The sequence below is a fragment of the Oryx dammah genome, unplaced genomic scaffold (genome assembly GCF_014754425.2).
Source record: "Oryx dammah isolate SB20612 unplaced genomic scaffold, SCBI_Odam_1.1 HiC_scaffold_2, whole genome shotgun sequence".
NCBI lineage: Eukaryota > Metazoa > Chordata > Mammalia > Artiodactyla > Bovidae > Oryx > Oryx dammah.
Genome location: NW_024070186.1, coordinates 89,903,084 through 89,975,172, shown reverse-complemented (window position 1 = coordinate 89,975,172; position 72,089 = coordinate 89,903,084). Strand labels below are relative to the sequence as shown.

The window sequence follows — 72,089 nt, the reverse complement described above, 5'->3', positions numbered from 1 at the left end:
TGAGTAGGATAGGTGTTAGCTCTTCTCTAAATTTTTGGTAGAATTCAGCTGTGAAGCCATCTGGACCTGGGCTTTTGTTTGCTGGAAGATTTCTGATGACAGTTTCAATTTCCGTGCTTGTGATGGGTCTGTTAAGATTTTCTATTTCTTCCTGGTTCAGTTTTGGAAAGTTGTACTTTTCTAAGAATTTGTCCATTTCTTCCAGTTGTCCATTTTATTGGCATATAATTGCTGATAGTAGTCTCTTATGATCCTTTGTATTTCTGTATTGTCTGTTGTGATCTTACCATTTTCATTCCTAATTTTATTGATTTGATTTTTCTCCCTTTGTTTCTTGATGAGTCTGGCTAATGGTTTGTCAATTTTATTTATCCTTTCAAAGAACCAGCTTTTGGCTTTGTTGATTTTTGCTATGGTCTCCTTTGTTTCTTTTGCATTTATTTCTGCCCTAATTTTTAAGATTTCTTCCCTTCTACTAACCCTGGGGTTCTTCATTTCTTCCTTTTCTAATTGCTTTAGGTGTAGAGTTAGGTTATTTATTTGACTTTTTTCTGGTTTCTTGAGGTATGCCTGTATTGCTATGAACTTTCCCCTTGGCACTGCTTTTACAGTGTCCCACAGGTTTTGGGTTGTTGTGTTTTCATTTTCATTCGTTTCTACGCATGTTTTGATTTCTTCTATGATTTGTTGGTTATTCAGCAGCGTATTGTTCTGCCTCCATATGTTGGAATTTTTAATAGTTTTTCTCCTGTAATTGAAATCTAATCTTATTGCATTGTGGTCAGAAAAGATGCTTGGAATAATTTCAATTTTTTTGAATTTACGAAGGCTAGATTTATGGCCCAGGATATGATCTATCCTGGAGAAGGTTCCGTGTGCACTTGAGAAAAAGGTGAAATTCATTGTTTTGGGGTGAAATGTCCTATAGATATCAATTAGGTCTAACTGATCTATTTTCAGTGTACATTAAAAAAAATATTTTATTTGTGAGAGTAATACATGTTAATGGCAATAGCTATAGTTCATTCATTTTCACTGCTGTATGGAATTTTATTGTTCATGGGTACTAAAATTTATATATCCTACTGTCGACCAGCAACTAATATTTGTAGTTTCCTGCTGTTTTTTTTTTAAGTTGTTATAAACATTTTTGTACATGACTCCTTGACATATTGTGCAAAAATCTCTAGTGTATTATACCTAAGTGTAGAAGTGCTGGGCTTAAGGTATGCACATTTTCATGTTTACTAGATAATGTGAAATGGATTTGCAAAGTGATTTTACCAATTCAGACTTCCACCATTAGTGTATGAGACTTCTCATTTATTCACATCATTGCCAACAGTTGAGTTGCTGCCAAATTGTTGTGATTTTAATTTGATTATAAATGTGTGTATGTTTCTTTCCTTGTCGACTGAGTTTTTCTTCTATGAAATGTCTGTTGATGTCTTTTGCCCATTGTTTTCCTATTGGGAGGTTTCTATTTTTCTTACAATAGGAATGTTGTATATTCTGGATACCACTTTTTCTCAGTTACATTGCTGCAGCTATCCTCTGACTACTTGCAGCTTACCTTTTCACTTTATAGGACTTTTATATGAATGGTAGTTCTTAGTTTAATATAGTTGAATTTATCATTTTTCTTTTGTTGTTTGTGCTTTTTTTACTTGTTTAAGAAATCTTTCTATATTTAAGGTTATAAAGACATTCTATATTTTATCCTAAATTAAAAATTTTTTTGTCTATCACATTTAAATATTCAAGCCGTTTGCAATTGACTTTTGGGTATAATCTGAGTAGGTATCCAGGTGATTTGTTTCCCACATGGTTAACCAGTTGTCCCAATACTCTTATTGCATAGTCTGCCCTTTCTTCTACTAGTACAAATGCTGCCAGTTATTCAAGTATCATCCATGTATGCATGAATCTGCTTTTGGGCTCTCTGTTCTGTAATATTTGTCTTCTCTGCCATTATCAATTGTCTCAATTATTCCAGCATAATATTGTTTTGGCAACTGGTAGGGTGAGTCTTCCTTCTATATCCTTCTTCGGGAGTATTGACTATTCTCAGCCCATTGCTCATCTGTATAATTTTCAGAAGTTTGTCAAGTTGTGCACATGCAACACACATACCTACTATCAGGTACACACATGCACACATATACCTGTTGAGATTTTTATTAGAATTGCAGTGAATTTATAGATCCATTTGGGAAGAATTGACATCATAACAATATTGATATCATAACATACCCAGGAACACAAAAGAGATCTCCCTTTATTTAAATTTTCTTCAAAGTTTTTCAGTAATGTTTGAAATTTTCCATGAAGTTCTTGTACATCTATAATTCATTCTATTTTTGAGAAACTTACTTTTTTCTATTATAAATAATATCTGCTTATAAAGTATATATTTCTGTTATGGATGATTAATAGAAATGCAATTGACTTTTTTGTATTTAGTTTGTCTAGTAACTTTGTTAATTTCTCTTAGTAATTCCAATTATTTGAACACAGATTCTAAGATTATCATGTTGTCTAAATTATCATGTTAATGATAATTTTATTTTTTTTCTAAACCTTACACTTATATCTTTTCACTAAGTTACTAAACTGTCTAAAACTTCTGGGAAAATGTTAAATGTTAATGTCTTGTTCCTGATTTTAAAGGGAAGGCTTTTAACATTTTATCATTACATGCTGTGTTTAGCACCTCTAGCACCAAGTTTCTGTGTATTTGGAGTCTACTTTTCTCGTATTTGATTGGAAAGAACTCAACTCAAAGTTAACCTCGGACAAAGAGGCAGGATTGCTTGCCTTAGTCTAGATTACTTAGGCTAACATAGTGGAGAAAGAGGATCCTCTGTGTGGGCCACCCTTCAGTCACTAGAGTTTGACATTGGGGTTGAGTGGCAAAGCCCAGCTAATATTCTCTGCACATACGTTTTCCTCTGAAACCTTGAGGGAAATATTTGAGTAGTTGTGAGTCCGCAACCAAAGCCATGTCATAATGCAATGCATAGGTACCAGCATCACACATTGTTGGGTCCCACTCCAGAGTTTATAACTCAGAAGGTCTGAGTTGGAGCCTGAGAATTCACATTTCTAAGAAGTTCTCAGGTGATGCTGATGCTGCTGGTTTTGGAATCATGCTTTGAAAAACACTGTCCTGATACTCTCTCTCTCTTTCAGAGAAGGCAATGGCACCCCACTCCAGTACTCTTGCCTGGAAAATCCCATGGATGGAGGAGCCTGGTAGGCTGCAGTCCATGGGGTCGCTAGGAGTCGGACACCACTGAGCGACTTCACTTTCACTTTTCACTTTCATGCATTGGAGAAGGCAATGGCAACCCACTCCAGTGTTCTTGCCTGGAGAATCCCAGGGACGGGGGAGCCTGGTGGGCTGCCGTCTATGGGATCACACAGAGTCGGACATAACTGAAGTGACTTAGCAGTAGCAGTAGCAATACTCTCTTTAAAACATCCTGACAGTGGGCAGAACAGAGACAAGGCAACAAAATTATTAAAGTGCCTGAGAAGGAAAGAGGAAAACTCCAAAGAGCAACAGCAGCTAACCATGAGTATCATCCCTGGAGGATGACAGTCAGCTACTCCAAACATGGGAGAATGGAAAAAGAGGGAAATGCAGGTGATTCGAGACAATGAACAATATAAGGAATTCACAGAAAAGTATGACGGGAGCCATGAGTAAACAAACACCTCAGGTGGGGCTGATCATTCAGTTTGCATCCCATAGAGAACACTGAGGGGAAGGATAACAGACCCATGTAGCTTTGGGAAGGAGAAGTGGCAGCATGGCCATTTAAACCACAGTTCCTTGTGAAGATCTGTTCCACACAGTGATGGGCCTCTGCCAGGTAAGACAGTAAGTGCTGTATAAACCAGAAACCCAAGCTCCAAGAAGTGACAGGCTTAATGCAAGTTTCCTATGAAGCAGATAAACTGGATTTAGTCTTCAAGTAGAAAAGAAAGGGGGAAGTATTATAAGCAAACAAGGCTCAAAGTCACCTTCCTCGCTTCAGGAGCTGCAACTCCAGAAGTCAGAGGCTTTGACCTGGGCTCAGGCCTGCAAGGTGGCAGGGGTGGAACAGGGAGAGTCACTGGAGGAGGAGGAGGTTGGGGCTTTGCCATGCTAGAGGGAAAGCAATACCAGAAGTGCCAAAGAGCCAAAGAGTTACTCTACACATAGGACTGGAATCATATGATGCTTTCGAATTGGGGTTTTTACTCATCAACGGTGTGAATAAGCAACTGATAAAAATAAAAAGGGTGTGAGTTCTTTTTTCCCCTTCCATACCTGCTGCAACCGCCTCCCAGTCAAGGGGTAGCTGGCTCTCTGGGGTGTCACGTGTTAAAGCTGCCTCTAGCTTTGATAGTGTACAACATATCAGAGCTGGAAAGATCTGCAGAGGTGATCTTCACTGGTCCAGCAGGGCCCAGACAGCAGGAGTGACTTGCCAAAGGTCAACCAGAGCAACTGAATTCATTCATTTACTTTATTTCACAAACTTGTCATTAGGACTGCTTGATTCAATTTATTGACATACAAAAACATAAAAATCAGTATCCCCATATTTACTGTATAAAATCTGAAAAACTTGTCTTAGATTTATATAGTATCTTGCCTCTGGGTAAACTCAAGTAGCTTCATAGGTGTAAGTGCATAGAAACCGTGGAGAATTATATTCCTAGGAAGGGTTTGGGTGTTTTTGTTGTTGTTGTTTTTGTCTTCAGCTTTTTTTAATGATGAAGCTTCATTTTAATAATAAAGCTTGGCTTCTCAGACTGATACGTCTGATCCCACCAGCTCACTGGAGCCCAGATCTCAGAGTAAATGACATTGTGCCCAGTGTTTCAAGAGAAATGGAAACAGTACCATGTGTCAAAGGGAACATCTCACAGCTTGTATATTTTTAAGGCATTAAGGGAAAAAAATGCAAGCATTAAAAAAGCAATCCAAAAACTCTTTTAAACTAAATGTTTTTCAGCTATTCAAAAGTAAAAGTGAAAGTGAAGTCGCTCAGTCGTGTCTGACTCTTTGAGACCCCATAGACTGTAGCCTACCAGGTTCCTCCGTCCATGGGATTTTCCAGGTAAGAGTACTAGAGTGGGGTGCCATTTCCTTCTCCAGGGGATCTTCCTGACTCAGGATCGAACCTGGGTCTCCCACACTATGGGCAGATGCTTTACCATCTGAGCCACCAGAGAAATCCATTCACAAGCTATACCTTAAAAAAAATTTAAATCACTCTCCTTCAATGTTATTTGCATTGTCAAAGTAAATGTTGTGATTTCTAAACTAAGAATATTAAATCTACTTTTGCAAAGGACGACTTCTGTCACCCCCCACTAACAACAGTATAACTCATTGCTTTAACTTGCAATAGGTTAAACCCTTTGAAACCACTGATGCTTCTCAGAGACCCAGAGCCTGCTGGCCGCCAATTGACAAGCGCACAGAAAGGCTGTGCTGCCCCGTGGACAGCATCACGGTTGGGGCTCACGAGAGGCTCAAACTGGGAGCTCCTGGGAAGGTTTTCTTTGTTTTATTTCCTTTTTGTTTGATGGCACTAGGTCTTCCATTGCTTCGCAAGGGCTTTCTCTAGTCTCAGTGAGCGGGGGCTACTCTTGGTTGCAGTGGGCGGGCTCCTCATTGCAGTGGCTTCTCTTGCTGTGGAGCACAGGCTCTAGGGTGTGTGGCCCTCAGTAACTGCAGCTCATGGGCTCAGTATTTATGGCACATGGGCTTAGTTGCTCAGAGGCATGTGGAATCTTCCCAGACCAGAGAGCCAACACATGTCCTATGTATTGTCAGGTGGATTCTTAACCGCTGGACCATGAAGGAAGTCCCTAGGAAGAGTTTTAATCCGAATTGCCTGCAAACAATTTGTAAGCAAGTTGACTAACACTGTCTGTGATTCACTGAATCTTGTGAGACTAGAGGCAAAAGAACTTCAAGTTTCAAGAGAAAAAAATGCTCAGTATAAATTTGAGATGGTTCTTACAGTTGCAAGTTCTTCTAGTTGGACCTGCCTCTGATGTCCACACTCACCCTTGTGCCAGTGACCTCTCTGTTTCCCTCTCACCTGATCATCTAGCCTCTTTTTGACTTTTTCACCTTCATTTTGGGAGGTTTTATTTCCATTGTTGAATAGTCCTTCTTGTTGTAATGAGAGACTTGACTTCTGTTGGAAACCTAGTGCATTGCTCTACAATTCTGATGGTTAGAATATTCTTTCTTACATCGCATCAATATCTGTCTCCCTGGAATTTTTGCCTGTCTGTCCAGCCCTATTCCCCATACTCATTTAGAAAAAAGTCTAAGACTTCTCTTAGCACCATGAAGATCCCAATCATGGTCCAAGTGAGAATTGTTTTCTCCAGGCAAACTCTCAGCATTCTCACAGTTGTTTTCTCTCCATGGTTTCATTTCCAAGCTTTCATTGTCCTGCTTGCCTTCTCTGAACATAAGCCAGCTTGTTTGGGTCCCCTTCTCTAAGGGTGAAGTACATATACTTGGACACCATACCACATATGAAGTCTAGGCCAAGACGAGGCTGATAAGGTTCTTGGTTCCCTTGGTCCTTGCTAACGATCCATTGCTTTAGCAATCACCTGACCCTGAGGCTCATATATTGTCTTTATGAGGCATTATAGATGCTTCTTTTTTTTTTTTTCCTATTTATGTGCTTCTACTAAGCCAGTGTCCAAAACACCTATCTGGGACTTCCCTGGTGATCCACTGGATATGACTTTACCTTCCAGTGAAGGGGGTGAGAGTTCAATCCCAAGTCAGGGAGCAAGACCCCACATGCCTCGAGGTTGAGGTCAAAGAACCAAAACATAAAAATAGAAGCAATATTGTAACAAATTCAATAAAGACTTTTAAAAAAATACTTGAAAAAAATCACCTGTCTGAGCTACTGAAATCATTTATTCTCTGCCATTTTGATGACCTCAGCAAGAAAAGGTCAAGGATACTGTAGGATGACTTGCTCAGGGTGGCACCTGACTATTTCACTATGGTTTCTAAGAGGCACAAGCCTCCACTTGAAGATGCCTTTCTCATTTCTCCCACGTGGTTGCTGCTCTCAACCATATTCTGCCTGTTGTCCCGGACCTGTATCAGCGCATTGTCTGACCACATTTAGCTCAACACTTGATCCTGTGTCATCCCCTCTTCTGGAAAACTCCAGGGTGACTTTTAGAAGGGCCTGCATGTTTGCATTTTTGTTGTTTTATATACTGTTTCCTTATCTCTTTGTCCCTCTGATCGCTGCACCAGAGTCGATCATTTTTTCTTTTAGGTTTGTTGAGTCTACTCTATTCAACTATGACTGTGTTCTTTTTTTCTACCTACAGTATCCATTTGAAGATTCTTTAATGGAGAGTATACATTTTACCCATTAAAATCTTTATTTTGTGCTATCTTCTAAAAAAGGGGGAAAAAAGCTTTCTTCAGATCCTCTCTAAAATATGCCATAGTAGTTTTATGGTATCTTAAATGGGAGAGGAAGTGGTGGACAAGCAGTTTCAGAGGTAGAAGAGAACCCAGTTCTCCTGTTTCTCATTTGTGTGTCATGGACAAGAGGATAGAGACACAGCCTTATTGTTCCCTCCTCGTTAAGAAAGTTTATAAACCTCTGGGAGATAGTGGGCTGGGTGGGAGTTGGGAATGCTGGGCTGGAAACATCAGGATCATCTAATGCCTCATCTGAGTCCCAGCTCTAGACCAGCAGGGAGCAGTGACCAACTGTTCAAGTTAGCTCAGTTGCCATTCACTTGGAATTTGGACTATATAGGAACACTTTACACGTTAGAGTCTAACGGCTAAAATTTAGCCAAATAAAATCTCTCTTGGCTGCTAAGGAGTCCTTGGAATGAAAATGACCAAAAAAGAACGTGTCCCCTAACTGGACACGTGGCAATGGGTCAGTGGGGCCAAAGCCTTGTTTGAAAGCGCCCATAGCACAGTACTTTTTCATGGACTGGACTGAGGGTCACACAAAAGCCCATGATAAATGACTTTCTTTTCTTTAGAGTCATTTATTAACCTCAGGAGTGTGGAATGCATCACCAAGAGACTAATCTGTATCACTGAAAGGACATGAACCAGAGTTTTCTGGACCTGTAAGGGGGAGGGTAGAAGAAAGGAGGAAGTAGTTTTAGCCTTGCCTTTGCTACTTTCTCAAACATGGAAGCTGCACCGTCTAACAAATGGAGAAAGAGCCTTGCCTGCACATATGTGTGAGCTGGGCCTTGTTATGATTACAGCCCTCTGCCTCCTGGTGGGAACCAAGGGTGTAGCTGACAGTTGGACTACGAATGAAGTATAAAATAACTTACTGATTTTCTACCAACATGCTGTTGGGTGCACAGCCATATGAGTGTCCTTTTAAGAAAAGACTTTTGAAAGGCTTTCCACTTATTCCATGATGCTTCTGTTGCTCAAAAGATTGTTGGGGAGTTGGGTTAAGGAAAACATATACAAATGACAACCAACTATATCTACAACTCAGAATTAGCTGCTGTTAATATTTTGGCATATTTGCTTGTCATTTTTCTTCATTTAAGAAATTCCTTTCTATTTTTCTCATTAAAATGAAACATGGTTTATTACAGTGATTTCAAGTAATATGGAAAAAGAAACAAAAATTAAAAGATTGCTTATAAATACCTAAAAGTTTATCACTAATTATTTGGTAAACATGATTCCAGGCATTTCTCTATATTTGCCATTCTTTGAATATGAGTTTTGGCAAAATTTCCACCTTTGAAAGAGGATTTGATTTTCAGAAATAGGTCCAAGTTGCCAGGAACCAGCTAAGTCTGGTAAAGGTAATGATTAAGCTAAGTAACAAGATTTTATTGCCAAGTCAGGTGTAATTGGTTTTCTTGGACAGCTCAGAAATTGGCTCCAAGAGGGGCACCCATATCAGAATTGTTCTGAGCATCGACAAGAGCTGCCCTGTGAGGGCTGTCTCTGAAGGCCGTGTGCACAGAGTGGCAGAAGCCTAGGGAACCATAAACTCCGGAACCAAGCCAGGCTTGTGCCCTGACTTGAGGGTGTGACCTCAGTCAAGGTCCTTACCCTTGTGGAGCCTCTGTTTGCTCATCTTTAATGAGATGTTCATAATGTCCACTTTTCATGAGCTGTTATGAGAATCAAATTAAGTCATGGATGTGACAGCTATTTTACAAACTGGCAAGCCCTGTACAAATATAAGGCACTATTACTTAAGTATGTTTGTCAAATTAATCTTGTTTTTTGATAGGCACACTTCCTACAAACACTGTCACTCCGTGATCACATCATCAAAGCATAAGTGGGTAGGTCCATTCTCTTCCCTTCCGCTCTCCTCAGGTTGCAGGTTTATTATCCCTTCAAGGCTGCTTTGCCCTTGGCCTTATGCTCATTTTACTTGACTTTCCAATACCCAAGCATGGACAAGGAGAATCAAAGAAGGCCAGTGGGACACTGTTTGACTCATTACCCCTGGCATTTCTAGCTTTCAGCAGCCAGTGAGGGCAGGCGGTGCAGGTAAAGGTGTGAGTGATCTCAGTGTGGAATGTCTATCTTGGAATTTTAAAAGGATCTGGTCAATTTACTATTTACCTGAAAGTTCTTTGGACATGTGAAACTCACCAAATCACCTTGCTCAGAACAAGGGAATCTGAATTCCCATGATGCATTTAAAAATGGAAGATTTAAAACTACCAGTTTTCTCATCTATAAAACTGGGAGTAATAAATGTACCATCCTAATAGGTGGTTGCTGCTGCTGCTGCTAAGTCGCTTCAGTCGTGTCCGACTCTGCGCAACCCCAGAGACAGCAGCCCACCAGGCTCCCCCATCCCTGGGATTCTCCAGGCAAGAACACTGGAGTGGGTTGCCATTGCCTTCTCCAATGCATGAAAGTGAAAAGTGAAAGTGAAGTTGCTCAGTGGTGTCCGACTCCTAGCGACCCCATGGACTGCAGCCTACCAGGCTCCTCCATCCATGGGATTTTCCAGGCAAGAGTACTGGGTTGAGTTGGGCTAAATTTTAGGTATTGGTACAGTCTGGCACATCAGGAGTGCTCAGTAAATGCTAGCTATTACTTTTGGTATTATTATTAACAAAAGATTGGACTCTATTGACTCTCTAAGAAAGGTGTCATTGTATATGTCATCAGTAACTTTGATACATGAAAGAGTACCTCAGCAGTAATGATCTACTATTACTCAAATGTAATTTATAGATATAATTTGACCATTTGGAATGTCTGCTTTTTTATTTGTATTCTACTTTTAATTCTTTTTTATTTTATTTATGTATTTATTTTTGGCTGTTCTGGGTCTTCATTGCTGCTCAAAGGTTTCCCTAGTTGTGGAGATCAGGGGCTACTCTCTAGTTGCAGCATGCAGGCTTCTCATTAGTGACTGCTCTTGTTACAGAGCACAGGCCCCAGAGTGCGTGAGCTTCAGTACTTTCAGCATATGGACTCAGTAATTTCAACTTCCTGGTTCTAGAGCACAGATTCAGTAGCTTTGGTGCACAGGCTTAGTGGCCGGCCTGTGGCATGTGGAATCTTCTCAGACCAGGTATAGAGCTCATGTCCCCTGCATTGGCTGGAAGATTCCTAACCATTTCATCACCAGGGAAGTCCTTATTGGTGTTCATTCGTCATATATTTATTGAGTGTTTACTATATGTAAGGCATTGTGTGTCCACTGGAGATACAACAGAGAACCAAACAGCCCTCATCCCCATGGAGCTTACTGTCTAGCGAAGGAGACAAGCAGTAAACAATTACAGAAATGAATATTCTGTTAGAACTTAAATGCAATGATGGGAAAATATAATTCTATGAGATCAAGTAGCTGAGGGGACCTAATCTTGTGTGGGTAGATGGGGAGCAGGTAGGGAGGATTCAGGGGAATTTTCCTTAAGTAAATGATAGATGTGCTGAGATCCAAATAATGAGCAGGACAAACATAGCCAAGGATAAGGAGAAGCAGATTCCCAGGGGAAGGAATGACAGAAGCAAAGGCCCAGAGGCTGAAAGAACAGGACATAGTCATGGCTGGAGGAATGAGAGTGATGGGCTGTGGAGCAGAAAATGAGGTTGGGAGCTGGCAGGGACTGAAACAGGCAGGGCCCTGTAGACCATAACAACTGTGGTCTTGACCTTCATAGCAAAGGAAGCCATTGAAGTGACTTAAACAAGAACATGAAATGACCAAATTCCTATATTCCAAGATCACTCCCACTGCACAGAGTAGCGTGGATTGGAGGAAGCTTAGAATTTATTAATCTTCCATTTGACCAAAATGAAGAATGAATCCAATTGGTATGGCAGAGACTCTAATTCTGCAGTTTTTATTAAGCCACCCAAAGTCAAGTCTTTTGTTAAAGATATAGAATCTTTACTGATTTGTTACAGCTAGAAAGATGTAACAATTGATTTTGTTGTTCAGTGGCTAAGTCGTGTCCCACTGTTTGTGGCCCCATAGACTGCAGCATGCCAGCTCCCCATCCTTCGCTGTCTCCTGGATTTTGCTCAAATTTGTGTCCATTGAGTCAGTGATGCTATCCAATCATCCCATCCTCTGTTGCCCTCTTCTTCTCCTGCCCTCAATCTTTCCCAGCATAAGGGTCTTTTCCAGTGAGTTGGCTCTTTGCATCAAGTGGCCAGAGCAACAATAAAAACAGCAAAAATCTCCAGTATACTGGTGAAGTCTTCTGGGAACAATTCACTCTAGGTTTAAATTCTTTCTCCATCGTTTGTTACAGTGTGACTTGGCCAAGTTGCTTCACCTCTCTGAGTCTCACAAAATTCGTCTTATGAGTGAGGAAAACATTTGTGGAAATTGTTAAGAGGATTTAATGAACAGCTTTGGCAAATACCTTTTACTCACCTCTCTCTTGTTTGTCTATTTAGCTTCCAAACATTTTGAGATCCAGTAAGCTAGCACATTCTCCACTCAAAATATCTGCATCCACATCTATTAAACCCCTTCTCTCTGACCCAAGGGGCTTCATGGGTTGCTCAAGTGGTAAAGAATCTGCCTGCCAATGCAGGTTCAACTCAAGTTCAGTCTCTGGGTCAGGAAGATATCCTGGAGGAGAAAATGGCAGCCCACTCCAGTATTCTTGCCAGGATAATCCCATAGACAGAGAAGCCTAGTGGGCTACAAGTACGTGAGGTCCTAACCCAGGCACATCAACTGAGAATTCTGTCAAAAAAAAGAGAATTGCCTGGCCTCTTTCTTCCGAGTTTAAGGTGGAGTTGTTCTTCTGGGATAGCCTCAAAAGACAACAACATTATTTCAGAGTAGATTCTACAAAGTGAGGTAATGGGGACTCGAAGAGGCCCTTGGGAGTGCCCATTCCCAGCTAGGGGTAAACACTATTCACTTTATTTTGACCTTTGGTTTTCTCATTTGCTAAGTAGTTCTCAAGGTCCCCACCAGCTCTGAAAGGTGAGGTGCAGAGAGTGTGTGCATAAAGTGCCTGGCAGCTTGCCAATACCACTTGCCCATGAGAGACTCAGGAAGCCAGGAGGATGGCACCTAAATGACCCCATGGCCATGTCAATATGGCTACATGAAAGGAACATGCCCTTCCTGAAATGTATATACTTAAGAGGGACACGAACCATCTGAGAAGGAGTGGATTAGAATGGTGCAGTGGAAGAATATTGAATCAGGAATGTGAAATCCAGTTCCAGCTAAGGCTTTGTCAATTGCCAGTTATATAATATTGGGCAAGTAAATTGCTTAATCCCCATGAATCTCAAGTAATTTTATTTTTCCTGTTGTTTGTTTTCAGCATTGTGGAACTGTCACTAATAATCTCTTCCTTATTTAGCTCACAAGGATGTTAATAATTCTCCATATTTCCTTCCTTTGTCTATTCATATTTTCACAACAAATTAATTTCACTGTATATACTGTTCTGTTGACCATCTGGTAATGTCCATGTGTAGAGTCTTCTCTTGTGTTGTTGGAAGAAGCTGTTTGCTATGACCAGTGTGTTCTCTTGGCAAAACCCTATTAGCCTTTGCCCTGCTTCATTCTGTACTCCAAGACCAAATTTTCCTGTTACTCCAGGTGTTTCTTGACTTCCTACTTTTGCATTCCAGTCCCCTATAATGAAAAGGACATCTTTTTTGGGTGTTAGTTCTAAAAGTTCTTGTAGGTCTTCATAGAACCATTCAGCTTCAGCTTCTTCAGCGTTACTGGTTGGGGCATAGGCTTGGATTACCATGATATTGAATGGTTTGCCTTGGAATCAAACAGAGATCATTCCGTCGTTTTTGAGATCACATCCAAGTACTGCATTTCAGACTCTTTTGTTGACCATGATGGCTACTCCATTTCTTCTAAGGGATTCCTGCCCACAGTAGTAGATATAATGGTCATCTGAGTTAAATTCACCCATTCCAGTCCATTTTAGTTTGCTAATTCCTAGAATGTCGATGTTCACTCTTGCCATCTCCTGTCTGACCACTTCCAATTGCCTTGATTCATGGACCTAACATTCCAGGTTCCTATGCAGTATTGCTCTTTACAGCATCAGACCTTGCTTCTATCACCAGTCACATCCACAACTGGGTATTGTTTTTGCTTTGGCTCTATCCCTTCATTCTTTCTGGAGTTATTTCTCCACTGATCTCCAGTAGCATATTGGGCCCTACCGACCTGGGGAGTTCCTCTTTCAGTATCCTGTCATTTTGCCTTTCCATACTGTTCATGGGGTTCTCAAGGCAAGAATACTAAAGTGTTTGCCATACCCTTCTCCAGTGGACCACATTCTGTCAGATGGAGAAGCTCTATACATTGAGTAAAAACACGACCAGGAGCGGACTGTGGCTCAGATCATGAACTCCTTATTACCAAATTCAGATTCAAATTGAAGAAAGTAGGGAGAACCACTAGACCATTCAGGTATGACCTAAATCAAATCCCTTATGATTATACAGTGGAAGTGAGAAATAGATTTAAGGGCCTAGATCTGATAGATAGAGTGCCTGATGAACTATGGACAGAGGTTCATGACATTGTACAGGAGACTGGGATCAAGACCATCCCCATGGAAAAGAAATGCAAAAAAGCAAAATAGCTGTCTGGGGAGGCCTTACAAATAGCTGTGAAAAGAAGACAAGCAAAAAGCAAAGGAGAAAAGGAACAATATAAGTATCTGAATGCAGAGTTCCAAAGAACAGCAAGAAGAGATAAGATAGCCTTCCTCAGCGATCAATGTAAAGAAATAGAGAAAATAACAGAATGGGAAAGACTAGGATCTCTTCAAGAAAATTAGAGATACCAAGGGAATATTTTATGCAAAGATGGGCTCGATAAAGGACAGAAATGGTATGGACCTAACAGAAGCAGAAGATGTTAAGAAGAGGTGACAAGAATACACAGAAGAACTGTACAAAAAAGATCTTCACGACCAAAATAATCACGATGGTGTGATCACTCACCTAGAGCCAGACATCCTGGAATGTGAAGTCAAGTGGGCCTTAGAAAGCATCACTATGAACAAAGCTAGTGGAGGTGATGGAATTCCAGTTGAGCTGTTTCAAATCCTGAAAGATGATGCTGTGAAAGTGCTGCACTCAATATGCCAGCAAATTTGGAAAACTCAGCCGTGGTCACAGGACTGGAAAAGGTCAGTTTTCATTCCAATTCCAAAGAAAGGCAATGCCAAAGAATGCTCAAACTACCACACAATTGCACTCATCTCACACGCTAGTCAAGTAATGCTCAAAATTCTCCAAGCCAGCTTTCAGCAATATGCGAACCATGAACTTCCAGATGTTCAAGCTGGTTTTAGAAAAGGCAGAGGAACCAGAGATCAAATTGCCAGCATCTGATGGATCATGGAAAAAGCAAGAGAGCTCCAGAAAAACATCTCTTTCTGCTTTATTGACTATGCCAAAGCCTTTGACTATGTGTACCACAATAAACTGTGGAAAATTCTTCGAGAGATGGGAATACCAGACCACCCGACCTGCCTCTTGAGAAACCTCTATGCAGGTCAGGATGCAACAGTTAGAACTGGACATGGAACAACAGACTGGTTCCACATAGGAAAAGCAGTATGTCAAGGCTGTGTATTGTCGCCCTGCTTATTTAATTTCTATGCAGAGTACATCATGAGAAATGCTGGGCTGGAAGAAGCACAAGCTGGAATCAAGATTGCCAGGAGAAATATCAGTCACCTCAGATATGCAAATGACACCCCCCTTATGGCAGAAAGTGAAGAGGAACTAAAAAGCCTCTTGATAAAAGTGAAAGAGGAGAATGAAAAAGTTGGCTTAAAGCTCAAAATTCAGAAAACAAAGATCATGGCATCTGGTCCCATCACTTCATGGGAAATAGATGGGGAAACAGTGGAAACAGTGTCAGACTTTATTTTTTTTGGCTCCAAAATCACTGCAGATGGTGATTGCAGCCATGAAATTAAAAGATCTTATTCCTTGGAAGGAAAGTTATGACCAACCTAGACAGCAAATTCAAAAGCAGAGACATTACTTTGCCAAGAAAGGTCCGTCTAGTCAAGGCTATGGTTTTTCCAGTAGTCATATATGGATGTGAGAGTTGGACTGTGAAGAAAACTGAGTGCCAAAGAATTGATGCTTTTGAACTGTGGTGTTGGAGAAGACTCTTGAGAGTCCCTTGGACTGCAAGGAGATCCAACCCATCCATTCTAAAGGAGATCAGCCCTGGGTGTTCTTTGAAAGAAATGATGCTAAAGCTGAAACTCCAATACTTTGGCCACCTCATGTGAAGAGTTGACTGATTGGAAAATACTCTGATGCTGGGAGGGATTGGGGGCAGAGGAAAAGAGGATGACAGAGGTTAGATGGCTGGATGGCATCACCAGCTCGATGGATGTGAGTTTGAGTGAACTCCAGAGTTGGTGATGGACAGGGAGGCCTGGTGTGCTGTGATTCATGGGGTCACAAAGAGTCGGACACAACTGAGTGACTGAACTAAACCGATACTGTTCTCTAAATTTTTTTAAATTTATTTAACAACATATCATGAGTGTTGTTCCACATCTTTAGGTAGTTTTCTTGTGTGTTTTTTAGGACTGCACAGTCTTCTGTTGTGATACTCTACTGTCTTTGCATGCCAGTCCTCAGTTGTTGGTCATGATGCTGCTGCTAAGTCGCCTCAGTCGTGTCCGACTCTGTGCGACCCCATAGACGGCAGCCCATCAGGCTCTCCCATCCCTGGGATTCTCCAGGCAAGAGCACTGGAGTGGGTTCCTTATAATGGAGTTCCATTATTTAGAAATAATGTTGCCAGATGCAAAGAAAAGGAAGGAATCTGAGCTCCTCAAATTGAGATCACACTCTTTGCACTCTCCATAAATGGATCCATTTTTGTATCTGTCTCTTGCTGGAATCAAGACCCTGAAAACCCAAGGGACTGAAGGATTGGTGACTTAGGAGGAAGGGGCTGATTAGAACAGAGCTAGAGCTGTGTCTATTTATCAAGGTCTGACACTTTTACATGTGCTAGAACAACAATTCTGTAATGTAAAGGTTGTCCCCTAAAAATAGAACCACACTGTGCCACCCCTGCTGTGCCCCCTGTCCACACCTTCCACCCCCTAACGCACCACTCCTTTCAAATACATCCCTCAGATACCTTCTGATTTATCCTCTCTGCAATTCTCAGTCACATATTAGCATTTTGTTACGAATGACCTAATCCTCAGATTCTTAGGGTGACCACAATTTATTCACACAGCCTTGCCTGTGTGCAATCAGGTCCGTACAAGATAAACAAACACTTGGAGGTTAAAATTTAATGACCCCACAACACTATAAAGATACTTTATACTAAGTGCATATTTTATTGTAAACAGTTTTAAATTTTAAATACATTTTAAGTCTGTTAAACACTTTTTGCCAGCCTCTGTACTTTTCTCTGGGACTTCCCTGGTGGCTCAGATGATAAAGAAACTGCCTACAATGTGGGAGACCCAGGTTCAATCCCTGGGTCAGGAAGATCCCTTGGAGAAGAAAATGGCAACCCTCTCCAGTATTCTTGCCTGGAGAATCCCATGGACAGAGGAGCCTGGTAGGCTATAGTCCATAGGGTTTCAAAGAGCTGGACATGACTGAATGCCTAACACATACACACACACACACAAACACACACACACTTTTCCCTCTCACCCCGAAAATCAGGACATACACTAGAAACAAAATTTTTTACTTTCTTCTGGAGTGTGTGGGTTTATTTGCATTTCTATTAAGATGATGCTCTTCTCTGCCACTAAGTCACAATAAAAATGAGGGAGTGAGCTGGAAGACCTCTAATATCCTTTCTAAATGGAAAATTCTGTATCATTTGGACATAATATGTACATGTTCCAGTGGGATGGATCTTTCTGTCAACAAAAATAAGTTAACCAAGAGTCAATCTAAGAAAGAAATAGAACATTTTATTCAAGCCAAACTGAGGATTATAACCAGAAAGACAGTCTCTCAGAGAGCTCAGAGAACTGTTCTGAAGAAGTAAAGGGGTATTTTGTGATTTGAAGTAAGTATGTGCTTTCGGTGAAAGAGGTACATGCAGTCAAGCACACATCTTGGTCGAAGGTTGCTGCTAGTCATGAGGAACAGACATCTTAGTTAACTATATTAGTGTTTTCCTAAGCATGAAAAGATGCCAGACCAGGTTCATAAAAAATTTCTCCTGAAGATATGTATCTGAGGGCCCGTTCTGTCAGTATTTCCAGAGCATAGACTGCTTCATCCTGAACTTCATCCTCAATTCCTTTCAGGGTGTATTGTAGGTCAGCAGCCCTGCAGAGGCAAATGACTGGATTCATGTAGTACTAGGTTGTGGGCAACATTCTTTATGTTGCCATCCCCTCCCCTTCATGGGCTTCCCTGGTGGCTCAGATGATAAAGAATCTGCCTGCAATGCAGGAGACATAGGTTTGATCCCTGGGTTGGGAAGATTCCCTGGAGAAGGGAATGGCTACCCACTCCAGTATCCTTGCCTGGAGAATTCCATGGACAGAGGAACCTGGTGGGCTACAGTCCATGGCATTGCAAAGAGTCAGGAATGACTGAAGCGACTAACACTTACACTTCCTTTCTTTCCCTTTAGTCTTAATTTCAACCAAGGTTTGGGTGGCATTTTGTGACCAGTTCGTCCCATGGTGTTAGGAATGTTCATTCCCAGGTCAGGTGAGGACTTTATTGATAGGCCACTTCATGTGCTGTTACTGGACTTGGCTACTTTTTAACAGTGGTCAAAAGCCTCTGAATCACCAGTCTCACTAGTCTTTTATGGTCCAAGAAAAATGGTTCTCTCTTATTGCTTCTTTCTGTATCTAGAGCTACACTATTACAATCATTGATCTTATAGGATTATACATTTGGTCAATTGTTTCAAGTCACCGAATCATTGTTAGGAGGCTCAGTCACACATTTGGTAATGCAAGAAATAATAACCATATAAAATGGGCAGAATACAAGTAACATAGCTAGTAACATTAATAGGATCATAAGTAAGTATTTAAGCTAAGAAAGATCATAAGTAAGTATTTAAGCTTCCATTACATGGTGCCCAGCATCTTCCCAGATTAGCTGACCAGTCTCCACTAGTTGATATCTTTAAGGGAAATAATATATTGGCATTTGTACATAAAGTTCATCAAAGATGTCTGCACCTGTAGGGCAAGTGGTAGAACATTGTGACCTTACATTGTGACCTGTAAGGTCATCCTTACAGGATTGAGAAAAAAATGTTACTGTCTGGGGAGCTACAAGGCTGATACCAGAAGAAAACTTAATTTTTATTGCTAAGAGGGTATTTCTGCCATTGGGGAGGTCTAGTTAAGGCATAATGCACAACAGAGAGCAAGGGAGGAGGCAAAAACAGGCAGAGAAATTTTTTTTGTTTAAATTATTCTTGTCTTGACTTAAAATATGAATTATTTCATTTCTGTTGTCATACTTTCTCTTGTAAAAAGTGCACACTAAAAAAAGTTTTGTACTTACAAAGAGAGATTTAAGCCAAACGTATTCTAAGATGCCTTCTGGCCCAGGTATGACTGGATTCTAATTACATATTTGTTCTGCTTATAGTGTCACTGGTCTTACGTTATCAATAACCCCTGGAGGAAAGGACCCTTGGCCGGGATCCTCCAAGCCCTTAGGGGCGGCCCTTTGGAGGGGCCCATAGGGGCGCGTAGGGGCGGCCCTATGGAGGAGTGGCAAGCCTGGGCCAGGAAGGCTCAAAGACAGCATCCCCTTTCCGCGGGGCCAGGCCGGAGGGCCTCTCCTCCAGCCCCATCGCATCACAAGTCAAAACAGCCTCTCTTCCCTGCTGACGCCACGGCCGGGATGGGGCTGAAAATCGATCTTCAATCTTTCTGCTCCAGCACAGCCGGCCCCGCCGCGGATGCGGGCGCCGACGCGCAGGCTGAAAGGCCGAGGGCGGCACAGGGGCGGCGGGCGGGCTGCTGACGGCTGAAAAACGAGCAAGCCCGCGTCCGGTGGAGCGTTCTCTCACCGCCTGGCGTTGGCCACGGGACGGTGGCTGAGTCCCCAGATGGTGGGCGGTGGTGGGAAGAAGAGGGACCCTGTCACAAACGAGGGGAGGGGACAGGAAGAGTGGCCATTCTAAGCCCAGCCTCTACTGAGGCTCCGCCTGTGTAGACGGATTCTCAGCACCCACGGCTCAACTCAGCCAGCATACAGATGAACAGACCAACGTCCAGGGTGCGGGCAGCAGCTGGTCTCCGGGGGCAGGAGCGAAACCGAGGCTAGAACCAGGGTCTCCAGACCCCTTCTAGACCACTGTCTCCTCCACCAGGTTCCTTTAGCCCAAGGGCTTTCTCTTGGTTTCTTCACTAGCAGGCTTCCAAGTTGTTGCATTCACCTGTCAAATTGATGGCTTTGCACGTTTGGAACCTCCCTATAAAATCTATAGCAGACTTTCCTTGCTTGTTCTGCTTGCCGTCAGTTCATATTTTTTGCAGCTTCCTGTTACCATCTGCCCTGTGTCACCTTAGAGATGTCAGCAGATGTTTTGACCATGGTCTCATGTTAAGAGTGTGTCACACAGCTAATCTCATCCACCCTGTGGACAAGATGCTAACTGCATCTGGGACAGTTCCATGTCTCTAATCAAGCTGTTGGGTGGCTTGTCTGGCTTTCTGAAGCAGTCCGGTCTCATCATCATACACTTGCTGTTTGAAGGTAGCCATGCTGCAGGTGAACTAAACCAGGTGACTTCTAGGACCAAAGGGAAATGACAAACTGATGTGCGTGCGGGCTAAGTCACTTCAGTCATGTTCTTTGCGATCCCATGGACTGTGGCCTGCCAGGCTCCTCTACCCATGGGGATTCTCCAGGCAAGAATACTGGAGTGGGTTGCCATGCCCTCCTCCAGGGCATCTTCCCTACCCAGGGATTGAACCCAGGTCTCCTGCAGCTCCTGAATTGCAGGTGGATTCTTTACCACTGAGCCACCAGGGAAGCCTTGACAAACTGACAGTTCTACTCAATTCAAGTGGGGAGTCACTATCTTCATCATATAAGAACCAAGGTTTCTTGAGCATTGACTATGTGATAGGTTCTCTGCCAGATTCTCACAAGTGTTATTTTAATATCACCATTACAGCAACCCTGCTATGGTTATTCCAGTATTGTTATACAGATGAGGAAACAAAGTCATAGAAATTAAACAATTTTCCCCAAGTCACCAACTGTAGTTGTTGAAGCATATATTTGAATCCCAGGTTCATCCTGAACCTGGACCTTCAAAGGTTATGCCCTGTTGCTGCTCATAATAGAATAAATGTTTTGGTGTAAGGGAAAGGATGCTCCATGAGGAACGAGGAAACAAGCCTTCCATTCGAGCTCTACCTCTGTGGGCAAGTCACCTCACCTTGGTTTTAAGGTACATGAAACCCCTGACGTATTTAGAATTATGTGCATGTTTCTGGGATGAGCAGCCAGAGTTTTCATCAGCTGATTCTCAGTTAGATTCATATACCCTCTCTCCCCTACAAAAAATAATATGTATGTGTCAGAGCTCTCTGAACTATCTTAACTTTCTACCCTTTTCCATGCCAGTCTCCTCCATATTCTCTTCTGACATTTTAGACAATGATGCAGTTACAGCTGCAGACTCCAGGACCTTTCTCTGGTTCAAGGGTGTGAAGGGCTCCTGGCTGCACAAGGAGTCCTTTCAAGCACACCCGCATGTCCAGATAGCAATCGCAGGAAAGACGACATTGGAATAAGATCATCAAATTCACCCTCCACTTCCTTGCAACACCTCAGCATTTTTACTTTAGCCTGTTGTATTCTTTACTTGCAGTAAGACTGTACTGTTTATATAGAAGCCCCAGGAAAAGATTTCAGAATCCTTTTTTTAAACTCTACTACAAAAAGAATTCTAGTAGCAGAGCCTCCAGCAGGCCTGGGTAAAGTGTCCATTAATTAGTGAGCATCTTCTGTGTCCTGAGCAAGGAACCTGATAGACCAGACCCCTGATTGCTTGGAGACTCAGAAGGACTCTGGCAGGGAAGTGTCAGAATGATGCATGGAGCATAGAAGAGTGAGGCCTGGGGAATCAGGAGGGCCCTTCTTGAGAAGTGGTGTTTGGGCCAATCCGTAAAGACAAGAAGGAATGGATTAAGCAAGAGGTACAGATCAGAGGGGAGGAAGAGCATTCCAAGCAGAGGAAACAGCTAATGAGTAGGGCCTAAGATGATAAAGAACCTGTTGGAGGAACTTAAGGGCTGGGCAGGCTAGAGCACAGAAACAGGGAGAGCAGGGTAAGCTCTCCCTGCACCTACGGATGAGGCTGCTAAGGAGGTAGGGCCTGTGTATTCGGTGCTTCCAGAGTCAAGAAACATGAATCCCAGTGCCAAGTGTGACTGACTAACTGGCTGTGTGACATTAGTAAGGCAGGTGACATCTCTGAGCTTTCATTTCCTGAGCTTAACCATGAGGACTTTGAACCAGTTGGTTTCTAAAGTTCTCTCTTTTTCTACTCTCCAGTGACTTTGTCACATTGAAAAAAGTGAAGTGATCTGTAAAAAAGAGAAAAACAGCTGCTGCTAGCCAGGAGCAGGGTGGTGCTGTCAATGAGGCCCTGGTGTTCTCCTGTTGCACATAAACCACTTCATAGAATAATACCATCCAACATGGCCATTCTGTGACTGTGATGGATAAGGACAAAAATAAGGCCACTCTGTGATCACATCTGAACATGGACCAAAAAAAACACAAACATTAACATTGTTTCCACTCCACAGTCACATTTGGACATGAAAAGGAAAAATGAACACTGTCCAGACCTCAGAAATGACCAAACATCTCCCTATCCTGGCTCAGATGACTGCTGCCTCTTTAGAGTGAGCTTCAGCTTCACTCTAGTCTTTCCCCCTTCTAGACAAAATTTACCGAGATACACAGTCATAGAAGGACCCCTGCTTCCTGACAGCAAGCAAGCTCTGCTTCCTTAAACCCTTCCCCAAATCACCACGCACAAGCCCCAACCCTGTTAAGTCCTTGCTAACAGTCTACATCTCTGCGGTGAGTAACGAACCCCCTTGTCCAATTGCAGGGGTGTTCCTCAAGCAGGGTGGGACCAGGGCCACCATAGCAAGCAGCACCTTTTACACTTTGTACCCTCGCTGCCTCTCCTTCCTCACCCTAGTTCCAGCCCCTTCCTGATGTTCCTTGGCCAAAGGGTGTTATATCAGCCTTTTCTGCCTCTGATGTTCTCCTCTAATCTCAGCCCAGGCACCCAGTTCTGGGCCTCAGGCAGGATATTAGGAAGTGGGGCCTTGAAGTAGGGGAGGAGAAGAGAGTGAGGAAGGAAAACGCAAGAGAACAACATCACCAGGGAATTTGCTCCCATCCAACAATGCGGGAGGGTCTTCCGTGGCAGTTCAGTGGTAAAGAATCCACCTACCACTGCAGGAGACCTGTGTTCGATCCCTGGGTCAGGAAAGAGAAGATCCCCTAGGGAAGGAGAAGGCAGCCCACTCTGGTATGCTTGCCTGGAGAATTCCATGGACAGAGGAGCCTGCTAAGCTGCAATCCATGGGGTCACAAAAGAGCTGGACATGACTTAGCAACTAAACAGCAACAATGATGAAGGAGCAGAATTAAGACTATCTCCAGAGTGGACATTTCTTCCCTCACTGGAAGCCCTGGGCTTTCTCTTTCAGGCCTGCAGCACCCCCACCCATCCCCCACCAGATGGAGCATGGGCTACATGGGAGGTGGGGGTACTTCTGTTTCCCAGCCAAACCACAGCAGTCATACCCTCCCACAGAGCCATCTTCACAGGAAGATAGCTGGCTCCCAGAGAACTGACTCATCTGGCAGTGTTGATGGGGGCAGAAATTGCTGCTGGTGGTGATTCAGCTTCTCAGCTTGGACTTCCCATCCTTACCTAAAGTGTTTTCACTGTGGGGAGAGTCCCACTGGACAACCCACTCTACTCTGTTCATACAAACAGATGGTAAACAAATATCACCCCTGACGCCTCCTGAGTCAGATGGCAACCAGGGGGAAGAAGTGACCTGTTTCTCTGGCCACAGGACAGACTGTTGGACTCGTTCCTCTGAGAAGGCTAGTGGAGTCAGCTCCTTTTAACCTGCAGAAATCATTGCTCACACCAGGCACATAACTGTTTCCAAAGCTGTCAACATACAGTCATGGCAAAAGTAGAGTTTTCTCCATGTTCTGTGTAATCCAGGGGTCAACAGACTTTCTCTGTAAAGGACCAAACAGTTAACATTTCAGGCTTTGTGGACCAAATAGTCTCTGGATGGACCAAAACCATCACTACTCAGATCTGCCCTTTTAGCCCCAAAGCAACCACAGATAACATGCAAGTGTATATACATGCCTGTATTTCAAGAAAACTATCTACAAAAACAGGTGGGCCAGATTTGGTCCACTGGCTTCGTGTGCTGACCCTTGGTCTACTGTAATTGACACATTAGCCCAGCTGAATAAGAGCAGGAATAATAACCGTACCTGTAACTTGTAAAAGAGCTTTATTTTTCATCAGAAAGATAAGACTTTTTAAAAAGTTAAAAACTTCCAAAAGACAAAGGAAAGAAAAAAAGAGAGAAGAAAGCAAAAGTAAGAGAATAGAATTTTATTTCAAAAAAGGAACAAGTTCCTTTTGTGAGATGGGGGGAGCTCTTTGTAAAGCCTCTGGTGGCTGCTTCTTACCCTGACCAGCTCTTCGGGAGCCCCTCACTGGCTCGGGGGCCGGCAGAGAGCACTGAGAGGATACTGGCTGGCCAAGGATTCAGATTGTTCAGGACTGTTCCAGTTCCTGGGGAAGAGAGGCCTTTCTGAGCCCTTGGAGGGACTCTCGGAGAGAGCAGAAGAGACCAGTGATGATAAACAAGGAGTATTTGTGAACGTGACTTCTAATGGCCCTGTGTGAACAGGGTCCTGCACCTTCCTGGGCTTCTGGGGTTAAGGTACTGGCTGTGAGGAGTATGTACCTCAAATTTTGCAAATTTTAAAATGGTTAATAATGAAAGATTTAGGTTTAAAAATAGAGCTCTCAAGATTCTGCAGAGAAAGGTAGAGGAGAATGGAAACCAGATAGAATGGAAACCCCTCCGTTTCTTGGGAGAAGGGGCAAGAAGTGGCCATTCTGTGGTAAATGGCCATTCTCTAGTTCACAGAACATGTGTCCTGCTTATGCACGCATTTCAGAAAGTTACCCTAGCAAGAGAGCAATGATTTCTGAATTATGTTTCCTGGAATACTAGTGTCATAAAATGTTAGCAATTATTGCATGAGAAAAATTTCAAGGAAGCTGAAGAATGAGTTAACAGGAAACGGTCGTTGTTCCTGTGCATTTTTGTTTTCCTAGCTTATGCTGGTGGGGGTGGACAGGAGTGGGGGGAAGCGATTATAGTATAGTGGGGGAAAAGTTTCATTCTGAAAATCATATTTTAGGAAACAGATTTTTTAGGGCCACAAATAGACTATTCACCTGAGCTAACGCAGTGTTTTTCAAATTTAAGTGTACAATAGATTCATCAAGAGAGCCTGTTAAAACACAGGTTGCTGGGTCCCACCCACAGAATTTCTAATTTAGTAGATTGGGGTAGGACCAGGAACTTTCATTTCTAACAAGTTCCCAGGTGATGCTGCTGCTGCTGCTGCTGATCCAAAGACCTCATGTTGCCCTGCACCCAGCCTGATAGATATGAAGCTCTTTATATAGTCACAGTTCTCCCTGAGGGGTACCACATTACAGAGAATCAACTGAATGGGTTTCCACCATGTGTGAGGATGCATCGCATATTCCAGCTTCAAAGTCAGGCTTATAGAAACATAGATGTAATTTATTTGGGGAAGGTTTATCACTTTGAGACAGGCTCTCTCCAGAAGAACAACAGGTGTCATTAACTATGGAGCATCTTCTCATAGGGGCGATGGAAGGTGGCATGTTGCAGGATTTGTTTTCTAAAATAATGGCTCATGATTCTTCTGTGCAGAGTTAAAGAGGCCAGTTAATAAGTCCTTAACATTTTCCTGGCATTTCCTGACAGGGAGACATGGTCCTTAAAAAACAGGAACAAAATCCAAAATGAACTTAACAGGATGCAATAGTTCTTCAATAATAACATAATATTCAGTTTGAATGGTTGCACTGTGATGTATTTGGGGATTTAAAACATACAAATGTAAATCTGGATAGGACTGTTCAATCAAATGTATATTAGAAAAATGAGGAGGACCTAAATGACAGAATGTGGATGTGAGTCAGCTAGAGTGTGGAGTTATGGGCAAAAGGCAGCAAACTTATCCTGAGATCTGTCATGGAAGGACTGGGATGTGGTACACCCCAACGTGAGGTCAGTCTCAACCATGGTACCAAGTTTTGTTAGCATACTCTAAAAAATGACCCAAAAAGAGTTAGAGAAAGTCCATGGGATATGAGTGTACTATCTCTTTAGAAAATATTTAAGATAACCCTTAGCAGAAACATTTGAAAGAAATCTGGGTTGCTAAGCCTGGAAAAAAATGAAGCTGTTCTATTCTACCTTTAAATGATTGAGAGTTTTCTACCTCTGGTCTTTCATTGCAGTGGTAAAATAAGCAAGAGGAAACAGCCCTAATTTTTTAAATGTATGTAATTTTCATTAACTTTGAGAAGAACATCTTCTTGAAAGCAGGATGACAGAACACTGGGGGTATGTCATTTTGGCCTTGCAAATGTGCAAGAAGCTAATAGCAGTTATCCATTTCAAGTTTCTTTCAAATTTCTTAAACTCTTGCATGATTCTTGCACAGTTCTGGAGCAAACTTGAAGGAAAGGATTGCCATTTACTGCATCAGTCCAAATGCCCATCAGTGGAAAAGTGCATAAGTATGATCTATTCACACAGTGGACTACTATACAGCAGTCAATGATGAACTATAGTAAAACATAGTCATAGAGGCAAATCTTATTGCTATAATATTAAGCCAAAAAAGTCTCAGAAGATTACAGCATGATACACTTGTATCAAGTTCAAAACTAAAAACAATTTTAATACTTTTTAGGAATACAGATGGACACAATATCACTATATAAAAGGAAAGCAAGAGATGACCACAATATAAAAGACTGGCAATACCAAGGGTGGGCAAGGATATGGATCAGTGGAAATTTTCATATGCTGCTGATAGGAAGATAAACTGGTTCAGTTCAGTTCAGTTCAGTTGCTCAGTCGTGTCCAACTTTGTGACCCCGTGAATCGCAGCATGCCAGGCCTCCCTGTCCATCAACAACTCCCAGAGTCCACTCAGACTCACGTCCATCGAGTCCATGATGCCATCCAGCCATCTCATCCTCTGTCGTCCCCTTCTTCTTCTGCCCCCAATCCCTCTCAGCATCAGGGTCTTTTCCAATGAGTCAACTCTTCGCATGAGGTGGCCAAAGTATTAGAATTTCAGCTTTAGCATCATTAATTCCAAAGAAATCCCAGGGCTGATCTCCTTCAGAATGACTGGTTGGATCTCCTTGCAGTCCAAGGGACTCTCAAGAGTCTTCTCCAACACCACAGTTCAAAAGCATCAATTCTTCAGCCCTCAGCTTTCTTCACAGTCTAACTTTCACATCCATACATGACCACTGGGAAAACCATAGCCTTGACTAGATGGACCTTTGTTGGCAAAGTAATGTCTCTGCTTTTGAATATGCTATCTAGGTTGGTCATAACTTTTCTTCCAAGGAGTAAGCATCTTTTAATCTCATGGCTGCAGTCACCATCTGCAGTGATTTTGGAGCCCCCCAAAATAAAGTCTGACACTGTTTCCACTGTTTCCCCATCTATTTCCCATGAAGCGATGGGATACAACCATTTAAAAAACTTTTTGCATTACCTACTGGAACTAAACATACACAAACTCTATGACCCCACATTTGTACTTCTAGGTATATACTCAACATATTTCACCAAAAGGCATATTCAATAATATTCACAGCAGCACTATTCATTAAAACTCCAAAGAGTTCATCAACAGGGAGGTGGATAATGTATTATACAATCATATAAAATTCTATATAACAGTGAGAAAAACAAACTGTGGTTACATATAACAATGCAGATGAATCTTGCAAAAACAATGTTGGACAAAGGCAGACACAAAAAATATATATTGTATAATTCCATTTATACAAAGTTCAAAAATATGAAACACTGGTTTGTAATCGAAAGAGGTCAGGCTATTGGTTGTGAAGTGTGAAAGTGTTAATCACTCAGTTGTGTCCAACCCTTTGCAACCCCATGAACTTGTAGCACACTAGGCTCCTTTGTCCGTGGAATTCTCCAGGCAAGAATACCGGAGTGGGTAGCGATGCCCTTCTCTGGGGTCAGGCTGCTGATTACCTTGGGTGAAGCGTAATCACTGGGAGGAGTCATGAGTGAGACTTCAGGGATTCTGGTTCTTTTCTGGATCTGAATGCTGCCTACATGGATATGTTTACATTGTGCCAGTTCTCTTATGATTTGTACATATCTGATGTCTTATATATAAATTAAAAGTTTATTTTGAGAGAGAGAGATAGAAGTGAGATGAGGTAAAAATGACAATTAAAAATAAGAAAAAAAAGTATGGAGGATATGAAGAAGTAAAGGTATCCATAGGCATATTTTCAAAATATATTTCAGGGTATATATACTAAGCATGTGCATGCTTAGTCACTCCATCACATCTGACTCTGTGTGACTGTATGGACTGTAGTGCGCCAGGCTCCTCTGTCCATGGGAATTCTCCAGGCAAGAATACTTGAGTGGATTGCCATGCCCTCCTCCAGGGGATCTTCCCAACCCAGGAGTTGAAACAGGGTCTCCTGCACTGCCGGCAGATTCTTTACCAGCTGAGCTACCCAGGAAGCCCATATATACTAAAACTAGATAGTAAAATCTTAGTAAAATCTCTTTTTTGCAATGTTTTTCATTTTTGGTAAATGTTTTTGTTTTGTATTGCCATCCTTTTAAGTAAAATTTTACAGCAATGCCTTCCTCTGATTTAAAAGTAATACTTTTTTTTCAAAACAAAACAAACAAACAAAACAACCAAGGAAAAATACAGATCTCATCACTGAGATCTAATCACTCATCATTTTGATGTGCATCTTCCCAGGCTTTATTGTGATTTTAAAAGTCTTTAAGCAGGTGTTCTGGGGGGTGAGGGTAGGGAGGAAAGCAAAGAAATGATGAATGCCTTGTTTAGGGTGATGGTTTCTTTGGTGGGAGGGAGGCAGAACAGTATACAAGAGGGGAACATAGGTTTCTACTGATGTTCTTTGTTTTGGATGATAGATTTTATTCATTATTAAAAATAACTCAGAAGTAAAGAAATAAAAGTGGGTCAATAAAGAAATAAAAGAAATTGGTCAAAAGGTACAATCTTCCAGTTATAAATAAGTCATGGGAATGTAATGTACAACATGGGAACTATAGTTAATTATACTGTATTGTATATTTGAAAGTTGCTAATGAAGTAGATCTTAACAGTTTCATTACAAGGAAAAAAAAGCTTGAGACTATGAATGGTGATCATTGTGTTACACATCTGGAACTAATATAATGTTATGTGTTAATTATATCTTAATAAAAAAAGAAATAATAGGGTCTTCCCTGGTAGTCCAGTGGTTAAGACACTGTGCTTCCACTGCAGAGGGTGCAGGTTCAATCCCTGCTACAAGAATTAAGATTTCACTTGTGTGGCCATTAAAAAAAAAATCGGTTGAAAGAAAGAAAGAAAAAAGAATATCTCTAGGAGATGCTGGAGAATCAATGAACAGTAAGAAGAGGTGGCAAGAATACACAGAAGAACTGTACAAAAAAGATCTTCACGACCCAGATAATCATCATGGTGTGATCACTAATCTAGAGCCAGATATTCTGGAATGTGAAGTCAAGTGGGCCTTGGAAACCATCGCTACGAACAAAGCTAGTGGAAGTGATGGAATTCCAGTTGAGCTGTTTCAAATCCTGAGAGATGATGCTGTGAAAGTGCTGCAGTCAATGTGCCAGCAAATTTGGAAAACTCAGCAGTGGCCACAGGACTGGAAAAGGTCAGTTTTCATTCCAATTCCAAAGAAAGGCAATGCCAAAGAATGCTCAAACTACCACACAATTGCACTCATCTCACACACTAGTAAAGTAATACTCAAAATTCTCCAAGCCAGGCTTCAGCAATACGTGAACTGTGAACTTCCAGATGTTCAAGCTGGTTTTAGAAAAGGCAGAGGAACCAGAGATCAAATTGCCAACATCCGCCGGATCATGGAAAAAGCAAGAGAGCTCCAGAAAAACATCTCTTTCTGCTTTGTTGACTAAGCCAAAGCCTTTGACTGTGTGGATCACAATAAACTGTGGAAAATTCTGAGAGAGATGGGAATACCAGACCAGCTGACCTGCCTCTTGAGAAATCTGTATGCAGGTCAGGAAGCAGCAGTTAGAACTGGACATGGAACAACAGACTGGTTCCAAATAGGAAAAGGAGTACGTCAAGGCTGTATATTGTCACCCTGCTTATTTAACTTCTTTGCAGAGTACATCATGAGAAATGCTGGACTGGAAGAAACACAAGCTGGAATCCAGATTGCTGGGAGAAATATCAATAACCTCAGATATGCAGATGACACCACCCTTATGGCAGAAAGTGAAGAGGAACTAAAAAGCCTCTTGATGAAAGTGACAGTGGAGAGTGAAAAAGTTGGCCTAAAGCTCAACATTCAGAAAACGAAGATCATGGCATCCAGTCCCATCACTTCATGGGAAATAGATGGGGAAACAGTGGAAACAGTGTCAGACTTTATTTTCGGGGGCTCCAAAATCACTGCAGATGGTGACTGCAGCCATGAAATTAAAAGACACTTACTCCTTGGAAGAAAAGTTATGACCAACCTAGATAGTATATTCAAAAGCAGAGAGATTACTTTGCCAAGAAAGGTCCGTCTAGTCAAGGCTATGGTTTTTCCAGTGGTCATGTATGGATGTGAGAGTTGGACTGTGAAGAAGGCTGAGCGCCAAAGAATTGATGCTTTTGAACTGTAGTGTTGGAGAAGACTCTTGAGAGTCCCTTGGACTGCAAGGAGATCCAACCAGTCCATTCTGAAGATCAGCCCTGGGCTTTCTTTGGAAGGAATGATGCTAAGGCTGAAACTCCAGTACTTTGGCTACCTCATGCGAAGAGTTGACTCATTGGAAAAGACTCTGATGCTGGGAGGGATTGGGGGCAGGAGGAGAAGGGGACGACAGAGGATGAGATGGCTGGATGGCATCACGGACTCGATGGACGTGAGTCTGAGTGAACTCCAGGAGATGGTGATGGACAGGGAGGCCTGGCGTGCTGCGATTCATGGGGTCACAAAAAGTCGGACACGACTGAGCGACTGAACTGAACTGAACTGAACTAAAAGCTAATTTAAATGGTAACATAACTCAGCAAGGTATCTGATATATAATTGACATATGAAACACAATAGCTTTCACAGACAGAAACAATGACCAGCTTAAGGACATAATTGTAAAGGAAGACCCATTTATAATAACAAAGGTGATTAAATACTTATGAATAAACTTGACAAAAATGTGCAAAATCTAAAAGATGAAACACTCGAAAATTAGACCTAGACAAAAGGTAAGGCATTTCTCTTCTTAGATAGGACAATTATCGTCATAAAGGTGAAAACAATCCCAGCAAAAATAGCTACAAGCTGTTATTTGTGGAGCTGACAAGTTGATGCTAAAGTTCTTAAGGAAAAACCAACATGCAGTAATAGCTAGGACACACTAAGAAATACAAGCTACAAAGGTAGGCCAGTCTACCAGGTATCAAACTGTACTAGGTGAAACCATACTATATGTTCCCATAATGAAAATAGCATACTACTCCCCAAATAGGCCTATAGACCAGTAGAATAGAATAGAAAGACCTGAAGTGTATCTGAATAAATATGGAGATAATAAATGTGGTATCTTAAATCATGGAAGTGAAGATGGGCTTTCTAATAACTATTGCTGGCACAAGGAGGCAGCCACTTGGAAAAAAGACAAAATTAAATCGAAACCATAGGGCTTCCCTGATGGCTCCGAGGTTAAGAATCTGCCTGCCAGTCTAGGAGGCACTGGTTCAATCCCTGGTGCAGGAAGATCCTACAGGCCACGAAGCAACTAATCCCGTGCACCACAGTTATAGAGCCTGTGCTCTAGAGCCCTGGAGCCACAAGTACTGAGCCCGTGCACCCTACAGCTAGTGCTCCCTACAGGAGAGGCCACTGCAATGAGAAGCCCCCGCACTGCAGCTGGAGAGTAGCCCCAATTTAACACAACTAGAGAAAAGCCTGCGCAGCAATGACAACACAGTGCAGCCAAAAGTAAACAAATAAATAAAAGATGGACAAAGATACAGCAGGAAAAAAGAAAGATCCATCCCTCACACCATATACTAAAATTAACTCCACACTCTTTAGGAAACTAAATGTAAAAAAGAAATTGATTGAAAATAATTTAATAAACTAGAAAAAATATGGTGAATTTCTCTATAAACTCAATGTAAGGAAAAGCTTTCTAACATTGACTCAAAATCCAATGGCAGTAAAAGATATAATTCATAAATTTGGCTACATGAAAGTGTTTTTTTAAATTGCATGGTAAGATAAAATCAAAAAAGAGCTGCCAAATTAGAAAATGTTTGCAACATATATCACAGATACAGGGCTAATATGTAATATATAAAGAACTCTTAAAATTTGAGGAGAAAGGACCAAAACTCTGAAGAAAATATGGGAAAGATATAAGAACAGAAAAAAAAATCAAAATAGTAAAGAAATATAAAAGGATCAGGCAAGGGCCAGTGATGAGGCTGTGTCACCAACCATGGATTAATCCAATTTTGTGCACCTGAGGTCCAATTAAAACTATGAGAATTCCCATAATAGATTTCAGGCTGTAATTAAAAGTAAGTTTAATCTTTCAAAGACCTAAAATAATACTAAGATATACTAGGGTACACTGACAAATCAGTGAAAAAAGAAAGAAAATTACTTCCTTTTCATTACTAACCCTTACAATGAGTTTTTTCAATGAGTTCTGAGTTTCAGTTCCTACACGTGATAAAACTGACCACCACAATCCAAACATCAGTGAGTCAGAAGGCTTCAGTATAAACTAGATAAACTTCCCAGGTCCCTTTTACCTCTAAAATTCTGTAGTTTATTTTAAACTAATGTCCTGGTGTCCCAGTCTGTTTAAATCTACTCACTCAGTGAGGAAATAATGACTTTCCCAGGCCCCTTCTTCCTAATTACATAGAGAGTTTCACCTGGGGACACTTATTGCCTGCAACAAAACACCAGATTCATGCATTTATTTGTGTGTTTATATTCCCATTACCGTTTATAAAAATGAAAGATTTAACATGGTGAGGAAATTGGAGTGAAACAAGAGCAGTAAGAAATTAGAAAAAGTAATGCACGCTTCTAGTTTCTAGAATGGGGCCACAAATTTGGTTTGCAGCTTCCTAACAATTGGAGCAGAGAGGGAAACAGGAGATAAAAGATTCATAATGTCTATAAAGTAATTTGGGCAGTTTTGCCAAAGACTAGGATTCCATTTACTTAGAGATGTGTCCCAGTGGTATGCTGCAGTAGATTCTAGTGCTTCACAAGAGCCTGTGGTTAAATAACCAGGATTTATGCAGGTTGTTGAGCCATTGGTAGCTTGAATTCAGCCATGGTGGGAATGTTCAGTAAACACTACAAATCAGGGCATTTGGGGGTTTGTTTTTGTTTTTCACTTGGCCTTCAAAGAGCTGGTTTGCCAGCACACCACTGCATGTTCCCATGGTCCTTGTAGGGGGACACAGTTTTGAGGCCAGAAGAGCTGCAAGTAGGAGAGAGAAGGGTTTGGTGTGCAAGTTTATTGAGGTCAGCAGAAATACTCCCTCAGGAGGAGAAAGAAGGCATATATGCCTAAAACTGGAAAATGACTCTAGTGTGTGTCAGTGCTCACCTCTCCCACTTCAGTCCTTCCTTCTCCCCAGTATTACCTTTTGGAATTTCATAGCTGGGGTTACAAAAAATGCTAGGTCCAGGAAGAGGCAGACATACCTCCCCAAAATGCATCCAGAGAGACTGGGAAAGGCTCAGGTTAAGGGTTTTATGCTTTCACCTACGTCAGCACTTGCCCAGCCTGTACTTCACAGCATTGTAACAAGTGTCCTGAAGGGAGAAAAGTGTCCCAGGCTAAAATAAATCTGGGAATGAGTGGGTTAAAGTGAAGCAGCTTTCTTTACTGCAAGACTTGTCAGAGCTTTGGGGAGGTGAATGTGCCCTTGTGGCATAAAGTACACAACCTTATTTTACCTGCAGAATACCTTGGGATGGCAGGTCATCTTGGGGAACGAAGCTGAAAAATGCCACCCTGGGTTGTCAGGGTTCCCTGAGATTTTGAAAGGCAATACTGAGACATTACTCAATAGAAATAGTTCTTTCACATAGGACTTGAAGCTCTGGCATTTTTCTCTATAAAAACATGACTTACATGTCTTTACTTTTCACCTGAACCATTTTATTAAGTCTGAGGGTGTCCACACATGTATCAGCAGAGCTTTCTTAAAGGAAACATTTCAGGACAAGGAATTTCATAACTTGTGTCTCACACCCCCAGGAACCCATTCAGTTCTGCCATGGAACAGAACAGGCAAAATCAAAGCCCAAAGCCAGTGTCCCCTTATTTTCAACTCACGACATTCTCAACCAGAGAAATGAGCATTTCTTGTCATTTTTTAACTTGGAATTTTCACCCCCCTCAACTCTCATTCTATTTTTTCTTCTTCTGTCTCTTTTTGCAATAGTTTTGTAAACTTCTAAGACAGTGTATCATACCCTGGGCCCTCCACACACAGAGTCATTCAGTCATTCACGGAACCCCTCCAGGTTCCAGACCCTGTGTCAAGGAGCTCAGAGTACAACATTAATGAATGTCCATTTCCTCTCCTATTCATCTTCTTTATTTGCTTTCTCTGAGCTCTCTCCCAGACTTTGCTCAGCACCCCATGCTGCTCCTCCCCACTCAAGTCCATCCTTCCTTTCTCTTCCCTTCCCTGGTAGCTTTTTCCAATGACTAACAGGAACCCAACTCAGCTGGTTTTTTATCACGCTCCTGTCCTTGCATTTTCCGACTCAATTAAGCCATTACCAGAGCTAAATGAGGCATGGACTCTTCAAAAGTCACACCTGTCGTCAGGGAGATGGAGGGTAAGAACCTGTGCAGCTGGTGGGCGGTGGCGAGCAGGGCTGGAGAGAGGCAGCCAAGTGTGACCCGGCAGTCTGTGCTCCCGCGGTGCTGAAAGAGGGCCCTCATGGTAAAACAAGGTGTCCCCTGCTTTCATATAGGAAGAGTGAAGTCTAACACAGAACTGAGGTCGGTCACATTGGTGATCACAGATAAGAGGTCTCTAATGCTTTGGCAAATGTGTATCAGGTGCTTATAATAACCCACATTGCGGATGTGTCCTCAGCAAGAGATAAAAAGCCTGTAACCAGAACCAGCTCCACGGGGTTTTGTGATTAACAGTTGAATTTTCTCAGGTTTTTCCCTCCTGTTCACCCTCATTATAACATACACATTTCATCTTTCTGCAGTGGTGGCTTCACAGCTTACTGTTAGTATTCTTCAAAATCAGAATGACAAAAGAGGGCAAAGATAACAGTACAATAAACCAGAGACAAATCTGTGTACTTGCCCTAGGAAGAAAAATGATAAGTGATCTCTATTGGAAATCAATTTGGGTTTCATAAACACCTTTTTTCTAGGCAACCTAGAATTCTTATTTCTGCAGGCTGGGAGTTGAGAAATTGTAGTTTCAGAGCTTGTTGTGCTTCTCATTTACTAGGTGATTTTATGTTCAGAAGGTCAGTGCCTCTGTTTTCTCTCATTGAAAGGTGGGCAAAACCATTCTCCTCTAGAGTACCGAATTTCTCAAAATGTTAAAGCCATAGGGCAAGAGCCAAGATTTCTTTTATGAAACTTGAAATGTTTCTGTGTTGACCCCCTAACCTTGCCTCACTGTCCTGTGTTAATTTGTCCTTGCCTCTGGAATTTGGATGAGCCATCCAACTTTTTGGACAAATGCAAGTTCAACAGGTATTTTGGGGGCACCCATTCAGTACCAGGTTCCTGGTTCCATGCTGGGGATGCAACTGTGATCATGAAGCCCCTTCCCTTGGGAACTTTCAGTCTCGTGGGTTGACCCCTTCCCTGTTCCATCCTAGAATTGCCCTGCTGCTGCTGCTGCTAAGTCGCTTCAGTCGTGTCCGACTCCGTGCGATGCCCAACCTGTCCCTAGTTTTAACTGGTTATGCTTCATTTAGTCATTCGGCAAATATCTGTGGAGCATCTACTAAGTTCTAGGCACTGTGCTTGGTGCCAGTTTACAATGGGGAAGAGAGACAGGCTCCACCCCCTTGAAGCTTCCAGGCCCCACTATGAATTAATTTTGTCTCATGGCAGTCACCAGAAAGAATGTCACTCCTCCCTTTGTACTTTCTCAATGCTTAATTCATTATTCTTCTTAGCATTTGTATCACTGTAATTATAATACACCATCTTGTCTCCTTTTAAACCATGAGCGCCTTGAAGACAACAGTCTCAACTTTCTTGCCTCAATACCTTGCACTCCCTAGTGTCTAGCAAATAGAGGAGCTCAATCAATGTTTTTCGAGTGAGTAAGTAATTGCATGAATTTAGAAGCTCATGAATTTGTGGAACCATAGACCAGTCTGCGCTGACCTCCCATCCCAAGTCTCTTGGATGAGGAGCTCAGTGATCAATCAATCACCTGTCAGTACTGAAACACTCATGACTTCAAGGACCTTCTAAATTAAAACCAGCTAGTCTGAGTCATTTCTTCTTCTATCTGCCATTGGGATAAAGAAGAAATACTAGCTTCAGCTTATGTTTGAGATACTTTTTGCAGGAGGTAAACATGATTATGTAGGATTTAAGTGAAATGAACTTATAGTGAAGAGAACAAATGAGTTTATTTGTGACTCTTGGAAAAGATACTGTTAATATCGTGCATGTGCTGCTTAGTCACTCAGTCATGTCCAACTCTTTGCAACTCTGTGGGCTGTAGCCCACCAGGTTCCTTGTCCATGGGATTTTCCAGGCCAGAATACTGGAGTGGGTTGCCATTTCCTCCTCCAGGGGATCTTCCCAACCCAGGGATCAAACTGGGCTGTCCTGTATCTCTTGCATTCACAGGCAGATTCTTTTACTACTGAGCCACCAAGGGAAACCAACTGTTACATAGCTGCATATATATATATATATATATGTAAAATATGGCTTAACCAGCTAGAAGGTTTTTTTTCTGTCATGTAAAAGTTCAGGAACAGCCTGAGATTCTGTTCCATGAAATCCGCAGGTCATGGCACCATCATTCCCTGGGATATGGCTCATGGTTCAAGATAGGCTCCAGCCTGTCACATCCACCTCCATGCAGCAGAACAGAGGAAGGGGGAGATGAAATAACAAAGAACAAACACCAACTCTTTCTTAAGCATAGTTTCCTAGAAGCTGCCATAGGGTACTTCAGCTTACATCCCATTGGCTAAAGCGTAGTCATATGGCCACACATAATTATAATGTAGTTATATGACCATACGTAATTATGGAGAAAGTAGTCTTTATTCTGAACAACCTTATCAGGTAAAAACTATTTTCAGTTCAATTCAGTCACTCAGTCGTGTCCGATTCTTTGTGACCCCATGAATTGCAGCACGCCAGGCCTCCCTGTCCATCACCAACTTGCCGAGTTCACTCAAACTCATGTCCATCAAGTCAGTGATGCCATCCAGCCATCTCATCGTCTGTCATCCCCTTCTCCTGCCCCCAATCCCTCCCAGCATCAGAGTCTTTTCCAATGAGTCAACTCTTCGCATGAAGTGGCCAAAGTATTGGAGTTTCAGCTTTAGCATCAGTCCTTCCAAAGAACACCCAGGTCTGATCTCCTTTAGGATGGACTGGTTGGATCTCCTTGCAGTCCAAGGGACTCTCAAGAGTCCTCCAACACCACAGTTCAAAAGCATCAATTCTTCGGCACTCAGCTTTCTTCACAGTTCAACTCTCACATCCATACATAACCACTGGAAAAACCATAGCCTTGACTAGACGGACCTTTGTTGGCAAAGTAATGTCTATGCCATAAATGGAGTATAATATGAGGGATACAATTCAAAGTCCCTACCATAGATCCTACAACTGAAATGTTAGTGATTATTCAGAACTTTTGCCTGCTAATTATTACAAGCTAAAGTCACAATGATGAAACCAATAGTTAATCCGCTGTGCTAGGATCACACTTGATACTTCTGTGATCGTCAATATGTAGGGATTAGGAGAAATGAGGTGGAAAGATAAGAAAACTTTTGCAACAAAGAAGTTGGGGGTGGTGGAGCAATGGTAGTCTGGCTAAAGTGGTGGCAACAAGAATCGAGAAGGAAAAATGGAGTGGAAAGAGATGGTAGAGTCAATGGAACAATATATTTGGATGTGGGAGGTAAGGGGGAAGAAGGATATAAAATGATTCTCAGCTTTGAAAGCAATTAGACTAAAAAGGGTAGTTTGGAAACCACATTAGACTCGTGGAATTAACTGCTGCAAATTGACCCAAAATCTCTACTTTATCTATTACTTGCCATAAATTTTCTGTTGAATGTACTAATGAAGTTAATAAACTTCTCCAGGTAGTTAATCTTTCACAGGAAAAATCTAACAGGTCTCAGAGACTTCCCCTAGCAAGTTATAATGTCCCCTTTCCTCATTAAGTACACCACACAGGATTTCTTAAAATTCTGAGTTCTTGAGTCATTCTTAATTCAAGCACCAGAATTTCTCAATGAGTAATCAATTTCCCCATCTAGAAAGTGGAATTGTTATTGCCCTCTTTACCATTGTAAGGTTCAAAATACATTGGATGTTTAAAGGACCTGACATGATGCTAGTTTCTATCTTCCTCCAAAGTACTATTCCATATATGCATTTATTCAACAAACAAATACTCAGCAATTCCTATTTCAGACCTTGTGCTAACTGCTGGTGAGCAAAGTTGAATGTAATCACTAGAAACAAAGTTACTAGTGTGTGTGTGTGTGTGTGTGTGTGTGTGTGTGTGTGTGTAGTTTACCTCTGAATGTTGAGGTAGATTCTGCCCACTGGTTGGGGAGCTCCTGAGGGTAGAGAACATCCTTGTGTGTGGCGCCTTTATATTTCCAGTCCTTAGCACATGTACTTATTAAATGTATGAATGAATATATGACCAAGGACAAGAAATGAAGCCAAAAGTCTGAGAGCAGGACTGGACACATAGAACGAGGATGGTCATGGATGTTCAGACGTTATTGGAGACAATTCTGTGAATGTTGAGTATCTGCTGGGGTGCTCCTTCCAATGAGGGCTCAGCACCCTCTGCTAGTGTGACTACTGGAGAAGCAGGTGGGCTCCTAAGGGGCTAGGGATGCATATGACCATGGTTAAGAGCTTGGAGTATAAAATCAGATATTTATGCATCTAATTATAATAAAGTGTGATCAGTCTTCCAAGACTGGAACTCCAAGATACAAGATATAAAAAACTCAAACAGGTGGACCTACCTAATCTCAGAGTCCTTGAAGAGTCCTCTAAGTTGCTCACTGCACAACTGAGGGGTTAGTGTGGCTAGAAATCCAACCTGTGCTCCACTCCCAAGCTGGACAAACATCTTGGTACAAGGCTGTGTCTGGCCCACAGGAGTTCAGCTATGGATGTCTGAAAGCTGAAAGACAAGGAGATGTTTTCCAGGCAAAGTTTAGGCCAGAGGGATCATGGTAGGGGAATGGCATATGTGAGGTCTAAGGATTTTTTAAAAGGCCTGTACTTGAGGATGTAATGGAAGTTCAGTGAGGCTGCAGTGTGAAGTTCAAAGGGAAGACTAGCAAGAGTGAGACTGGAAAGGTATTCATTACGGCTGGCGTTTCTTGTGAGTTTACTAGTTACACTGTGCTAATGGCTCGCCATGCATTATTTTACTGAGTTCAGAGGTTAAGTAACTTTTCCAAAGTCAGACGGTTAGAACTATGATTCAAACTCCAGAGCCTGTGCTCCAAACCACTTGTTCCATAGCATCCAAAGACTTGCAGTGGTGGATTGCAAAGGGACAAAACCAGAGACAGGAAGACCAGTTAGGAAATAACTGCACAAATCCAGATAAGAAATGCTGGTGGACTTAAGATGGCCTTGGGAATGGGAAACAGTGGGTGCATTCCAATGACATTTAAGAAGTAGAGTCTATAGAACTTAGTAACTATTTGAATGTGAAGGACAGTCATGAGAAGAGGGAGGAGGTAGTGTCTTTGTGGATAACATGTCATTTGTTGAGCCAGAAAACGGAGGAACAAGGTTGAGATGAAGGTAAGTTTAGAGTCTGTCAAGTTGGAAGCGCCTGTGGGACACTGGGGTGGAGATGCCCAGTTGACAGTTACAGTACTTGGGCCTGAGCCTGGCCTGAGCCTCAGGAGAGGCTGTGCAATCAACATGTAATTGGTGATTTGAAGTTGACCCACAGAAAGGGTGAGACAGAGTGAAAAGTAAGAAGCAGAGAGCTCCTACTAGGATAATGGTGCTAAGGCAGAAGGACCATTCCCTAGATCCAGCTGTAGAGTCTAGTAGAACATAATCAGACCCTTGATTTATCTGCGTCCTTTACAAGAACTGCTCTTCGATGGTTTATGGAGTATCATTTTACAAACTGAAACCATAGATCTGGAATAAAGAGGCCCCAAAATGGGAGGCTACCATAATAAATAAAAATCAGAGGCCTTCTCTGACATTTTTGTTTGACTTATAGTCAGATTTAAACTTGAATATGACTCAATCTGTATTTTCCATAAAAACATGTATGCTGAATAAAAGAGCATTAACAGCATTACAATACAAGGAACAGCTACCACTAGGCCAGTTCTAAGCATTATTCATAGGGAAGAATGAATAGATTAAAATTCAGTGGCAACATCAGTGGAGCTTCGGTTTATCAGTGGCCTCTTTAAACATGGTTCTGCTCTGAATATGGGCAAGTGAAGTTTTCTGTATCTTACACGAATTGCCATAAACATGAGCCTCTAAGCCATGCCCTCCCCACCTGCCTCTCTAAATGGAAATACCGAGCCATTTCTGTTGCAGTCATCCTAACATGGGATTGAGGCTTAGTTGAATTCATTTTTCCTCTCTTTTTTTTAGAAAGTACTACACACGGTCTCTGCATGATGTGACTTCTGAAGACTCAAGAGCCACCCACCTCACTAGTCTGCAATGGAGAAGGCAGAAATGGAAATTCAAGCACCACGGTTCCATTCTATTAATTCTGTAGACATGTGCCCCCACTGCAGGGAGTGAGTCGCACCAAGGGGAAAAGTCCTCAGGGGCCCCCAGACCACCAGCGCTCGTGTCCCTCTCCCTGGAGAGAAAACAGAACTATGGCACTTTATAGCTGCTGTTGGGTCCTCTTGGCTTTTTCTACCTGGTGCACTTCCGCCTATGGGCCCGACCAGCGAGCCCAGAAGAAAGGGGACATTATCCTCGGAGGGCTCTTTCCTATTCATTTTGGGGTTGCAGCGAAAGATCAGGATCTAAAGTCGAGGCCGGAGTCCGTGGAGTGTATCAGGTAAAGTCAGAAGTTGCTTCTCCTCTGAGTGGTTAGAGAAAAGCTGTACCAAACCCAAAATAATTTTTTCAAAGTTGGTTCTCTTTTCAGAAATGGTGATTAGTCATCATGCTGATGTTTATTATCCCCTCCCCTCATTTTTTTAAAAGAAATTTTTCTAAAAATCAAATGTCAAAGATATTAAATAGAAAAACCCATTGGCTGTTGGAGCCTGTGCTCCGTCACTGGGTAACTGAGTCATCATTGTTCACCTGGAGGCAGTGTTGCTTAATGGAAGATTAAGTACCTAGAAAGAAATTTATTGTAGGTTTTTGCAAACCTGAGTAGTAAAACCTCCCATTGACCTTAAGTGCCCCCAGTGGTCATAATTGAGTGTTGGCTGCCTCACTCTGATTTTTTTAAGGATTTTAAAGTTGAAAGAAGCTTTAGTGACTGGCATGACCCAGGCATCTTCAAAATGCAGCCCATAGCATTTGGAACCTCTCCTATTAGAAAGTCTTATATAAAGCTGAAATTTCCCTGCTAACACAGAATCCATTTAACTTTCTCATGGACTCTATCTTCAGCCATTAGAAGACAGCTAACATGCCCTCTTGAATCATTTCTTTTCCAGACATAATAGTCTTGGTTTTCTAAATAATTATTTCATGGCATGATTTTCAGACCCTCACCACTCTGGATGCCCTCTGTCTAATATTCCCTAATTTATCATGAGTCCTCTTATGGCATCTAACACTGGGCACAATTCCTTCAAATAGTGTCTGACTTCTCCAGAGGACAGTAGGCTGTATATCACCACCCTTAATCTGAACATCAGAGACCGTTACTGCACCTCAAGCCTTGACCCATCTTCTGAGAGAGAAGAGCACTTTCTCTTGAAACTTACAACTTCCAGATGGGATCCAGCACTTCTCCTTTGTCTTTCTGATAGCTAGAAAATGAAAAAAAACTACAGTTGTTCCAGCAAAACTGGTTTTCTGCTCATGTTCTAATGAGGGTTCACAAATTAGATAACATTCTCACATTTTTTTAATGAGTGCAGAAAAGCTAAGTGCAGAGTTTTGATGCTGCTGCTTATAACCTTCACGTAATCCATGAGGACATGTATCCCCTTTGTTGTACCCTACAGGACAGAGTTGTGCAGGCACCACATACATAGCTGAGATCACGTAAGAACTTGCCCTGAAGTAATATGTATATATTAATTGTATTAAAGACAGATTGGAGAAGGAAATGGCAACCCACTCCAGTATTCTTGCCTGGAAGACTCCATGGACAGAGGAGCGTGGCAGTCTATCGTCCATGGGGCAGCAAAGAATCACACATAACTGAGCAACAGAGCACACACATGCACACACAAACACACACACACAGATAGGAAAATCAGTTTAGCAGTATAGATGTTTTGTGTAATGAAAAATCCTATAATATGTCTTCATAACTTTTCAGGTTTAAAAATAAACAAATGAGGGAAATATGAACAAATATTACTAAGAGAAAATGTCACATTAAAAGTTAGACCAGGAACTTTGGGAAGCTAACTATACAGTGAAGTATAACAGCTTATATTTCTTTCCCCCTGCCACTGAGTTCAAGTCATGAAACCCACAATACAAAGAGAGAACCTGCAAAATTGTTAGGTTTTCTTCTCTGGGCACTGATACAGATCTAGAACACTTACCAAGTTCTCACTATGTGCTGTGTCCTGGGAGGGCAAAAGGTATGTCACGGACCCTATTTCTCTTTGTTCATTTGCCTGATTTTTATTTAAAATAATGTTCTTTGAAAAGCAATGCATGCTCATTTTTAAAAATACAAAGTATAAAAGAGACCAGAAAAAGCACATGATGTTAAAACTCATCATGCTACCACCCAGAAGTAACCACTGTTTGTGAACAGCTTCCTATGCATAATATTTGTTTGTTTGCTTGTTTGTTTATGAAGATGAGATCACTCATTTCTCTTTCCCCTTCAGCCTCCAGAAATGTCATAGTTTAAAGTTGTGACTGCAAATCTGAAACTAGTTTTAGGTTCCTATGTGTTAAAATCCTAATCTATTTATATTTTCCCTGATCCTTTTTTTAAAATCTCTGTATTACTGTTATTAAAATACTTCATATCAGCTACTTCAAATTCTTTACTGGATGATGCATTAAAAATGATTCATTCTATTACCACAATCCTTGTTATTATTGATCCCTAACTTTGTGTGAGGCACCACACTGAGAATTTTTTGTAGTTATCTCATATTCACAGTCTCCCTCTGAGGTAGGTGTTATCCCTGTTTTACAGAGAGGACTTTGAGTCTCAGAAAAGGCAGTGTCATGAAATTAGAGTTACGGAGCCAGGTTCAAACCCAGCTTTGCCCAGTCTGTACTCTAAAAAAGTTGACCAGAAAGCCTCTTGCTTTCTTCCATTTCTTCTTTCTTCCAGGTATAATTTCCGAGGATTTCGCTGGTTACAAGCTATGATATTTGCCATAGAGGAAATAAACAGCAGTCCAGCCCTTCTTCCCAACATGACCCTGGGATACAGGATATTCGACACTTGTAACACCGTCTCTAAAGCCTTGGAGGCCACCCTGAGTTTTGTGGCGCAGAATAAAATCGACTCTTTGAACCTTGATGAGTTCTGCAACTGCTCAGAGCACATCCCTTCTACCATCGCAGTGGTGGGAGCTACTGGCTCAGGCATCTCCACAGCAGTGGCCAACCTGCTGGGGCTCTTCTACATCCCCCAGGTACCCATGCTGCCTTAGATGGGGCAATGAGGGCAGGGATCAGGAGCAGCAGGCTTGGAGGATGCCACACCCAGTGTTGATACAGTTTGCTGTTATATTTTCCTTTCTCTGGCTTTACTTTGGCACCAAAGATCTTTTAATTATCTGTATCATGACCATTGGGGATTTCTGAGACCCCAAAGTCATCAACGTCTACTAGACCTTCACAATTCGTCCAAAATTCTTTCAAACATAAAACTTTTTTCTTTAACTTTAGTGTTTATGGCCATTCTTCTGCCCTTCCTAAAAGGAGTAAGACCAAATGCTGTAAATCCCACCTTTCAAACCCAAAATATCTGCCGTAAATCCTATTCCCTGAAACGTCTCTGTCTCTCTCTCCTCTGGTTGAAAGTTTAGCTCAGAGGAAAGTAGAGCATATTTTCTCACCGGCACTTAATCATTATCTTGCACATTCTAGAACTGGAAAATATCCTGTTTCATTCAACAGGTACTTGTAGAATGTATATGAATAAGCAGTGTCTACTGTGCAAGTGCTCAGCCTAGAGAGGGAAATAGATGTCTGCATTTTCAGATACTAACAATTCACTGAAATAAGTGCTTTAATAAATATTTGTTCAAAGTTGCGTGTTTTTTTTTTTCAACAAAACAAGACAGCAAACTCTAAATGCCATCTTGTGACTGATTTTTTTTCCCATGAAGTCTATAGAGCAAACCTTTTTTCGTGTTAATATTTATAGGTCTGTGACATCATTTTATAATAGTGAAAAATTGGAAACAACCTAAATGTCCGTGGATGGGAGAATCAGCCCAACTGTGTTGCATCTCTGATATCAATTTTTAAATGCAATTATAAATCATATTTTAAATTATTTTCTTCAACATCTAGTATTTAAAATTTGCAAGAGTACCTTTGCTAATTCACATTTCTAGGCTGGAAGCTTTCCATTTCCTTGGTGATAGCCATTATCCCTTTTTATATATGTGGCAACTGAGAAAGTCTTGTCATCATTTCCCGAATCCTTACTTCAGGGAATTAAAGGTGTTTCCCATGGGGAAGCCCTGGCTCTGTAATCTTTGTGCCAAAATGATCTAACAAAGCCCGCAACAGTAAATGTGTTGGACAAGATGCAAATATGCATCTTTATATTTAGCATATTGTGCAGTAGTATTTTAAAACACAAAAAAGCAAGTTGTCATGGTCAACAGATGTAAGATGTAACTGCCATCAATTCATTGTGGTTTGGATGAAAGATCAAGTTAAGTTGAACTTGAATTTTAAAAGTGTTGAGGAAACCATAATGATTATCAGTCAAACCAATGTAAGTATATCTGTGGCCCCAGTTCTCTGTCATGGCTGCATGTTGGAATCACTTCAAGAGGTTTAAACATACTGATGACTAGGACTCACCCACCAGAGATCCTTGTTTAATTAATGTGAGATGCAGCCTGGGCATCAGAAGTTCTGAAAGCTCTCTAGAGGAGTTTAATGCACAGCAGAGCTGGGAACCACTGCCCTGCAAGGTGAGGACTGCTGCTGCTGCTAAGTCGCTTCAGTCGTGTCCGACTCTGTGCAACCCCATAGACGGCAGCCCACTAGGCTCCTCCGTCCCTGGGATTCTCCAGGCAAGAATACTGGAGTGGGTTGCCATTTCCTTCTCCAATGCATGAAAGTGAAAAGTGAAAGCGAAGTCGCTCAGTTGTGCCCGACTCTGAGCAACCCCATGGACTGCAGCCTACCAGGCTCCTCCGTCCATGGGATTTTCCAGGCAAGTGTACTGGAGTGGGGTGCCATAACAGAGGCCCCAATTGTATTTCTTATGCCACTCACGCCACCAAGTGGCTGGAACAAGTGAGCTGGCTGGAAAAAGTTGTGGTTAGAAGTTTTCTGAATCATTCATGAAACTCTTCCCTCTTACAACAAAAAAGTTTTGTGTGTTTTTAAGGGGCTTTTTGGGGGAGGAGTGGGTAATGAAGTGGTATTTATCCCCACTTTTATAGTTTGCCTTTCTAAAAGTAGACAAATATTATAAATGCATTCTTTAAAAGAAACATATCCATGAAGGATATGTTTGTAATTTTCAAATCTTTGAAACCCTTTTGGCCCATTTTTCAAAAGATCAAGAAGTGAACAATAATGAATGAATTTACAAAAGGCCTGAATAGACTTTTCTGTCACTTGAGTCTGCAAATGGAGCTCTCTAAAAACAATAACATCTCAACAATTAATCTAACTACCTGCCTGATGAGATCTCATAATAGAACAAGAAGTAGGTTGTTTCAATGAAAGAAAAAGGTGTCACTTTCACATTATAATTCCCAAAATCAAAGCCCTTACCATTCCCTCATTTCTGAGAAGTTCCATTTAGTGTAAAAATGCTTTGTCCTTCAGAAAAAATGGTCCAGTAACTTGGAACTTCCTAACTGGTGAGCCAGAACACCGAAGGGTGCTGCAGATGAGCTAAGACACTAATCCTCTCTGGGATGGTGGGTGGGGTCTAGGGTGGTCAGAACTAGTCAGTCTTCTCCATTCAGCCCACCTTCTATGTTTGCCATAAGGTGAAAAGATATTGGAAGCTCTGCACTAATGAATGCTTTACATGGTATTTGGATACCCCTTTAAGCAAAGATCTTTTACCACCAAAGATCTTGGCTTTCAATTGTTGGTGACCCAGTCCCATGCTCAAATATAGAACTGGCTATGTCCTGGAAAGTGGAAATACATCAAGACAGCTTCTCCAGGGTGTTTTTCAGCCTCTCCAAGTTTTGCAGACCCACATCAAAAGCCTGTCAAGGGACCTCCCTGGTGGTCCAGTGGCTAAGAGTCCAAGCTCCCAATGCAGGGGGCTCAGGTTTGATCCCTGATCAAAGAACTAGATCCCACATGCCAAAACTAAAGACTGAATATCCTGTGTGTCAATACAGCCAAATAAATTTAAAAAAATTTTTAAGTCTGTCAAGCAGCCTCGACCACCACCTGAAACTGCAGAGGCAAGGGCTCTCAGTGGTGGCTGAGCTCACTGAGAAGCCAGGACAGGAAAGGATGTTTTTCTGACTATATTTGATCATGCACCTCATTGGTATTGTGACGAAGGGGAATTGAGCCTAATAAACCTAAATGGCTAATTGAGCCTAAATGATAAGCAGTTCTTAGAAATGACTGCAATTGTGGGTACTTTTGTCTAAAGTACTGTGGGGGTAGAGTAGGTGGGAAGATAGGGGAAGAAAGAGAGGGAATAGCTGGAGACTAGAAGAGAGAAACTAGGCAGAATAAGAAAGGGGAACCCCTGGGGCTCCTCTAAAGAGCCTTAGGTTCATAATCCAAAGGGAACCTGACTCCTTCCAGAAGTGAGTCACGGACAAAGTGTTCATTATAGTAAAGGGGAAGCTAAAATATTCAAATGAGAGTGTGGACCCCACAGGCAGAAGATATGTGCATGGAGCTATTGTAACCAATGAAGAAGCACAGAGAAAGTTAGGAGAAATTATGAACAGTGCATATAGGATAAGCAGATCCTATGGTTGTTGAGTTGACTTTATAGCCAGATCCATTTTTTAAAATTTATTTTTGTCTATAGTGGGTTTTTGTTCCTCCACACAGGCTCTCTAGTTGTGGTGTGTGGTTTTCTCATTATGGTGGCTTCTCTTGTTGCAGATCACTTGCTCTTGGGTGCACAAGCTTCAGTAGTTGCATCTTCAAGAACTCTAGAGCCTGGGTTCAGTAGTTGTGGCTCAGGGGCTTAGTTGCCCCAGGCAGGGCACGAGGAATCTTCCCTAGCCGAGGATCGAACCTGTGTCCCCTGCATTGGCAGGAGGATTCCCAACCACTAGACTACCTGGGAAGTCCCAGACCCGTTTTGAAGGGAGCAATGTGAAGGACCACCTACTAGGAACTGGAATGCTCTTTGATAGACTGGCAGGTGCTTGAGTGCTCACACTGGAAAGGAACAGATTCCGGTTGTCCTCACACTTTTATCCTGTCTGCAGTGGCCAGCATAGCCCGCATGTCTGATGTATTAGATCAATGAATGCTCGAAGATTCTCCTCCACACAGCCTTGAGGTCCACCTGGCACTTCCCTCACTCATTCGATCTGTATTCTCTCCAGGTCAGCTATGCCTCCTCCAGCAGACTCCTCAGCAACAAGAATCAGTTCAAGTCCTTCCTCCGCACCATACCCAACGACGAGCACCAGGCCACAGCCATGGCTGACATCATCGAGTACTTCCGCTGGAACTGGGTGGGCACGATTGCAGCTGATGATGACTATGGCCGGCCGGGGATCGAGAAGTTCCGAGAGGAAGCCGAGGAGAGAGACATCTGCATCGACTTCAGCGAGCTCATCTCCCAGTACTCTGACGAGGAAGAGATCCAGCAGGTGGTGGGCGCGATCCAGAATTCCACCGCCAGAGTCGTAGTCGTCTTCTCCAGCGGCCCAGACCTGGAGCCCCTCATCAGAGAGATCGTCCGGCGCAACATCACAGGCAGGATCTGGCTGGCCAGCGAGGCCTGGGCCAGCTCTTCCCTGATTGCTATGCCCGAGTATTTCCATGTGGTCGGAGGCACAATTGGGTTTGGTTTGAAGGCTGGGCAGATCCCAGGCTTCCGGGAATTCCTGCAGAAAGTCCACCCCAGGAAATCTGTCCACAACGGTTTTGCCAAGGAGTTTTGGGAAGAAACATTTAACTGCCACCTGCAAGAAGGTGCTAAAGGACCCTTACCCGTGGACACCTTCCTGAGAGGTCATGAAGAAGGAGGTGCCAGGATAAGCAATAGTTCCACTGCCTTCCGACCTCTATGTACAGGAGAGGAGAACATCAGCAGTGTCGAGACTCCTTACATGGATTATACACATTTACGGATATCCTACAATGTCTACTTAGCCGTCTACGCTATTGCTCATGCCCTGCAAGATATATACACCTGCATACCTGGGAGAGGGCTCTTCACCAACGGTTCCTGTGCAGATATCAAGAAGGTTGAAGCTTGGCAGGTACCTCCTTCTCTTAGACAGCAGTTCACTGTGTAATAAGCAGAGCTGGACTGACCCAAGCAAGACAGATTAAAGTGGTTACCTCAAAAAGTCAATACCTAAATGAGGTCACTAGATGTAGCCTTGGAGTCAAATTGCCTTTTCAAACATCTGGGCAACTGACTTCTGCAAAACTGATAGTAATTTAATTTGATTCTCTGTTTCAAGCCTTGAGCTCAGCTATTCGTTAGGCTAGTGGTTCAAAATACCTGAAGTATGGTCCCTAAATATTTTTAAATATCCCAGGACAGATTTAGTACTGGGTGGAGTGTCTTTATACTGCTTAAATTAAAGATAGTAGTCCCTTGTAGGCAACAAATATTTCTTGAGTACTTATTATATCCCATATGCTAAGGGGCATAAAACCATAAAATTAGTGTCACTATGTTTAGCCACCTCTTTTGCCTTTGTATTACTCACAATATAATGTGTTGGACCCCAAGAAAGTCAGCTAAGCTTAGAACACAAGTAAATCAAGGGCACAGAAAAAAAAAAAAAAACCCTCTTCTTAAAAAGATGCTGGATATTTCAAAAAGAAGCCCTGAAGTAGTTATCATAAAAAATAATCCAAACTTCAGTGGAACCCCTACTCTTTAGACTTGTTTTGAATTTTTGAATTATACACAGGAGACATAACCAAGAGCTTCTGAAAATCAAAGTCTGACCTGACATATCCCATGAAGCCGTTCATGTCTTGCATACATACTTTGATTTTTCAGTCAGACTGTGTTTTACGCTCTCTTTGTATTTTCCTCTGATAGGCTGAACTATCAGAGTTCGTGATGAGAAGGTTGTGAGGGGAGAGTGTGGAACCCCTGAATATGGGTTGAATGAATCAGCATCCAGCTTCAGCTATGGTTCCCCCTTTTACTGTCTGCATCATCTCAGGAAAGACACCGCTCTAAGTCAGTCTCTGCATCGGTAAAATGACCGTAATGCCCAGCCTACTTTCCACCCAAGTTTTTTGGAAAAGGAAATGAGATGATCTATGTGAAAGCAACTAGTAAATTTTCAAACTCTGAACAGGTGGTGATCGTTTTAAGTAGGATTTCCAACATGCCTCAAATTAATCAATAAACTGGGTAAAAATTGATAATGAAAATAGCTTTACATACAGAACCCAACCACCTCAAACCCTTGGGAAAAGTTGCCAAGAAACAAAGGGTGTACATCCTATGTCAGTCACTTTAGCAATTCTCATAGAATAAGGAGTGACTGTCTAGGCTGGTAGAATGAACCAGGAGGACCTACAGGTTCTCAGCCCTTCTTGTGTATGAAAAGTCTCACTCAGACATCACTGTTGGCTAAATGTTATGAGGGACTGAAAGTTTTCTTCCTCACATTGCACCCCACACACTGCCTAACAAAGAAAAAGGAGCTCTAATGAAAGTCAAAGATCAAAAAGACTTCAGAAACCATGATACTAAGGAGTAGAGTTTCAAGAAAGAAGAACAGACAGTCTTTTAGTAAGTACTAGTGTCTTTCTCTGGAGAAGGCAGTGGCACCCCACTGCAGTGCTTTTGCCTGGAGAATCCCATGGACAGAGGAACCGGTGCGCTGCAGTCCATGGGGTCACTAAGAGTCGGACACGACTGAGCGACTTCACTTTCACTTTTCACTTTCATGCATTGGAGAAGGAAATGGCAACCCACTCCAGTGTTCTTGCCTGGAGAATCCCAGGGACGGGGGAGCCTGGTGGACTGCCGTCTATGGGGTCGCACAGAGTCCGACACGACTGAAGCGACTTAGCAGCAGCAGCAGCAGTGTCTTTTTCTCTTCCCTTTCATATCTCCCTCTCCTTCTTCCTTTCCTTCCTGAGAAGCCTATGGATAAAAAAAAAAAAAAAAACCCTAAAGAAAAATCCCAGGGTGGGATTGAAGGGGAAAGAGGCTACCAGTGGGTAGTTCGACAGGTCTGCTCTTAAATGACGCTTTTCCCAGACAAGGAAGTCACATCTGGATGTTCAAGGCTGAAACGGACATATGAAGGGAAAAAAAAGAATTAAGCTATAGTCAAGAGTGGGACTTTCAGTTTCATGCAGTGGAAAATTCAAACCAACTGGCTTAAACAAAAGCCTAAACATTATTAATATCTCACAATACTGAAAATCTCAGAAAGATTCCAAGTGAAACTAGACTCTCTCTTCATCTCTTTGTTCCTTGTCCCTTGGGGTTAGCAGTTTTCCACCTCTGCAGCAGCTTCAGGCTCATAAAATCCTTACTGCTAGGTTATCCTTCCTTCCCAAGATTTCTTGGAAAAGTCCCAGAAACCACATTGATTAGACAGCTTGAGATCACAAGTCTGTCCATGAAGTTAGGAATGGAGTTCTCCCAAACTACTTAGACTGAGCATAAGAGGGGAGTTGGATCCCCAAAGGGCAATCAGAATGCTATTAGCAAAAGGAGGAGGAAAGAAAAGCTAAGTGGCCAAAATAAAGAGCAGCCACTACACAGACGCCTCAGCTGACCCTAGGACAGGTAAGCATGTGTCCTCCTGGCTCACACAAGGTCTGGTACAAATTCATCCAGGAGAGGAGGCAGGAAAGTAGGATCAGCGCTCTGGGGAGGAGCAACATGTGGGCATTGGCCAAAGTGTCCTGTGTGCTTGCTGTAAAGTCTCTGTTAAGCCTCGGGAACCCAGGTGGTTGGGTGGGCGTTCTGCAGTTTAAGATCTTCGCCATGTCTCGGTCTATCAGGAGATGGACCAACAATTATTCACTCTCATTTTTAACACCTACATGGAAACATATCACCTGTACAATCCATACAGTCTAATCCCAGAATTCCACCCCAACCTTCTCTCAATTCTCTTCTAAGCCAATCTGCCTCATACCTCCCCACAAAGCACTTACTCATTTTTGGCATAGTACTTGTACCTGAAGAGCTGTCAATTTTTTGTCTCCTCTGTCATTGTCCACCATGAACTTTTAACCTTTTTTCAAAATTCTCTTTCTTCTGGAAGTCTTTTCTAATTATACCCCTCACCACCACCACACACACACACTTTCTGACCATTCTTTCTTCTTTACTTTTGCCATTTATATAGACCCAATTTAATCTTCTACAGCTCCTCAGTTGACCAAAATAGATTCTTATCAACAAAACTTCTGGTTAAATAAAGTCAACCACAATTTTCTTCTTTTGTTGATCTTTTCTCCCCATAAAATTTATCAGTCAAGTCATATGCCTTTAAAGTAACACTAACAGGTAACTTAAGAGCACACAGCATAGAATTCCCTCCTGACCCCCACGGACACCCCCAAGGCCTCCTCTCACCACCACTCAGCTTTCTCTTCCCTCTGACTCCTCTGCTGTTCTCTGAGCTTCATAAAAGCAGGAATTATGTCTGTATTGTTCAGCACTGGGTCCAGAACCTCTGACACCTGAATATGTGTAGGAAAAAATGAATGAATGAATAGCAATCTAGTTGATTTGATCTGACAACACAACATAGAGAGAGTCCTTTGTAGACAATTATTCAACCCAACAACCCAGCCTTGAATCAATGACTCTGGCCAGGATATTCTAGACTCTGACTGGATGAGCTTGGGTCACATGCCCAGGACAGTCTAAACTCTGATTGAATGAGCATATTAAATTTGATTTAATAATCAAATTTGAATGGAACATCATGTAAATAAATAGGTAAGGAACCACCTGCTTCCTTTCAGGATGATTGTGCACAAGGCATGCTTCCTGCTTTCTCCCACCTTATACCAGCCACTTACTTGTCAAAAAATAGGCATGCTTGGGAATTCCCTGGTGGTCCAGTGGTTAGGAGTGGACACTTTCCCTGTGGGGGCCCAGATTCAATTCCTGGTTGGGGAAATAAGATCCCATAAGCCGAGTAACACAGCCCCAAAAAAGGTATGCGTGATGAAAGAACGGTGGTGATAACAGAAGTCAAATGGAATTAATCTTTCTAGGAATTGCTGGTACCACTAGGGTCTGGGAGGGAGGGGATGAATTGAGGTGAGAGCCAGAGGCAGTAGAGGGGAAATAAGAAAACATGACTGAGGTTAGAGAAAGGAATTGGTCCTGGATTTCCTTACACTCAGCACAGTAAGTGGCCATGAAGCAATAGACTCTGTGTGAGCTGTCCCTCGTTTTTGTGAACGGAGTGCTTCATGCAGTCCATCCCATTTTCCCTCTGTGCTAAGAAGTTGTGTCATATGTACATGCTGGAAATTCTAGTTTCTAGTCTTTGGCTTAATTCAATTGACCCTTAGAGTACATACCAAGAGGTGATTCCCATTTATGCTTATAATGAGCAATAATTTGACTTTAAAATCCTTTAGAGGAAATACCCTAAAAGGCCACAAGATGGAAATATTACCACATACTAGATAATACATCATAATACACACAATAGATGATACATAGTAATACATAATAAGTGATGCATGGCCCCTCTTCTAGAATGCCTTTCTTAGTGTTTAGTTTTCTTTTTGACTCTGTCAGTCTCTCTCTGTATATTATCTTCTATGTTTAAGTCTTTCTTTCGGGTTTTTTTTTTTCTTTTTCTTCCAGTCCAAGGACTGAACCTATATCTCCTGTATCTCCTGCATTGCAGGCAGATTCTTTACCTGCTAAGCCATCAGGGAAGCCCTCTTTCTCATATTTCTCCCCAGATGAAATAATTTAGAAGCATATTACACAGAATTATAATCTCAAGTAAAATTTGTGTTTTGTTTTTTAAGGAAACTATTAGTTCCTTCTTTTAAAATCCTCAAAAAAATAAGTGTGTCTGTGTGGGGATTCCCCAAGAGTTCCGTGGTCAGGACTCCACACTTTCACTGCTGAGGGCTAGGGTTCAATCCTTGGTCAGAGAACTAAAATCCCACAAGCTGTGTGGCTTGGCCAAAAAGAAAATAAAAATTAAAAAATAAAATAAAATTCTAAAAGAAGAGTGTTTCTCTGGGGGAGATATCTAAATCATTTTTTAACTTATGTTGCCTTTTTGTGGGTCAGTGATTATCACTTTAAAGATTCCCTATCATTGCTTTTAAGGGTGAAATGGTTTCCATCTCTGCCTCTGCTGATACAAAAGGTATTGATATGATCCAGAAAATCAGGTGCTTGAGTACCTAACTTGCAAGTCAATATACCAGAATAAATATTAAAGATGCCTAAAGAGATGACTTGAAGACATGACTTAGTAAACTGATAATTGATTATTAATGGACAAGGTGCAAATTTTGACTACAAAAATGCAACACTTATGTTATCTTACTTATATACCTGCTATGAGGATGAAACACTACAGTACTGTGCAGGTCAGGATATCTGAAGTGAGGAGAAAGTAAACGACATCATCTGAATGGACCTTTAAGGATGGATAAGATGTATGGAGGGCTTCCCTGGTGGCTCAGATGGTAAAGAATCCGCCTGCAATGCAGAAGACCCTGGTTTGATCCCTGGATTGGGAAGATCCCCTGGAGGAGGGCATGGCAACCCACTCCAGTATTCTTGCCTGGAGAATCTGCATGGACAGGGGAGCCTGGCAGGCTACCATCCATAGCGTCTCAAAGAATCAGACACGACTGAGCGACTAACCACAGCACAGTATGATGTATGGAAAGGATCTATTCCTTGAAGGAAATGTCAAATGCAAAGGCAAATACAACAACACAGATGAATAACAAAAGTATCATGAACAAAAACCCATATTGAAAAATAAGAGAGTACAAACTGTATTGTGCAATTTATATGATAGTCTACCTCTAATGATAGGGGAAAAAAACAAATCAGCAGTGACCCGGGGCTGCAAATGGGGTGAGGACTGACTTGAAAGGAACATCAGGAAAGCCTTTTGTGGTGACAGTAGTGGTAGTTACACAGGCATACACATTCACCAAGACTCAGAACTCTACACTTAAAATGGGTGCATTTTATCCTATGTAAACTATATGTCAATAAAGCTGATTAAATAGGGGACAACAACAGAAAGTCTCCAAGGGAGGGCAGGTCATGCACGGAGATTTGAATGCCGTTCAGTCTGAAACACTTCCAGTTACTGCCTCTTGTGCTGCCACAAGCATTATACATGTCTCTACCATCCCATTTTAAAATATGTCCATCTTCTCAACCTAAATTTCACATTAGTCAAACTATTGTAGCTAGAGATAGACAACCTAATAGCTAGGCGATAAATCTGACTCCTTTACCTCTATAGGTGAGGAGGGCATGGCAACCTACTCCAGTACTCTTGCCTGGAGAATTCCATGGACAGAGGAGCCTGGTGAGCTACAGTCCATGGTGTCGCAAAGAGTCAGACACAACTGAGTGACTTAGCACAGCACACAGCACACTTATATAGGAAGTATATATTGTAATGTTGGAGAGTTCGGACTCTAGCACCAGACTGCTGCTGCTGCTAAGTCACTTCAGTCATGTCCGACTCTGTGTGACCCCATAGCCGGCAGCCCACCAGGCTCCTCTGTCCCTGGGATTCTCCAGGTAAGAACACTGGAGTGGGTTGCCATTTCTTTCTCCAATGCAGGCATGCATGCTGAGTCGCTTCAGTTGTGTCCGACTCTGTGCAAGCACCAGACTAACTGGGTTTAAATCCCATTTGCTACCTAACAGCTTTATGGCCTTGAGTAGTCACTTAATGTGCCTGTGGCTCATTTTCCTCGCCTGAGAAATAGAAGCCTCTGTCTGAAACTTATGAGTTTGTTATGAGATGACATTAGTCAATATGCATGCAGTGCTTAAGACACTGCCTATACATAATGAACTATTTTTAATATATTTGGACTTTTTATTAAAAAAGAAAGGATCATGCATCATGTAATTACTTTGAATTACTTTATTGCAGCTAAGTGAATAATTCTGGCACTCACTATATTAAGAGACTTCCATCCTGCATTTTAGGTGTTGATTGCTCCTTTCATCATTCTTTCATGGAACAGCTGTGGTTTGGGACTTACCCTTCTCTTCAGGCAACTCCCAGCTATCACTCCAACATTGTTACACTATGGTGATTCCAACTTTCTTTTTCCTCAAGAAAGTGGTAGGGGTTTTATAGTCAGTTTACTCCATTTTTTAACGGTTACTGAGAATTAAATTTGCCTATAACCAAGAACATAACATGCAAAATATAATATTTAACTGCAACTTTCTAAAAAGACCACAAAAGAGGAGTGTGGTAGGCTACAGTCCATGGGGTCGAAAAGAATTGGACACAACTGAGCGACCTCACTTTCACTTTCAGAAGGTTTGTTTATCTTTTTAAATCAGAAACAAGAACTTAGGTTACATTTATACCTCAAAAGGAGAAATTGTGTTGGCCCTTAATCCCAGAGTATAATTTTAAATATTTTGCTTTTGAATATATAGGTTTAAGTTCCAACCGTAAAAGTCTCTTAAAAAAACTAACTTTTATGGTCCTCCTGCCTATTTACTCTTTAATATCATATTGGCCTCATTTTTCTCATCTATCCTCAGGTCAGTGAAAACCTCATTTGGGGCACCATTTGACAAACCTACCAGTATTGATTTAGTATCTATTCTATTATGCTGGGGTCAGGAAGATTCCTTGGAGTAGGAAATGGCCACCCTCTCTAGTATTCTTGCCTGGAAAATTCCATGGACAAAGCAACCTGGCAGGCTATAGTCCATGGGGTTGCAAAGAGCCGGACACAACTTAGCAACCAAACAACAACAACAACAAAATAAATTTCTAGCCGCAAAGGTCCCAGGGTGCTTTCTTTTCTGGATAAGATGTTTGCGCTACTAATTCTTACCTCTGCCTATCTTTATCTCTTGTCCTGTCTGAGGCTAGAGTTACCAGGTCTCCTTAGTAAACTCTCAGCACCAAGTATCCTGGAGGTCATCTTGGTATGAAGGTCTCTAGACCTGCTGCTGAATGTCAGCTCCACCAACAAAGTCATATTTGTATATTTTAAATCTCTTTCCTTGCTTTCTTTTTTGAAACAGCTTTTATTGAGATATAATTCATACACCATACAGTTCACCTATTAAAATGTACGAGTCAGCAGTTTTTAGTATATTCACTGAGTTGTGCAGACATAACTGCAATCAATTTTAGAACATTTCACTGTATCAAAAAGAAATCTCATATTCCATTCCCTTTGTATAACTGAATCACTTTGCTATACACCTTAAACTATCACAATGCTGTTAATCAACTATACTCCGATATAAAATAAAAAGTCAAAAAAAATAAACTTCATACTTTTTGGAGAAGGCAATGGCACCCCACTCCAGTACTCTTGCCTGGAAAATCCCATGGACGGAGGAGCTTGGTGGGCTGCAGTCCATGGGATCACTAGGAGTCGGACACAACTGAGCGACTTCACTTTCACTTTTCACGTTCATTCGTTGGAGAAGGAAATGGCAACCCACTCCAGTGTTCTTGCCTGGAGAATCCCAGGGATGGGGGAGCCTGGTAGGCTGCCATCGCACAGAGTTTGACACGACTGAAGCGACTTAGCAGCAGCAGCAGCATACCTTTTAGCTATCACTCTCTCTTACCTCATTCCCCCATTCTTAAATTACCACAAATGTACTTTCTGTATCTGTATATTTGGACATTTCTGGACATTCATATAAATAAAGTTACAAAATATGTGGTCTTTTGCAACTGGCTTCTTTCACTTAGCATGTTTTCAAGATTCATCCATGTTGTAGCATCTATCAGTACTTTATTTTTATGGCTGAATAGTATCCACTTGTATTTTATTTATCCATTCATCTAATTGATCGGCATTGGGCTGTTTCCACTTTTTAGTTATTATGAATGTTGCTGTTATGAACATTCATGTATGGTTATTGTGTGGACTTATGTTTTCATTTTTCTTGGCTATATACATAAGAGTGGAATTGCTGGGTTGTATGGACACTCTATGCTTAACTTTTTGAGAAAGTGCCAGACTATTTTCAAAAGTAGCTGCTTCGTTTTACATCCCCACCAGTAGTGTGTGGAAGATTCTAATTTCTCTTCATTCATATCAACATTGTTATTACCTGATCCTATGCCTCTTGATATGAAATCTAGTTTCTTTGCCTTGACTGCTCTTTGCCTGTCAACTTTATTTCCTCTTGTTGTCTAACACTTACACAAATTTTGAGAAGTTGGTCTCTTCACTGCCCCCATAATACTTTGTTTGCCCATGTTGTGCCCTTGTCTTTAACACCTTCCTTTCCTTTGTCCTTTACCACTCCAAATTTCTACCATACCTCAAGCCTGCATTAAGGCCCTTTTAATGTCCTTCTCCCCTGAATTCCTCTGTGCTCAGAGTTGATTCCCCTAAGTTAGGCATTAACTGTATTTTACCTTGCACTGTTGGCTCTATCATCCAATATGTCTTATATCTTATCACTCTAATCCATATGTAAACTCCTTGAGGACTTTATTACTACATCCTGCACACCACAGCCCAATTCAAATCACACAGTAGATATTCTATAAATATTTGTTTGTTGATTGATTCTAACAGGATAAAAATATAACCTTGAATTGACAATGGGTTTTTAATTGACATATAACTTAGTTTTTAATATTTATTTTATTTATTGTTTATTTATGTGGCTGCACCAGGCCTTAGTTGCAGCATGTGGGATCTTTTAGTCGTGGCATGCAAACTCTCTAGTTGCAGCGTATGTGATCTAGTTCCCTGACCAGGGACCGAACCCAGGCCCTCTGCATTGGGAGCACAGAGTCTTAGCCATTGGACCACCAGGGAAGCCCCTACAATGAGTTTTTTAATCAATTTTTTTTAAATGATTGTGATTGGTTCCCTTTTCTTTTAAGGTAGGATATGCTAGAAATCACTAGCCTATGCCAACAGCAATACAGAATAATTATAGACAGTGATGATCTTTGAGTCACTTTTCTGTCCAGTCTGATTAATGTGGAAGATGACCATTTAATTGTGAAATGATCTTATTCCAGTTCCCCTTCCAATTCACCCACTGTTGCCCAGAGAGTTTCTTGCAGAGGAGCTGTAGACTGAGAAAAGTAGAGGAGGAGCTTATTGTCTGGAGAATAAGAACCAAGGAATTGAAACTTGCATAGGCGAAAGAAAATGTATGCTAAATAATCTATCTTTACTGTTGCATATGCCTTTTAAAGTATTCTTCAAACAAGAATGATGTTTTTAAAATATATATTTAATGAGGAAACATTTCTGACAAATACTTACCATCGATGCTCTCAACAATTCATATTGGTGTCAAGAGGGTGTGGCAGAAAAGCACAAGTTTAAATCACAGCTGGAGAACTTTCTAGCTTATGACTTCAATGAGTTTCTTGACCTCTCCATGCCTCAGTTTCCTCATCTATAAAATGAAGATAGTAATAGTCCCTATCCATAGATGTGTTATGAGGGTCAGATGAGATGATGTTTGCAAAGCATTAGTACAATGCCTGGCAGAAAGGAAGTGTAAATAAGAAGTAGTCCCCTCTCTCTTCACTCTTCTTACCTCTTATGCAGATCAGGGCAAAGACAGAGTTAGCATGACATGCGGAAAGGATATGACAAGGATAAAACATTTGTACTGACAGGTAGTGGTAGATACATGGGACGAAAGTATGGAAGGCTTTGGAAGGTACCTAGAGAAGTTTGAAGCATGTTTTATCTAAACCATGGATGATCCCCACTAGGAAGTAGGAGAGGCATGGTTATAGAATGGAGAAGGGTGGGCTGGTCATGTCAGAAAAGCTCCAGAGTAGGTAGGAAGAATGAGGTTCTGACTGTTGCATGAGGGGTCGGTCTTATAGAGCAGAAGGAATGTGTGTTCCTCGGAGAGAAGGAGATGTGTCAGGACATCTGGGTAGAAACAAAAGGATGTACCCTCACTGTGTACAAGTCATCTGAGAGCAAGGGGGGCCAAGGGAGGAGAGTTGGAGATATCTAACATAGGAAAGGAGCACGTCTGAGGCACCACCTCTCTGAGGACTGCTTTAAGGGCTCAGTAAAAATGAAGGGAAAATGTCAGATTCGTGATCATTGAGGAAGGTTTGGGAGAACATCCTTAGTAGGATTCATTCTCCATCTTTATTTATTTGTTTATTGTTTGAGGATAACTCAGCATCTCTGGTTGCAGAGCAAATGAACCAGGCAGTAGGGAGTGAGGGATCCCCATCCCCCACAAACCTGGGACAAAAATCAGAGCAGCCAACTTCCACCAGGGCAGCAATGAGAGCACGAAAGGGGTCACCACATGCACAGCAGGTGACTGAGGCGCCCAGGTGCTGTGTCTCTGTGCACATGTGGCCAGCCACATTCTGTGTCCCCACACTCACCCCAGGGCTGTTTATGAGCAAGTTCAGGTGGCTCCTTTTCTTTATTTAATTTTCCTTACAATAAATGTTGGCTTTAAAATACAGTCAAATACAGATATAATTTTTTTTTTTTTTAAAGCTGTGTCATCTCTAGAGTGAAGTAGAAGATGAAAGCTGCCCTTCCCTCATCACACACGTGGATAATAGGGCCCAAACTTTTCTTGGTGTCAGATTAGATGCTGGTTTTTCAGGTACCTTAAAAGTTATGCTAAAGGGGAGAAGTACTTCTAAATGTATTCCTAGGGCCACCACAGCATAGAACAGAGAGATGTTCAAACTAGAACTTGAAGATTCCTGCAGTCTCTAGGGCCCAGCCCTCTCATCCTGCTGGTGAGGAAACGCACTCACCAGAGCCAGAGAGTGAGAAAGCCCTGTAGTCACGAGGTACAGTGTAAGTGAGCACCCCTACTCTCACCGTCTGGACTGTGTGTGTGTTTCACTCTCTCTCGGTGCCTCAGTGACCTCCTGGCCCTGGGCAGTTCCCACGTGAAAGACAAGCTGCTGAGTGCCCACTGCTTCCTCTTGACCCAAGTCAGGGGTGCACAAGAAGCAGAGGCAGGAGCCTAACCATGCTGCAGTGGAGCAGAGCCAATACAAGTGCAGGCTTGGCAGCACTTCCTAGCTGTGTACTCAGGACTAGCTACTTCCTGTTTCCTCGGTTTCTCCATCAATAAAATGGGAGTGCATGCATGCTCAGTCATGTCTGACTCATTGCAACCCTATGGACTGTAGCCCTCCTCTCCGCCCTCCAGGCTCCTCTGTCCCTGGGATTTCCCAGGCAATAATACTGGCATGGGTTGCCATTTCCTCCTCCAGGGGATATTCCCCACCCAGGGATCGAACCAGTGTCTCCTGCTTTGCAGGCAGATTCTTTACTGCTGAGCCACTAGGGAAGTCCCAAAATGAGGGTTAATAGTACTATTTGTTGTGAAGATTAGATAACAAATATAAAGCATTCAGTATTGTACCTCAAAGGTAATAAAATGACTAGTAAGGTTTGGTGACTATTATCATTACTTTTTTGTGCAAAGGCTTTGTGACTCATAACACCCTGTAAAAAGTAAAGGACTGGCCATGATTACAACAGTGATGGCCAAGGCTCGCTCATAGCCTTCTTTCTTTCTTCCTTCCACCTTCTCTCTGTGAACTTTGGCAGCAGGGCACTTCCACAGAAGCAGTAGCTGAGAGAAAGATGGTGCAGAGTGTAAGAGTACTTACTCTTTCCAAAGGCCGTCTCAGAAGACACCAGGGATGGCTCTGGCTTACAACCCATTCCCTCCTGGGCATCACCAGATGATGGTGCGCCTGTAAAAGCCTTGACTTGGCCAGTTCCATGGTATTCCTTTTCCTTTTCTGACTTCTAGAAAATGTTTCCTACCCCAGTTGTTGGGTTGACCAAAAAATTCATTGGGGTTTTTCCATTACATCTTATGAAAAACCCAAACGACTTTTTGAACCATCTGACACAATTCGCATACCAAATAAAGCTCATGGCTTACCAAGGCTGCCACTAACACATATAAGTACCTTAGTATAAATTTTAAAAATGTCTCTCTTCCTCAAGTCATGTCCCTTCCACTTTGTTTGAACAAGATAGCTTACTGTCCTTGTGCAGTGTGCAACCTACATAACCATATGTGGCAGCCCTGTGGCTTGTGTTAAGAATATTCATCTCTGTTCTTTAGGTCCTAAAACACCTGCGGCACCTAAATTTTACCAGCAATATGGGGGAGCAAGTAACTTTCGATGAATGTGGAGACCTGGCAGGGAACTATTCCATCATCAACTGGCACCTCTCCCCAGAGGACGGCTCCATAGTGTTTAAGGAAGTTGGATATTACAATGTCTATGCCAAGAAAGGAGAGAGACTCTTCATCAATGATGAAAAAATTCTGTGGAGTGGATTCTCAAGGGAGGTATGTGCTGTCCATCAGGATACTAGATGCCTCCACCACGGGAAGAAACTGTGCTGGGCTTTGGGAGGGCCTTGGGCTTTGCCACTGGACTTCCAGAATCACAAGTCCACTTCCATCAATTCGCTAACTGCATTGTCAGGATTCCCTGTGAAATCCACGAGTGTTTAGTGTCCAAAAGAGAATTCTCAGAACCAGAGCCCCATGCTTACTGTATTGAAACAATTTTATTCTTTACAAATCTGACTCCATGGCTAATAATAGTTTCTTTGGCTAAAACTTTCCCAAACCAGAGCAAAATATTTAAGCAAATACAAGCATCACTCAAGACAGGGCGTGGACAATTCACACAGAGGTAGCTCCCTGTTATCCAAAATAGCTTAGGACTGGCCTATAAATCAAAAGGACAATTTATTCTCCTCCTATGGGAGACCTGTAGCAAATAGTAGGATGCTTGTGACTGCGATCACGGCCTCCTTCCATGAGGTATCACTTCATCTAGAAGCCTGATTAATAACCAGAGGCACATTACTCCCAGTGAATATGCACTTAAGGAAAAGATACATGATAGGCTGAAAAAAATCACCATTCTATGATAGTTATGTCCTAGAATATAGTATGTTCTAAGGACCCAGATCCTCTGTAGGAACAAACCCTGGACAAGGCATCCTCTCAAACTCTTCCAAAAAGCCTGGGTGAGAACTGCTACATTTCTCTTTGCATTTGCCTTTCTGTTATTGGAGTAGGAAATGGCAGCCTACTCCAGTATTCTTGTCTGGAAAATCTCATGGACAGAGGAGGCTGGTGAGCTACAGCATATGGGGTCCCAAAGATTCAGACACAACTGAGGGACTAACACTTTCTATTATCACCTTTGAGTATCTTGGACCACTTTTTATGACATGACCAAAAATTCAACTTCATCTTTTTACCAAATGCTTCTTAGGTTGATGGGTTTCTCAATTTAAAGGATAAGTTACCTTTAAGAAGTTCTCCTATAGATAGCAAATCTCATCCACAGTATGCAAGTCTTTCTAGTTTCTACCTCAGAGAATGAATTCTCGCTTATAAACATGTCATGACCCTTTTTCAAATAGAGCTTTGGGGATTCCAGAGGGTATGTTCCTCTGTCCACTAATTATACTCTTGTCTAAATTATCACAAGTATCAATTGACTACAGTCTAAATTGATCAGCTATGTTATCTATAATCTGTTCCCTGCTGGTGTGGACTCATCCAGGTTATATTGTACCTCCGTTGATGCACGCAGTTGTCTCTACTTGGGGTAGATTGAACCATTGTTATTTTGTTATTTTGAGGTTTTTGCCACTCATAGCCTAACAGAAGCCAAGAAGGAAAGCTACTAAACTCATTTTAAAAGGCTAATATAATCTTAATTTCAAAAACAGGCAATAACAGTACAAGAAAAAGCAATTATAGGCTAATCTATAAACACAGATGTGGTCACATCCTAAATAAAATGTCAGCAAAGTTGGGCCAGCAATGTATGAAATACATGTCGTGATCCAGTAGAGTTTGCAGTGAATTTACAAGCACATAATCATAGCAAACATTAGTGTTCATAGATGTAGCTTATCCTTTCCTTCCTTCAAAGCAGGGTCCTGAGAGTCTCAGGGATCATCAGATCTGGTATTGACACTTCTATTCCTCTTTCATTAGAAAATATTGCTGATCATCTGTTCAAGTGTTTTAAAATTCCTTGTCAAGCCAGTTATTTCTTTTTTGCTGGAAACAATGATAATTATTTTACTGCTTTCCATGTGTTTAACTTTGTAAGATGTTTCCAGTTCAAGCAAGTAGTGGAGGAAGGGGGATAATCTTCTTAAAGAGATGTTCTGAAAATAATATGAACCCTACCATGTCAAGGGTTATTCAAGGCTTTGTAACTGGGGCTACAAAAATGAAGACTTGCTCCCTAATTCAAGAAATGTATGCTTTTTGCGTTCTTATGATGTATTTATTATCTCTGATACACATAGACTGTTAGGTAGTAAATACCTAATAAGTACTCAGTTACCTGGCATGATCAAAGATTGAGATGGAAGCAGGATTTCTGAATGGTAAAGCAATGGTAGATTGGGCAAAATTGTTAAAAACCATCGTTTAGGAAGCTAGAAATCAACCAATAGCATACATCAAAAGGTGAAGTTTCTTTTTGTTGTTTTTGTTTTTTAAGAAAAACTAATGAAACTCAGCTAACAGTGGCAGTCTGTGGCATTTTAGCCTGGGGCTACTCTCCAACTATTTCTAATGTGGACAAGCGTGTTATATGCATTATTATTAAAAGTAACAGGTTTTTTTAGCCCTTTCCAATATGTTTTGCCCATATTTTTCTTGTTCCACTAACTAGGAACCCTGGTGTAATATATAATAATAGTGGTGATACTGAGCACCCTTGTTTTAAATAAGCACCCTTATTTATTTTAAATTAAATAATATTGTGTCATATGGATTGATGTTTATGCTAACAATTTGGGGATGTCTTTTCAAGGTAAAGATATTTCTTCCTACTCTCATTAAGTTTTTTTCTAATTTTTTTAAAAAATTATTTATTTTGTAATTGAAGGATCATTGCTTTACAGAATCTTGTTTTCTGTCAAACATCATTAAGTTTTTTATCACTAGTTTGTGTTAAATTTCATCAAATATTTTTTCATCCATTGATGATCATGTTTTCTGTGTTAATTTATTAACAGTGAGTGACACAGAATTTCTAATATTAAATTTGCTTACATTCCTGGCAGGAACTCAGCATGATCATGGTGTATTTTGTTTTGCATGCCCTTTGAGTTTGTCTGTTATTTTAGTACTTTCATCTATTTTCAAGCAGTAGAAAGTAGTTGTACTCTTTCCAGATCCTTTCAGAGTCCTTACCCTTTGCATGTATCTCCAGGATTTCTATACATTTTTATTTCCAATAACTTCTATACATTTTTACTTCCAATAATCAGAACTTCATATTCTTTTTCAGAGACTGCCTGCAGGCTAATGGAACCCATTTTGCCTACAGGCTCAGAGAGGCAAAGGAGAACCTCAGAAGAGCCTAGGAATTTACATTTCCCTTCTGCTCTGAGTGCTGTGCAAGTATGAAAGCTCTAGCCCTTTTTTTCAGGTCAGGACAGCGTTGGGGCCTAACCAGCAATCCAGAGCTCCCCCGGGGAATCAGGCAGAAGTCGGAGGGACTTTGCTCAGGATCATAGCCTTGCTTCTTCTCCTCCCTCCTATGTCCTACTTCCTCCATGCTCTTCCTGATTCCCTTGGGAGAACTTTCCTTATAAATTACTTGGACACAAATCCTCAACTCAGCTCTACTTCTGAAGACAACTTAATAAGTGAGATGGGCCTTCATACTGTCCTTGTCTTGTTTTAGAATCAAGGTTACTATACTGGGCTTACAAGAATTAGTTGGAAGGTACTCCTTTAAGAATATATATATTTTCCTGATCTCTGCTAGAGTTTGTATAAGATAAGATTGCTCTGTTCCTTGAAAGTTTAGTACTGCTTGCTCATGGTGAGCAAGGATGATGGTCATCTCAGGTATGACTCTGTGGTGGGGAGGAAGTAAGTGGAAAGAGGAGTATATTATTCTGGGACTTGTAGAGGATGGAAGGGAAGGCTATTTAAGGAGGATTTTGTTACTGCATAGACTCACAACAATTAATCTTCCTTAAATTCCACTGAGATGTGTGTGTGTGTGTGTGTGCATGCACTTTCCCACAGGCATTTGTCCCCTCAGAGATAATAGGAACACAGACCGCTGGTCCTTCCTCCGCCTGGATTGGGCCTGAGTCTGCCACACTGGTGCTAGTGCCCAGCTCCTCCCTCTGACACCTGTCAGAGGAGCTGGAAGACTGATCCCACAGCTGCAGCCCCTCTGTTGTGATCTCCGCCCTCAGGTGCCTTTCTCCAACTGCAGCCGAGACTGCCTGGCAGGGACCAGGAAAGGAATCATTGAGGGGGAGCCCACCTGCTGCTTTGAGTGCGTGGAATGTCCTGATGGGGAGTACAGCGACGAGACAGGTAAAGGGGCAACCCCTGGTGGACACGCAGAGCTCCCTTCCCTGTGGGGCCGGGGCTCAGCCAAGTCCCTGGAAGGGCTGGGCTGAGACGGTGCTTAGCACGGTTTCTCATTGAACAAGGTGCGTCTGAGCGTCACACTGGGCTGCACACGGAGGGGGATAGAGTCGGAATATTAGATACCTCTGTAATACCATAAAAGTTTACAAACACGTCTGTAGCACATCTTTCTCTTACTTCAATACTGCACTCCAATATTGTTTTTCTTTTCTTAGAGCTCAGTGATCCTGAATAGACAAAGTTGTGTCTGTTCCCTGATTAAGGCAGCAGCAGTGCCAGAGAGTGTATCAGGGAATCACCATCTAAAATGAGAGACTGGATGACAGCAGCAAGAAGATTCTGTAGGCAACACAATAGTGTAACATCAAATTCAAAGCGGGGCTAATCGAGCTAAACAACAGAATAATCTCTTAGGAACCAGAGATGTGTGTCCCAGGCTCCAGAGTTAATAGGTCAAGAAAGATTGTCTACAGAGTGCCTGGCACTGGACTTACTATCTTATTTATGTTTCTCCTATGCCTCAGTTTCTTCATCTGTAAAGTAAGAATAATAATAAACCTATCTTACAGAGTTTGGGGAATTAAATTAGATAAAACTGGTAAAACACATGATAAGTTATAGAGAAATATTTGATTGGCATATTGGAAGCACTCTATAAATACTAAATGTAATTTTTTTCTCATTATTATTAACTCATTTCATCCTCACTACCATGATGGAGTTATTGCTTCCATTTCATTGATGAGGAAACTGAGGCTCAGAATGGTTAAGGAGCCTGACCAAAGTCACACAGCTAATAAATGGCAGAGCCAGGATTCCCATCCAGATCTCTGACTGCAAAGCCCATGCTCCTTTCACTCCCCAAAACTGCACGCTGACTGAGACAGAGCAGAGGCTTAATAAACATTTGTTGGTCAAATGAGTCTGCAGCCCCTCTCACTAGAAAGCCGTTGATGTGGAATGATGAAGGCACAGGTCAGAATCGTGGAGTACTTTGCCGTGATCAAAGAGGCTGCTCTGGCGTGTCTACAAAGCCCATCCTTATGTCCAAAATAAGTCAGACTGAGTGTGAATCACTGTGAAAATTGGTGGACAGCGCCAGATCCCCAGTGTGCAGGGCAGCCACCTGTCTGGCAAGACTGATCATTCTGTGCTTGCTGAAGGATGGTTTGTACATCAGCAAGTAGTGTTAAAGGAAGCAAGTAGCCCTCCTAGAGTTTGGGATTGACATGTACACACTGCTATATGTAAAATGGATGAGCAATGATCTACTGTATAACACAGGGAAGTCAGTTCAATATTATGCCACAACCTAAATGGGAAAAGAATTTGAAAAAGAATAGATACATGTATGTGTATAAACTGAATCCCTTTGCTATACACCTGAAACTATCACAACATTGTTAATCAGCTATACTGCAACATAAAATTTAAAAATTTTTCAAAAAGTAGCCCCCATATATACAAACTAGAGGAGGGCATGGCAACCCACTCCAGTTTTCTTGCCTGGAGAATCCCATGGATAGATGAGCCTGGTGGGCTACAGTCCATAGGGTCGAAAAGAGTTGGACACAACTGAAGGGACCTGAGCACAGCACGTATGACTGAACACACAGCACATATGACTGATCAGAGCACACGTGACTGAGTACAGCACAAAAGAGAAAAATAATAGAACCATCAAAGAAACATGAAATTAAGTATATTATTAGGCATAAGTCAGGGTTCAGTACATTATCTGATAATGTAAAAATCACATTTCATCAATAAAGCAAATTTAAAGTTCCCTCATCACCACATTCACACTCACAAATTTCAGTCTCTGCCACGCAGTACTGACCCCTTCATTGTGACATTTTACAGATGCAAGTGCCTGTGATAAGTGCCCTGATGACTTCTGGTCCAATGAGAACCACACTTCCTGCATCGCCAAGGAGATCGAGTTTCTGTCCTGGACCGAGCCCTTCGGGATCGCACTCACGCTCTTTGCTGTGCTGGGCATTTTCCTCACTGCCTTCGTGCTGGGCGTCTTCATCAAGTTCCGCAACACGCCCATCGTCAAGGCCACCAACCGGGAGCTCTCCTACCTCCTCCTCTTCTCCCTGCTCTGCTGCTTCTCCAGCTCCCTGTTCTTCATCGGGGAGCCCCAGGACTGGACCTGCCGCCTGCGCCAGCCGGCCTTTGGCATCAGCTTCGTGCTCTGCATCTCGTGCATCCTGGTGAAAACCAATCGGGTCCTCCTGGTGTTTGAGGCCAAGATTCCCACCAGCTTCCACCGCAAGTGGTGGGGGCTCAACCTGCAGTTCCTGCTGGTCTTCCTCTGCACCTTCATGCAGATTGTCATCTGTGCCATTTGGCTCAATACGGCGCCCCCCTCCAGCTACCGCAACCACGAGCTGGAGGACGAGATCATCTTCATCACCTGCCACGAGGGCTCGCTCATGGCGCTGGGCTTCCTCATCGGCTACACCTGCTTGCTGGCCGCCATCTGCTTCTTCTTCGCCTTCAAGTCCCGGAAGCTGCCAGAGAACTTCAACGAGGCCAAGTTCATCACCTTCAGCATGCTCATCTTCTTCATCGTCTGGATCTCCTTCATCCCCGCCTACGCCAGCACTTACGGCAAGTTCGTCTCTGCGGTGGAGGTGATCGCCATCCTGGCGGCCAGCTTTGGCTTGCTGGCCTGCATCTTCTTCAACAAGGTCTATATCATCCTCTTCAAGCCGTCCCGGAACACCATCGAGGAGGTACGCTGCAGCACCGCGGCACACGCCTTCAAGGTGGCCGCCCGAGCCACCCTGCGCCGCAGCAACGTCTCGCGCCAGCGGTCCAGTAGCCTGGGGGGCTCCACGGGATCCACCCCCTCCTCCTCCATCAGCAGCAAGAGCAACAGCGAGGACCCGTTCCCGCAGCAGCAGCCGGAGAGGCAGAAGCAGCCACAGCCGCTGGCCCTGAGCCCGCACAACGCGCAGCAGCCACAGCCGCGGCCACCCTCGACCCCACAGCCGCAGCCACAGTCGCAGCAGCCGCCCCGATGCAAGCAGAAGGTCATCTTCGGCAGCGGCACCGTCACCTTCTCGCTGAGCTTTGACGAGCCTCAGAAGAGCGCCGTGGCTCACAGGAATTCCACGCACCAGACCTCCCTGGAGGTCCAGAAAAACAATGACGCCCTGACCAAACACCAGGCGTTGCTCCCGCTGCAGTGCGGGGAGACGGACTCGGAACTGACCGCCCAGGAGACAGGCCTGCAGGGCCCTGTGGGTGAGGACCACCAGCTAGAGATGGAGGACCCCGAAGAGATGTCCCCGGCACTTGTAGTGTCTAATTCCCGGAGCTTTGTCATCAGCGGTGGAGGCAGCACTGTTACAGAAAACTTGCTGCGTTCTTAAAAAGGGAAGGAGAAAGCCAGTTAAGGGGGAATCCAGGCAGTTTTCCCGGGATGACCTTCTCCACAGGGATGAGGAACTGCCCCCTGCCTCCCTTCCTCCAGGAAGGAGGGATAAGACCCACCAAATGCTTGGAACTTAGTTGCACTGCTATAAACGACAGTGAATGAACTAATGTCCCCCTTAAAATTAAAAAGAGGAGAGCAGTGTGCTTCTGTGGTCAGGGTTATCAGAGTGCTGAGATCCCTATAGTCAGGTTCGCCTTTCCTATCCCTGCTTCCATTCTCCTCTTCTGTTCTATCCCATCCAACAGTCCAGAGATAAAACCATGGCTTTAAGATACCCACCTATTCCCCCTAGGGTCTTATTTGTTGTTTTTGTTGCTGTTGTTTTGGTTTGATTTTTGTTTTTAATGTTGAAACGTCTGCCCTGAACTTTGCAGACAGCCTGGTCCAGAGACAAACCTGTGCAGAGTGACAGGACCTCATATTGGCCACCACTAGAGTTGAGTGTGAAAGACAGAATGTCGCCAGCGCTGCCCAACACCTTGACAGTGGGAAGAACTTGAAATGTCCAGAGCTGTAAGATGAATTTGTCCCCTCCTATTTATGAAAACTGTTAAATATGTGGTTTCCTACTTGCTGCTGCTGTCGTGTGACGTGGAGAAGGTTAGCATCCATCCTCTAACAGTACGTCTCATTTTGTCCAGAGTGCGATGGTGATGCCATGTTAGATTCCAAGATCTCAGGAATCACCTCAGACTGCTGGGAAGAGACTGCATGAATCCAATGAGCTGTATCTGTAATTAATATTGTCATATGTAGCTTTATCCTTAAGAAAATGCTTTTGTTTTAATAGTTCATAGACAATATAAACTGGAAAAAATGTCCCAGTCTGGTTGATATAAGGCAGTATTATTGAGTTCCATTTTCTTTGCCTGCCCCACCACCCACACCCCAATGAGCTAAGCCCTAAATGAACCTTTTCAGGGCCCAGGGATCCAGAAGCTCCCTCTTTCTCCACCCCAAATGCTTCTTGAAGTCAGATCCATGCCTTCCCCTGTGAAGAATAAGCTCCCAGTCTCTGACCTCCTACCAGTTTCTGGGGTAAGAACATGTGGTTCCAAGAGAGCTCTCATAGGATATTACTCTTGGCACCCCCCAATGCCGTACTTAGGTTCCCTCCAGCAGTGGGAGTCTGCCCAAGGGTAGTTACAAGATTGAATGTTGAACGGCATACTGCTGAACAGTCAGGTTCCGGAGCTAGAGAAGTCTGGGGTCAAATGCTGGGCTTGTCACTCACAAGTTGGGTGACCACAGGCAGGGAACCTTGACCTCACTCAGCCCCAGCTTCTTTGTGTCTAAAATGGCGGTAATGGTCATTCTTTTCCCTCAGAGCTCTTATGTGGGTTAAATGAAATAAATGTATGTAAAGTATTTTAGCATGGTGCCTAGCCCATAGTAAGCACGCAATAAATATTAGTTAATATTATTACTGATATTGTAATTTTTTTCACTTGTTTAAAATAGAAAACAACACATTTATTTAACCATTCACACTCTAACAACAAACCAATGATCACACTAACTTTCTCCATAATAAGCCCAAGAAATCTACAGCCCGATCCAAGGGGTCCTGAACACCATAGCTCATGGTAAAGCCAAACATCAGTCCCCCAAGGGCCCCATGTTCCCCCCACCTCTGTGGTGTCAGAACCAAGATGTCCAGTACCAAGGGAAGGCCATCCCAGTCTTGCAGCCGACTCTCAGATCTCTCTAAATGCTGCTTTCAAGCCAGTCAAATCTGTGTGATGCCACAAGTCTACAGTTCTTGATGACTTTCTGACCATTTTCTTCCAAAAGGGCCACCTTTCCTTGATTTTTAAAATGAAAATGAACTGTGGAAGGGACTTCCCTGGTAAGCCGATGGTAAAGACTCCATGCTGCCAATGCAGGGGACGCAGGTTCAATCCCTGGTCAAGGTACTAAGATCCCACATGCCGCACAATGAGGCCAAAAGATTAAAAAAATTAAAGTTGAAAGTTTTTTAAAAAAAAAGACTTGTAGGCAAAACACTCTCTGACATACATCACAGCAGGATCCTCTATGATCCACCTCCTAGAATACTGGAAATAAAAGCAAAAATAAACAAATGGGATCTAATTAAAATTAAAAGCTTCTGCACAACAAAGGAAACTATAAGCAAGATGAAAAGACAGCCTTTGGAATGGGAGAAAATAATAGCAAATGAAGCAACTGACAAACAACTAATCTCAAAAATACACAAGCAACTCCTGCAGCTCAATTCCAGAAAAATAAATGACCCAACCAAAAATGGGCCAAAGAACTAAATAGACATTTCTCCAAAGA

The 72,089-nt window shown here is 42.3% G+C and overlaps 1 protein-coding gene and 1 long non-coding RNA gene across 2 annotated transcripts; one reads left to right on the top strand and one right to left on the bottom strand.

The window, feature by feature from the left end:
- Positions 1-37,718: 37,718 nt before the first annotated feature.
- LOC120870978 lies at positions 37,719-48,779 on the bottom strand. Its single transcript, XR_005722914.1, has 3 exons — positions 48,706-48,779; positions 39,204-39,364; positions 37,719-37,748 (listed from the first exon to the last, which is right to left on the bottom strand). It is a non-coding gene; the product is annotated as an uncharacterized LOC120870978 (long non-coding RNA).
- On the top strand, positions 41,061-71,214 carry CASR (calcium sensing receptor). Its single transcript, XM_040250541.1, has 6 exons — positions 41,061-41,248; positions 43,682-43,988; positions 48,093-48,977; positions 62,012-62,242; positions 66,157-66,280; positions 68,201-71,214. The coding sequence occupies exons 1-6, from the start codon at positions 41,061-41,063 to the stop codon at positions 69,721-69,723; spliced, it is 3,258 nt and encodes a 1,085-aa protein (XP_040106475.1). The 3' UTR covers positions 69,724-71,214.
- The last annotated feature ends 875 nt before the right edge of the window (positions 71,215-72,089 follow it).

Bases quoted from the DNA above. Each gene is read 5' to 3' on its own strand.
- CASR (XM_040250541.1), top strand. From the start codon at position 41,061: ATGGCACTTTATAGCTGCTGTTGGGTCCTCTTGGCTTTTTCTACCTGG. The intron at 43,989-48,092 runs GTACCCATGCTG...TATTCTCTCCAG, and splicing joins GGCTCTTCTACATCCCCCAG to GTCAGCTATGCCTCCTCCAG. The intron at 66,281-68,200 runs GTAAAGGGGCAA...GACATTTTACAG, and splicing joins GGAGTACAGCGACGAGACAG to ATGCAAGTGCCTGTGATAAG.